The sequence below is a fragment of the Coregonus clupeaformis genome, chromosome 16 (genome assembly GCF_020615455.1).
Source record: "Coregonus clupeaformis isolate EN_2021a chromosome 16, ASM2061545v1, whole genome shotgun sequence".
NCBI lineage: Eukaryota > Metazoa > Chordata > Actinopteri > Salmoniformes > Salmonidae > Coregonus > Coregonus clupeaformis.
The window spans coordinates 145,001-215,000 of record NC_059207.1 but is presented as its reverse complement, the minus strand read 5'-3'; the positions used below and the strand labels follow the sequence as shown (position 1 = coordinate 215,000).

Here is a 70,000-nt window from a genome sequence, read left to right as displayed (position 1 = left end):
ATAGGGGTTTTATTAATGGATGCTGCGTCTGTGCCATGTGAAGGAGTGTGGCTTTTATTTTGAAATTTGGGCTTTTATTTTGTAAAAATCCCTCTATTCTGATGTTTTATCTGAATCTGAAGTCTGTAAGTTGTTCCAAAGGCGCAATAGTGTATGTTAGATTAACACACACACACACTCTCTCAAACACATAACACACACACACACACACACAGACACGGTCACACACTAACAGACACACACATGCACATGTACACACACACACACACAAACAGAAACAGACACGTTCTGACACACACTCATACAGGCGGACATACACACACACACACACACACACACTCTCTCAGGACTATAAATTAAAAATACAAATGTCTTACACTGGATGCTTTTTTAGCTGATTTTGGTCTGTGTTAGATTGATTGGTGAGATAATTTTGCATCACTTTACAGGTCCTGGCTTTTGGTTAATACAGCAGTTTGTTTAAATTGTTTTGATGATGTTGATTTAAATGTTATTATAAATGTTTAAACCGGAGAAATAGACAAAGTTATGTTACTCTCTTTATAGGACATTGGAGATTGTGATCCTATCTCCATTCAAAGTTGCACAATAATTGACCAATGGCAGATGATGTCCAATGGAGCTGACCTATAGAACAGCATCTTTCTGTATTCCACTCTCCTTGGTTCTGATCAAATCATTCCATCATTTTCAGCAAATAAAGGCAAGCTTCTGAACTCCACTGGTTTCTTTCTTTGTATTTGCCATATATTTTTAACTGTGCTGTTTCACAAAAGTTCTGAAGCTATATACATTTTACAGACACAGTATATTTTATATTAGTTATCTTGTTGTTTTTAGTCCTGCTGGTTTCACCGGTGCTTGGTTTCACCGGTTCTTGGTTTCACTGGAAATAGTATTTCTGTCGCTCTTCCATTCATTTGTTGTTCTCTACTGGTGTTTCAATGAAATATAGATCACGTTCGGTCTCCCATTCCTTCCCATCTCTTACCCTGTCGTCCTGTATCCTCTTTCTTTCTACATTAGGCCTTGTTCTCTTTTTCTTTTTATTGCTCTCACTCCGTTCTCTCCATCCCTCTTTTTCTTTCTCCCCCTCCACCCCTCAACCTCTTTCCCTCATTCTCCTACCCTACCCGCCTCCCTCCCTCCCTCTCTCTCTCGCTCTCCTCCTCTCTCTCTAAGCCAGGTGTCGGTCAGCCGTCAGTGCAGAGTGGGACCTCAGGATTCCTCACAGCTAGTTTACACTCTGCTGTGTGGAGTAAAGCTGAAGCCTTGACACATTCCTCCCCATCTTAAATCCTGCTAAATCAACTGAGGAATGTGCTCTGAACTGAACGAACACCGTTTAGCCCCCCGCTCACACACAACGACGTGCATGTATGTGAGTCTGCACACAGACACATTGACAGACACACACATTCATACACACGAACGCATGCATGCAGACACACACATTCACACCATAAACACGCACACACATTAATTTAAATACACACACACTCACTCACTCACATACGCCCTGTCCTAGCTGCGTACAAAGACATAGACACACACACACACACACACACACACACACACACATGCACCACAGCAATCCCAGTGATTAGCTGAGGCTCCTGTCAGAAAAGCTAGGTTGTGTTTATTTCCCAACATCCCGACACTGGCCCCCAGGCCCCAGACCAACACACAGTGCATCTCTACACTTCACATTATATATTTACCCTCTCCTTTCTTTTGTACTTTCTTCCCCTTCCACCCTTTTTGGTTCCAGTTTTCTGATTCACACTTTATTTGTAGTCGTCCGTGTAATTTCTTCTCACTTGTTCTCTTGCCTCGTCACCTCTCACAGTAGCAGAGAAGGATGACTAGGCCAGTAGAGGATCAAGTAGTAATCTAGGAGGGTTTATTTATAGAGGCACAACTCACAAACACAAATCAAGCAAATAATATAGTGTTTCAAGGCATGTACTGTATATATGGTATTGAAGCACTAAATCATTCAGGCCCAGATGAATTCCTCATTATATACTTTCTTCCTTCAAACTGGTACTGTAGTCTAACATTTCAACGTCACTTATAACATCTCTTCAAACAGGTAGTCTAACGTTTCAACGTCACCTTTAACATCTCTTCAAACAGGCAGTCTAACATTTCAACGTCACCTTCAAAATCTCTTCAAACAGGTAGACTAACATTGCAACGTCACCTTAAACATCTTCCACAGAGTGGTGGACACAGCTCAACACTCCAACCCAGAGTGGTTATCTAACCAGAGGTGATGAGCTGTGTCTGACCTGTGTCTTGGTCTATGTAGAGTCCACAGCACCTGATCTGGCTTCCACCCTGGAGCTCTGTGGGTGGGCCTGACCTTCGTAAAGGCAGAAATTGGCACTGATATCAAGGTGCTATGACGAAGCATAACCTGCTTGGATCTCTCTGGCGCTGGGCCAGGGTGTGATCAGGGCCGTATTCATAAATAATCTCAGAGTAGGAGTGCTGATCTGGTATTAGGTCCCCCTGGTCCATATAATCATATTCATTATATTATCTAAACTGTAAAACTAATCCTAGATCAGCACTCCTATTCTGAGACTTGTGTGAATACGGGCCCAGGACACACACACACACACACACACACACACACACACTCTATACATACTCACACATCTCTCTCTCTCTCTGTATCACACACACCACCTGGATATACTGTACAGGGTGACCAAGTTCATTGCCTGAGACATATAGTGCATTCCTCCTTATAGCAGTCATCCATCTACACCTACTCAGGCCAGGACAGCAGCAGCTCATGCCCAGCCAAAGCTCCCCATCCCTGGGATGATGAGAACCACAACCCCCTACAACACATCCATCCAGGACAATTGTCTCATTGAATGATTGGTAAGTGCATTGTGTACAGGAAAGGGATTATGGATTTGATTATATAGACATACAGTATCTCACAAAAGTCAGTACACCCCTCACATTTTTGTAAATATTTGAGTATATATTTTCATGTGACAACACTGAAGAATAAACACTGCTACAATGTAAAGTAGTGAGTGTACAGCTTGTATAACAAAATTTGCTGTCCCCTCAAAATAACTCAACACACAGCCATTAATGTCTAACCCACTGGCAACAAAAGTGAGTACACCCCTAAGTGAAAATGTCCAAATTGGGCCCAATTAGCCATTTTCCCTCCCCGGTGTCATGTGACTCGTTAGTGTTACAAGGTCTCAGGTGTGAATGGGGAGCAGGTGTGTTAAATTTGGTGTCATCGCTCTCACACTCCCTCATACTGGTCACTGGAAGTTCAACATGGCACCTCATGGCAAAGAACTCTCTGAGGATCTGAAAAAAAGAATTGTTGCTCTACATAAAAATGGCCTGGGCTATAAGAAGATTGCCAAGACCCTGAAACTGAGCTGCAGCACGGTGTCCAGGACCATACAGCGGTTTAACAGGACAGGTTCCACTCAGAACAGGCCTCGCCATGGTCGACCAAAGAAGTTGAGTGCACGTGCTTAGCGTCATATCCAGAGGTTGTCTTTGGGAAATAGACGTATGAGTGCTGCCAGCATTGCTGCAGAGGTTGAAGGGGTGGGGAGTCAGCCTGTCAGTGCTCAGACCATACGCCGCACACTGCATCAAATTGGTCTGCATGGCTGTCGTCCCAGAAGGAAGCCTCTTCTAAAGATGATGCACAAGAAAGCCCGCAAACAGTTTGCTGAAGACAAGCAGACTAAGGACATGGATTACTGGAACCATGTCCTGTGGTCTGATGAGACCAAGATAAACTTATTTGGTTCAGATGGTGTCAAGCGTGTGTGGCGGCAACCAGGTGAGGAGTACAAAGACAAGTGTGTCTTGCCTACAGTCAAGCATGGTGGTGGGAAGTGTCATGGTCTGGGGCTGCATGAGTGCTGCCGGCACTGGGGAGCTACAGTTCATTGAGGGAATCATGAATGCCAACATGTACTGTGACATACTGAAGCAGAGCATGATCCCCTCCCTTCGGAGACTGGGCTGCAGGTCATTATTCCAACATGATAACGACCCCAAACATACCTCCAAGACGACCACTGCCTTGCTAAAGAAGCTGAGGGTAAAGGTGATGGACTGGCCAAGCATGTCTCCAGACCTAAACCCTATTGAGCATCTGTGGGGCATCCTCAAACGGAAGGTGGAGGAGTGCAAGGTCTCTAACATCCACCAGCTCCGTGATGTCGTCATGGAGGAGTGGAAGAGGACTCCAGTGGCAACCTGTGAAGCTCTGGTGAACTCCATGCCCAAGAGGGTTAAGGCAGTGCTGGAAAATGATGGTGGCCACACAAAATATTGACACTGAGCCCAATTTGGACATTTTCACTTAGGGGTGTACTCACTTTTGTTGCCAGCGGTTTAGACATTAATGGCTGTGTGTTGAGTTATTTTGAGGGTACAGCAAATTTACACTGTTATACAAGCTGTACACTCACTACTTCACATTGTAGCAAAGTGTCATTTCTTCAGTGTTGTCACATGAAAAAGATATACTCAAATATTTACACAAATGTGAGGCGTGTACTCACTTTTGTGAGATCCTGTACATGTTGCTTTAACCCAGGTATCATTAGAAAGTTTTGGGCATGTTACATTTGACATGGAAGAATGAGTGAAAGACATAAACCAATTTCCCCTGATTTTCGCGGGAATGAGAGCATTATATGGAGAACCCAGCCCCCCTTGTGAAAGTGTGTTTTGTTTTCCATGTTTAACAGCCAAGGCAAGTATATGTTATGTTGTACATCTAGGGAACATGGATGAGGGGCGCTGTGCTGACTTTTAGCTGTCCCTGCACCTCCCCGCCCCTCCTCACTCACTCGTTCCCGTTTAGCATGAGAAAGAACCCTCCCGGGGACGAGGGAAGGAGAAAAGGAGAGAGGGAAGGAGAAAAGGAGAGAGGGAAGGAGATATATATACAGAGTTGTAGCAATGTGCAAATAGTTAAAGTACAAATGGGAAAATAAATCAACATAAATATGTGTTGTATTTCTCTGTCTCTCTCTCTGTCTCTGTCGGTCTCTCTCGCTCTCTCTCTCTCTCTCTCTCTCTCTCTCTCTCTCTCTCTCTCTGTCTCTCCCTCTTTCTTTCTCTTCCTCCTCCTTCCTTCCATCTCTCTTCCTGTTCCCCTCCCATGGACCACTATGGATCACTATGGACCACTATGGACCACTATGGACCCAGGGCTCACTGTGGCATTCCCACACTGAGGCATATTTGTGCCTGTGAATGGGGAGGGACTTGGCCCGGGACTCCAATGGCACTTGTCGGTCACATAAACAAGTGGGCTGAAGGAGGAGAGAGAGGGAAGGAGAGAGCTTTGGAAATATCAAACTATAGCTCTTGGCCCGTATTCATAAAGCGCCTCAGAGTAGGATTGCTGATCTAGAACCAGGTCCTCCCTGTCCATGTACTCTTATTGATGATGATCTAAATACATCTCAGAGTAGGAGTGCTGATCTAGGACCAGGTCCTCTCTGTCCATATAATAGTATGTATGATGATCTAAATGTCAAAACTGTTCCTACAGTACAGTATATCAGCACATATAGGTCAAGACTTTGTGTCAGGTTCCAACAGCTACAGCATTGTGTAAGGCATGGTATTGGTGCACCATTGCTTAGTGCTGGGGTGCACCAGGGTGAGACTAAAGCAGCTCCCAGATCAGATCTGACTGACACTATTAATGGTTTGAATGATCAAATCAAATCAAGCTTTATTTATACTGCACATTTTAGACAACACAATGTGCTTCACAGGAAAAAAACGAATAAAAAACTATGAATATGAAATATTTACTACCCAACAAACATATGATAAAAACAAAAGAATGACAAAAACTGAATGACTAAAAAGTACCCTACATTTCCCTGTAATCTGTAAGATGACCACTTCACTGCATCCATCCAAAGTCAGTTTTATATAACTTTATATAACCAAGATAAGAGACTGGGTGAGTGTGTGTGTGTGTGTGTGTGCACTTGCGTGCACTTCCGTTTGTGTGTGTGTGTGTGTGTGTGTGTGCAGATGTCTAGTCGTTGCATCTCTTAAATCAGACACCGCATCCTTGTCTCGTGAGAAGATGTTTTATTTGGTAGCTCAGTTTTAGCTCTGGCACAGACTAGTGAACACAGCCCCCAGGCCTGCGACCCAAGGCCCCTCTCTCTTTCTCTCTCACTCTCTTTTGTTTCTAGTCCTCTCCTCCAGTACTTTTTTCCCATAGCAGTCATCCCCTGCTCCCCTCTGCCCCTTGTCTGGAAGACCCAGGCTAATTAAAATGCCTGCCAGCAGATTCACCGCCACGACCCAGAGAAGGGAGGGGGACCTGGGGCTAGAGCCCAGATGAGGAAGTGGGAAATGGGGCTAGAGAGACCCACAGCCCCTTGTAAGAAATTAACCCCCAACCGTCTCTGCTAATGACCAGTCCTTTGATACGGTCGTCCAGCTGGTCTGGCTCTAAAGGCTGAGGTGGGTTACCATGTTAGTGACCCGCCAGGCCAATCCCACTCCCAGCCCAGAGATGAGCTTAGCCTGGCCGGACCTCGGACATCGCCGCCTGGTTCCCATACTCTTATTCATTTTTTAAAAGAAATCCTGACCTGACGGGGTCAGAGTTCAACACCCAAGCAGGGGTCACAGGTGATTGACCATTGGATTGGCTGATGGGATTGGGAGGAGTTTAGGGATGGGGGGGGTCCAGCTGGGGCGGTTGGTGCAGATGGAAAGCCAAAGACCAGACCAGGTCAGGAGACCAGGTCAGGAGATCAACCACAAGGTTCAGTTCAGCAGTCCACTTCCAGCTCAGCGGTTGGTTTGAGATGACGGTCGGTCCCAGAGTGAATGTGGGATTGAGTTGGTAGTTCTAATGCATGTTTAAAAGGGTGGGCGGATGACAGTATGATGCAAATGGTCTCTGTACAGCTGAGGACTTCATGACCTGGTCTGAGATCAGATTGTAGTGTCTGTATAGATGGTCTCTATACAGCTGAAGACTTTATGACCTGGTCTGATATCAGATTGTAGTGACTGTAGAAATGAGAGACAGTAGAGAGGCTATCATGTCTTGGAAACTTCACTTGAAAACTTGAGTCCCCTGACGATGACTAACATCTAAAACATTGGAATGAGTGAGATGAAAAAGAAGAGGAAGAAAGAAAGGAGAAAGATAGCATCTGTTTGTTTTTCTCTCTTTCTTTCCCAAGCTTGTTATCGTTCCTCATTTCCTGCTTGACGACAAGTAAATAATTCACATGTTCTGCATGTTCAATACTGGGATGTGTGTGTTAGTGTGTGTGTGTGCGTGGGTGCGTGTGTGCAGGACCAAATTGAACCCAACCACCCCCCTCTGTGCCTTGGTTGACTTCTGTCAGAGCTATTTCTCAATAAACTGTCACACAAGTCATCTAGAGAAAAGAGAGAGAGAGAGAGATTGAGTGAGGGAGAGAGAGAGAGAGGAGAGACACAGAGAGAGAGATTGAGTGAGAGAGAGCTGGAGAGAGAGTTAGAGAGAGAGAGAGAGACAGACAGCGAGACAGAGAGAGAGAGCGAGACAAGGCCTCTTCTTTGAGGCAGGAAAATTAGGTCATCATTCTGAATTGTGAGATGTTCTCAATGCACCATGCTGGATTCACATGACTCTGCACATTCCTGCCCACATACAGTGCAATGTGCATGAACGCGGGGACTGTAGTGGACAGTCTCACGGGTGTAGTGAGAATCACACACCCGCCATGGATTCAGCAGGAGAGGAGCACATGCCTGGAGTCGTGGCACGGGTCCGGGAGCATTCAACGATGCTAGCCAGCTTGGTCGTCCAACGCCTGGAGAGGAGACCAGCTGGCCGACTGGATCCAGCCACCCACACCCCAGCACCCAGAGGGATCCATATATCCCGACCACGGGATTTCGACGGGACAGCTGCTCTCTGCCAGGGATTCCTCCTACAACTGGAGTTGTACTATTCGAACATCAGCCCGGCTCCATCGGAGCGGGAGAAGGTGTCCGCCCTCGTCTCCTGCCTCTGGGAAAGTCCTGGAGTGGGCCAACGCGATCTGGAGTGAAGGAGGAGCCGCGTTGGACAACTACGGGGCAGGGGACGATTACCGCGCAGGACTTCGCCCTGGAGTTTCGGACTCTAGGGGCTGAGTCTGGGTGTAATGAGCGGGCCCTCATCGACCACTTCCGGTGCCATCTACGAGAGGACATCCTGCACGCTGTCATTGGCGTTCTTTTGGGTCAGGAGGCGGCAGGCAGGGCACTCTCGCGTCACTCCAGGTATCGAACACCCACACTCCTTCAGAGCTCTCTGCTGCGCACTGTACCCTACAAGTGTCTGTTTTTCCAACAGTCCGTCTCCTTCCTCGGATACCGTATTACCACCTCAGGTGTGGAGATGGAGGGACATTGCATTTCAGCTGTGCGTAATTGGCCGACTCCAACCACGGTTAAGGAGGTGCAGCGCTTTATTGGCTTTGCCAACTACTATCGGAGGTTTATCCGGGGCTTTGGCAAGGTCGCAGCTCCCAACACATCTCTGTTGAAGGGTGGGCCGTCCAGGCTCCGCTGGTCTGCTGAGGCTGACAGGGCCTTCAGTAACCTGAGGGCTCTGTTCACCTCAGCCCCGGTACTGACCCATCCCAATCCATCACTACCGTTCATAGTGGAGGTGGATGCGTCCGAGGTGGGGATAGCTGCTGTCCTATCTCTCGGGCACGCCACCCAAGCTCCGGCCCTGTGCCTTCTTCTCCAAGAAGCTCAGCCCGGCGGAGCAGAACTACGACGTTGGTGATCAGGAGCTGTTGGCTGTTGTCCGAGCCCTGACCGCGTGGAGGCACTGTCTCGAGGGGGCGAAACACCCTTTCCTCGTCTGGACGGACCACCGTGACCTGGAGTACATCCGGGCAGCGAGGAGGCTGAACCCTCGCCAGGCCAGGTGGGCCCTATTCTTCACCCGGTTTGATTTTACTCTATCCTACATCCCGGGTACGAAGAACGTGAAGGCAGAGGCACTGTCACGGCTGTACGACACAGAGGAGAGGCCCATAGACAACACCCCCATACTCCCGGCCTTCTGTATTGTGGCGCCGGTAGTATGGGCGATGGACGCAGACATAGAGCGGGCGTTACGCACACCATCTACACCTCAGTGTCCAGCTGGGCTGCAGTACATGCCGTCTCTTGTCCGTGACTGTCTGATCTATTGGGCACACACGTCCCCCTCCTCAGGTCACCCAGGTATCGGCCGTAGAGTGCGCTGCCTGACCGGAAAGTACTGGTGGTCTACCTTGGCTAAGGATGTGAGGGTTTATGTCTCCTCCTGCTCGGTGTACGCCCAGAGTAAGGCACCTAGGCACCTCCCAGTGGGTAAGTTACAGCCCTTACCAGTTCCACAACAGCCATGGTCCCACCTGTGTATTGACTTTCTCACTGATCTTCCCCTCTCTCAGTGTAACACCACCATCCTGGTCGTTGTGGACCGCTTTTAAAAAGCCTGCCGACTCCTTCCTCTGCCCGGTCTCCCCACGGCCCTGCAGAATGCGGAGGCCCTGTTAACTCAAGTCTTCCGGCTCTACGGGGTGCCAGAGGACATAGTGTCTGACCGGGGTCCCCTGTTTACATCCAGGGTCTGGAAGTCGTTCATGGAACGTTTGGGGGTCTCGGTCAGTCTGACCTCTGGTTTTCACCCTGAGAGTAATGGGCAGGTAGAACGGGTGAATCAGGATGTGGGTAGGTTCCTACGGTCCTACTACCAGGACCGGCCGGGGGAGTGGTCGGTGTTCTTGCCAGGGGCAGAATATGCCCAGAACTCTCTTCACCACTCCTCCACTAACGTATCGCCCTTTCAATGTGTTTTAGGTTATCAGCCGGTTCTGGCACCGTGGCATCAGAGCCAGACCGAAGCTCCTGCGGTGGATGACTGGTTTCGGCGCGCAGAGGAGACATGGAACACTGGTCACGTCCACCTCCAGCTTGCCGTGCTTCGCCAGAAGGCCAATGCTGACCGCCACCGCAGTGAGGACCCAGTCTTGGTACTGGGTGATTGGGTCTGGCTCTCGACCTGGAATCTGCCCCTGTGCCTGCCCTGGCGGAAGCTGAGCCTGCGGTTTGTGGGGCCGTTCAAAGTCCTGAGGAGGATAAACGAGTTTACATATAGGTTATTACTCCCTCCAGATTACCGTATTAACCCCTCGTTCCATGTGTCTCTCCTCAGGCCGGTGGTCGCTGGTCCGCTCCAGGAGTCTGAGGTGCGGGAGGTTCCTCCACCCCCTCTGGACATCGAGGGGGCCCTGGCGTACTCCGTCCATTCCATCCTGGATTCGAGGCGTCGGGTGGGGGGCCTTCAGTACCTCGTGGAGTGGGAGGGGTACGGTCCGGAGGAGCGGTGCTGGGTTCCGGTGAGGGATATCCTCGATCCCTCCCTATTGCGGGATTTCCACCGTTGCCATCCGGCTCGCCCTGCTCCACGTCCTCCTGGCCATCCCCGAGGCCGGTGTGGGCGCGCTGCTGGAGCTGCGCGTCAAGGGTGGGGGGGGTACTGTCACGACTCCCTCCGAAGCTGCCACCTGTCCTTGTTCGGGCAGGCTTCAGCGTTCGTTGTCACCGGCCTTCTAGCCACTGCCGCTCGCCATTTCATCATTCCATAGTTTTCTTCTTGTTTATTACACACACCTGGTTTATATCCCCTCATCAGTACCTGTATAAGTGTTCCCTCTGCCCCCTATTCTTTGTGTGTGATTGTTTATTGTGAGGATAGTGAAGCTCGGTGGAGCTCCTTGTATTTTGTATCGCCGGGTTATTTTCTCTGTGTGCCTTGTTGGTTCCAGTGCGCCTGTTTTGCGCATTGGACTGTTTTGACGCATTACTGCGTAACTCTGTTTTCTGGAATAAATCCTGTTATTCTGTGATTTACCCTCCTGCACCTGACTCCTTCAACTCACCCATCACATTAAGCAGTCCTAAAAAGCCTCTGGTCAGGAACACTTTAATGAATATAGTCCCTAGATGTTCAACCAACTATAGGCTATACTATACCAACTAGGCTATACATTGCTCAGTTGGTAGGGCATGGTGCTTACAGCGCCAGGATAGTGGGTTTGATTTCTGGGACCACCCGTACGCAAAAATTTACGCACGCATGACTGTAAGTCGCTTTGGATAAAAGCGTTGGCTAAATGGCATATACTATATTAACTATATCTACATGGTCACTCATAGGGTCTAGAAATTAGAATTGCATTCCTATGGAGAAATCCCTTGCCTATTGAACTGACAGCCATGAACTGTCTATGGGATAGTCCTAGCTAAGTGCAGGTGTTCTACGTCACATGACAGTGGGCTGTCTGTTGGTTCCCTGATTGTCAGTCCACCCCAGACATCTCCATACCCCCTCCTATCCCCTTCTTTTCCCCTGGGACTCCCAGGATCCCACCTGATATCCTGATCAATGCCCCTTCGGCTGAGTTTGGGGGGGTTGGATGGGGGGGATCTAGTCCCGGCTCCCCCCTTTAAACCCTGGTGGAATGTGTGGATTTGAGTGAGAGCTGTAACCAGAGAGCAGCATTCTTCTTTCTAAGCCCATAATGGAGCAACTCTCTTCACTTCCTGTTGTTAATCAGTTTGTTTTGATATCTTGAGGTTTTGACACTTTGAGATCTGTGGGAGAGAGGAACAGAGAGGAAGAATAAGGGAGAGGGGCGGAGGGGGAGAAGAGTAGAGAGGAGGAGAGGGAAGGAGTTAGGAGAGACAGAGGGAGGGGAGAACAGGAGAGAGGAGGAAAGAGGAGATGGGAGGAGAGAGGAGGGGAGATTTGGGAGAGGAGGGGAAGGAGAGGGGAGAGAGAAAGAGGAGAGATTAGGACCAGGACATTATTCCTACTGGTGTGTTTGTGTGTGGGGTTTAGGTGGTGTTTTCCATATAACATAGTACACACACACACACAGTGAGTCCACCCTTCCCCCAGTCAACCTCATCATCATTACCTATATGGGACTCCCACCTCCTGCCAGCACCATTGTGCACTAAACTCCAGATGAGAAGCTTGCCAGTGGAGGGGTACATAAAAAGGTAGAGGGGGGTCTACCTCACCTCTCTCTCAGGCACGCATACCCCCCATCCCAACTCACTTCCCCATTCCCCACCTCTTTACGGCTCCCATAATAAACAACAATAAAAGAAGCCAAAGCTAGTCTAATTATTTTTTTAAGGCAGCCGTAGCCGTACTGCTTCCAGAGGAGCGAAGGCTAATGGCCGCAGGGGGGAATCACATTAAACAGAGTTAATCGCTACCACGATGCATGCAAAAACACACCGTCACGTTATGGCCCGTAAACTGTGTAGGGTGGTTCTCACTCTGAGGTAAAGTGCTTCCATGGTTTCGTCAGGTGTGGTATAGCCAGGGTTGGGGAGTAACTGATTACAAACAGTATAATCTGATTACAAAAAAACTGTAACTGTAATCAGTTACGTTACCAGCAAAGATATTGTAATCAGATTACAGATACTTTTGAAAAACTAGATGATGACTTATTGGATTACATTTCAATTCAGAAAGAATGTTTGTGAGAAAAATACATTATAACACCTATCTGTTTTCTCATTCAATTCAGTATTGAAAAAAGGAGCAAGTTTATGTTTCTTTCACCTGAGTGAGTCTGACCACAGGTCAGAGACCACTATGATGACACACCAGATGTGTTTGATGGATCCTTTTAGTCTTCTTCTAATGCCTCTTAAGGGGAAGTCATCCCCCCAAAAAAGTAATCCGAAAGTAATCTGATTATGTTACTGAGTTTGGGTAATCCAAAAGTTACGTTACTGATTACAATTTTGGACAGGTAACTAGTAACTATAACGGATTACATTTAGAAAGTTACAGGGCCGAGCACAGACCTTTCAGGGGGCAGGTGCTCAAAAAGAAAAAAAGGCACCCTCTGCTTGATTTTTTTTTTGTACTTTCATTTACTTTCATTCTTATCTCGAAATTCATAACATACAGTACCAAATTCATAACATACAGTACCAAATTCCTCAGCGAAGTAGACAAAGGCCTATTTATTTCTGCAACAACACACTCACTCATCATCACAAATTGTAAGCAAGCTAGTTACAGTTAGCTAGCTCAATTTCTTTTACTGATTGTCTTTTACCTCTCTGTCTTTCTGCTTCTCTCTGCTGCAGTATCAGCCAATCAGACCCAATATTGATGCTGATGTAGGCTAAATCAAGTGCATTCAAGTGTTAATCAAATGTTATGCTTCTGTAGCAGTACTGTTGATATTTAAACTAGGTAGCTAGCTACACACACTCGACCGGTGACTGCATCTCTCAAGCCATGCAATCTCCATACAGGGCAGACTGGGAAATAAGGCACAACCGGGTGCGCGCGAGCTTCGTACAGGGCAGATCAACAGGCGCAACCAACGGATGGGGTGGGAGGTTGACGTCGACTTGCGGGGAGTGGGTTCCGAACAAAAATGACAAAAAATGTACACCACAAAGGGGCATGTGCTCTACACCAGAAGAGCCCTATCTGTGCACGTGCCTGGAATGTAACCTACCCAACCCTGGGTATATCTTAAAATGGTGCAGGGAGGGAAAACTTAAAGTCCAGGGCCATATTCATTAGATAGCAAATGGAAGAAAACGGTCTGAAACAGGGAGGGACTAACTGAACTTGTCCATTAAGAAACACTTGTTTCATTTTCAGTTGTAAAATGTTTTGCTACGTCTTGCCCTAATGACTACGACCCAGAAGCACAAGCTGTATATTACAGAAATAATCCCTTTCGACGGGACTTGAGGAAATAATATGGGGGTTGATGGTATAGGTGGTCACCTTTAATCCTCCTCCTCCTCACCATCCTCTCCTCTTCCTATCCTCCTCTTCCTCCTCACCATCCTCTCCTCCTCTTCACCATACTCTCCTCCTCCTCTCTTCCTCCTCCTCCTCCTACTCCTCCTCCTCACCATCCCCTCCTGCTCATCTCCTCCTGTCCTCCTCTTCCTCTCCTCCTCCTCTTTCTCCTCCTCTCCTCCTCCTCCTAACCATCCTCTCCTCCTCCTCACCATCCTTTCCTCCTCCTCCTCACCATTCTCTACTCCTCCTCCTCCTCCTCTTCACCATCCTCTACTCCTCCTCCTCCTCCTCACCATCCTCTCCTCCTGCTCCTCCTACTCCTCCTCACCATCCTCTCCTCCTCCTCCTCCTCCTCCTCACCATCCTCTCCTCCTCCTCCTCCTCACCATCCTCTCCTCCTGCTCCTCCTCCTCCTCCTCTCCATCCTCTCCTCCTCCTCCTCCTCCAGCAGCACAAGATGTATACTAGAGAAAGAATCCCTTCTACTTCAGGAAACAATATGGCTGTGTACCACTGTGGATCAACTAGTATAGGTCACCTTTAAATCCTATAAGGAATCAGTCCACTGAGCTCTCCCTCCCCCTCCTCTCCTCCCCCTTCCCCTCTGCTCCCCCTCCTCTCCACTCCTCACCCTCATCCTCTCCTCCCCCTCCTCTCCTCTCCTCCCCCCTCCTCTCCTCTCCTTCCCCATCCTCTCCCCCCCTAATTTCCTCTCCCCCCTCCTCTCCTTCCCCTTCATTTCCTCTAATCCCCCCTCTTCTCCTCTCCTCCCCTCTCCTCTCCTCTCCTCTCCTCCCCCCTCCTGTCCTCCACTCTCTGTGGTGCTGTCCTGTCAGTCCCTGCTTGCCTAGCAGATCTCCAGTGAGGCATGGGGAAATCCTGCCTTAATCCTCCCCAGCACACCAACACCATTAGGACTGTAGCCTGGAACTAAGGACCAGAAGGATTGGAAGGAGGAGGAGAAGAAGAATAAGTGAAAAGAAGTAAATGAAGTGAAAGCCCCACCTGGCATGCCAATTGGAGGAGTCATTATTGGCTTATAGGGACCTAATACATTCTAATACATTTCTGAGGACAGCTGTTCCCTTCCTGTAGAGGTATCCAGGAATTATTTGCTGGGTCCCTCTCTCACCCTCAACCCCCAAATCTGCCTCTGATTAACCCCAGTCCACAACATTGTTGCCTCCCACCCTCCTCCCTAACCACACAACTCCACATCTTATTCCAAACAGTTTGAATGTATGACAGTTTGCATGCTCTCTAGTCACCTCTTTTCATGTACGGCCCTCCCTGTCTCTATGTTATCATTCTAGGACTCTCTGGGACTACATTCTAACTTGAAAGCGCAACATTTTCATGTAAATCTCCCATGCTTGACATCAAAGCATGATTTACACCAAAATACAAGTTACAAATGGATATTAAGTTGGCTTGGATCCTCTGGGACCAGCGACACAGAACGCTCAAGCCTCATCCAGCCTCGTCCTGTTCATAAGGGCACACGGCAGCAAAACGTTTTGCAACAGTCAATGAAAACGAAAGTTTCTTATTGGACGAGTTCAGATCGTACCTCCTTTGGAGTCTGAACACCACCCAGACCTCTCCAACCTGCTTCCTCCCTACTGAACACCACCCAGACCTCTCCAACCTGTTCCCTCACTGATCTCTCTCTGCTGCGCCTAACCAACAACCATAGTGTGATTCCAGTGGTGGCTGGTGGTACTTTAAATGGGGAGGACGGACTCATAGTAAGGGTTGGAACGTAATGAATGGAATGGTCTCAAACACATCAAACATCTGTTTTCCATGTGTTTGATATCATTCCATTCACTCCATTCCATTCCTTATTATGAGCCTTCCTCCCCTCACCAACCTTCTCTGTGTGATTTGTGGGTTTGCTGACATCCCCATGTTTTCCCAATCCCCACACCCCCTCCACACAGCATGTGGACTCTCCCTGTGGGGGAGTTCCCATGGTTAGGGGGGTCAGACCACCACGGTGTAGAGGGGAGACCCGAGACCCCTATCTTCCTCTGATCCGGTTCCCAGCAGTCTCTACACAGCCACACACATGTTGAAAAGGTCAGGGCTTGATAGACAACAGAGCACAAGCAATTACACTGCTATGTCTCAAGCCCCTCTGTTTCTCTCTGTTTCTTCTATGCTGGAAGTCCCCCTGTTTCTTGTGTGTGTGACTGTGTTTTTTTTAGCCAGCCAGCGAATAAAGAGGTAGTGTTTTAGGGTGTGAGACCCACCAAGGGGGGAACTGGGAACTGCATGTTAGGGCTTGTCCTAGCCTGACTGGCTGCATGTCTGTGTGTGTGTGTGTGTGTGTGTGTGTGTGTGTGTGTGTGTGTGTGTGTGTGTGTGTGTGTGTGTGTGTGTGTGTGTGTGTGTGTGTGTGTGTGTGTGTGTGTGTGTGTGTGTGTGTGTGTGCGTGTGTGTGTGTGTGTGTGTGTGCGTGTGCGTGTGTGCGTGTGCGTGTGCGTGTGTGCGTGTGTGTGCGTGCGCGTGTGTGTGTGTGATTCCCACTGCTCAGCTCTGGTCAGCTGAGGTTGGTGTCTGCTGCTTCCCAGTTCCCTCCCAGTGTTGTGGTCAGCCACTGTGGTCAGCGCTTCCTCCTCTGCTCCAGCAGCAGGGGTCAACCAAGAGCACTGGAACACATGACTGAAACCCACACTGGAACTGGACACAACGGACTGAGGTCAAGCACACACACACACACACACACACACACATACACACACACACACACACACACTACACACACACACACACACACACACAAACTGGAACGGGACACAAAGGACAAAGGCCAAGCATACACACACATTCCTTCATTCCTTCATTCCTTCCACATTTCTCTCCATTCTTTCACTGTTATTTCATTTTGTACACATAGACGTCCTTATTTCTAGCCCTTGCCGATCTCTTGCATCGCTTGCATCAGAGGGCAGTCTGTGGAAAGGAAGTGGGAGAGTTATGACAAGAGAAGACCACAGGCTGACAGGGTTGGAGCTTTACAAGTCCAAGACACCGTCATCACTAAGCTGGAGTTAATAATGAAAGTACATGTGTAAATTTAGCAGCTGTAGAAAGGCAGCAGTGTGGCATATCGGTGAACCTGTACCCGTACCTTGACCACAAACCACCAACCTCACCCTGGCAAGGAGACACAGGGGGGACTGTGGGTTCGGCTCAACAACAGAACAGGTGTTTGTGGGGAGAGGATGTGTTCTTGTGTGTGTGTGTCTACATGCGTGTGTGTGTGTCTGTGTGTGTGTGTTGGGCTAAGTGGTCTGGGCATCGCAGAGGTGGAACTCCAGGCACCTTGCCCCCAGTAACAAACCCCCTCACCTGGTGTCCCTGGGGGCTATACAGGAACAGAGCACCCCGCTCAGGTTATTATGTAACTAGGAGAGAATGGGAGACCAGTTAGCCATAAATGTCCTAATAAATGGCCAGCTGCATGCATTTGGCTTTGCCTGGTGTGTGTGTTTGTGTGTTGTGTGTTGTGTGTGTTTGTGTGTGTGTTTGGCTTTGCCTGGTAGGGTGCATGGCACAGTAAATCACTCCAACCTCCTGTCCCTCTCTACTGCTCCATCGGTCCTATTCAGTATGTGCGGGCCAGGTTAGTGAACTAATTAATGCAAGAAGAGTGATTGAGGGAGGTATGGAGGGACAGAGGGGGAGGTTGTGTGTGTGTGTGGGTGTGCATGTGTGTGCGTGTGCGTGCTTGTGTGTGTGTGAGAGTGAGAGTGAGAGAGAGTTGAATAGAGACACTTGCCATGCCAGCTGAGAGATTAAGAAGTGCTAAGGGTAACCTGGTATTATGATAATAAGCCAGGTATACTCACCTAGTTTCTAAGTCCATTCCTTATACAGCATAACACCTAAGTCTGGAATGTACCTTTGCTCAGGCAAACTCAGCTGAATCATCTACCTAGCAGTGAGTAATCCCACAGGTGTGGTCCTAGGTGTCTAATAGGACTATAGCATTATACAGTGGTGTGTTTAATGTTAAATGGTACACAAAGCCGTCTTCATATGTCAAAACAATAACCACTAATGGTATCTACTTTATCATCATAGACACAGACTGATGTGGTAGTTAGAGCTTTGGTTCAGGGTGGGTTTAGCCCAGGGAGATGGAAGGATGAGATAGAGTACTGTATATCCCACCACTGTGTGTCACGCGACGTGTATGCGGTTAGCGAAGTCAAAAGCAGGACACAGAGCGGCTGGCAACGTATTTTACTGAACACAATAAAATCAACGTACAAAACAACAAACCTCCAAACAGGGAGGAAAAGACCCGTACATACAAGAACTGCCGGAATGACAACAAACAATAACACACAAAATAACGAATGAGAGAATGGGGTTAATATAGGGAATACAATCCAACATAATGGGAAACAGGTGTAAACAATAAAGACCAAACAAGACAAACACCGAAACATCGATCGGCAGCAGCTAGTACTCCGGGGACGACGAACGCCGAAGCCTGCCCGAGCAAGGGGGAGGAGCAGCCTCGACTGAATCCGTGACAGTACCCCCCCTTGACGCGCGGCTCCAGCCGTGCGCCGGCCTCGGGGACGGCCAGGAGGACGCGGAGCAAGGCGAGTCAGATGACTCCGGTGAAAATCCCTCAACAGGGAGGGATCTAGGATGTCCCTCCTAGGGCCCCAGCACCGTTCCTCCGGACCGTACCCCTCCCACTCCACGAGATACTGCAGACCCCCCATCCAACGCCTCGAAATCCACGATGGAATGGACTGAGTACGCCGGAGCCCCCTCGATGTCTAGTGGGGGCTGAGGAGCCTCTCGTATCTCATTCTCCTGGAGTGGACCAGCTACCACCGGCCTGAGGAGAGACACATGGAACGAGGGGTTAATGCGGTAATTAATGGGCAGTTGTAACCTATAACATACCTCATTCAATCTCCTCAGGACTTTAAATGGCCCCACAAACCGCTGACCCAGCTTCCGGCAGGGCAGGCGAAGGGGCAGGTTTCGGGTCGAGAGCCAGACCCGATCTCCCGGTGCATAAACCGGAGCCTCACTGCGGTGGCGATCGGCGCTCGCCTTTTGCCGTCTGATAGCCCGCTGCAGATGGACATGCGCAGCGTTCCATGTTTCCTCCGAGCGCCGAAACCACTTATCCACCACAGGGGCTTCGATCTGGCTCTGATGCCAGGGTGCCAGGACCGGCTGATAACCCAGCACACACTGAAAAGGCGTAAGATTAGTGGAGGAGTGGCGGAGTGAGTTTTGGGCTATCTCTGCCCAGGGGATATACCCCGACCACTCCTCCTGCCGGTCCTGGCAATAGGACCTCAGAAACCTACCCACATCCTGGTTTACTCTCTCCACCTGCCCATTACTCTCAGGGTGAAAACCCGAGGTAAGGCTAATCGAGACCCCCAAACGTTCCATAAACGCCCTCCAGACTCTAGAGGTGAACTGGGGACCCCGATCAGACATTATATCCTCAGGCACCCCGTAGTACCGGAAGACGTGAGCAAACAGGGCGTCGGCCGTTTGTAGGGCTGTGGGAAGACCTGGCATAGGAATGAGACGGCAGGCCTTAGAAAACCGATCCACAACGACCAAGATCGTGGTATTCCCCAGGGAGGGGGGAAGGTCTGTGACAAAATCCACCGATAGGTGAGACCACGGCCGTTGTGGAACGGGTAGAGGTTGTAACTTCCCTCTGGACAGGTGTCTAGGCGCCTTACACTGGGCGCACACCGAGCAGGAAGAAACGTAAACCCTCACGTCCCTAGCTAAGGTGGGCCACCAGTACTTCCCGCTAAGGCAGTGCACTGTCCGACCAATACCAGGATGACCAGAGGAGGGTGACGTGTGAGCCCAATATATCAGTCGATCACGGACCTCGAGCGGCACGTACCTCCGTCCCTCTGGACACTCTGGGGGAGTAGGGTCGGTACGTAACGCCCGCTCGATTTCCGCATCGACCTCCCACACCACCGGTGCCACCAGACAAGACTCCGGAAGTATGGGAGTGGGCTCAATGGACCTCTCCTCTGTGTCATATCGTCAGGACAGGGCGTCTGCCTTAGCGTTCTGTGACCCTGGTCTATAAGTGAGCTTAAATACAAACCGGGTAAGAAACATGGCCCACCTAGCCTGACGAGGGTTCAGTCTCCTCGCTGCCCGGATGTACTCCAGGTTACGATGGTCAGTCAGAATGAGAAAAGGGTGTTTAGCCCCCTCAAGCCAATGCCTCCACACCTTCAGGGCTTGGACCACCGCTAGCAGCTCCTTGTCCCCCACGTCATAATTGCGTTCCGCCGGACTGAGCTTCTTGGAATAGAAAGCACAGGGGCGGAGTTTTGGAGGCGTGCCCGAGCGCTGAGACAGTATAGCACCGATCCCCTCCTCGGACGCATCCACCTCAACTTGGAACGCCAAAGAGGGATCCGGATGTGCCAGCACCGGAGCCGGGGTGAACAGGTCCTTTAGATGTCTAAACGCCCTGTCTGCCTCAGCCGACCACTGCAAACGCACCGGGCCCCCCCTTAGCAGGGAGGTGATGGGAGCTGCTACCTGTCCAAAACCCCGGATAAACCTCCGGTAGTAATTGGCAAAACCCAAAAACCGCTGCACCTCCTTCACCGTGGTGGGAGTCTGCCAATTACGCACGGCTGAAACGCGGTCAATCTCCATCTCCACCCCTGACGCTGACAACCGATGTCCCAGGAAGGAGATGGACTCCTGGAAGAACAGAAATGTCTCTGCCTTCACATACAGGTCATGCTCCAACAGTCTACCCAGCACCCGACGCACCAGGGACACATGCTCGGCTCGTGTAGTGGAGTATATTAGAATGTCATCAATATACACCACTACACCCTGTCCATGCAAATCCCGGAAAATCTCGTCCACAAATGATTGGAAGACTGAAGGAGCATTCATTAAACCGTATGGCATGACGAGGTACTCATAGTGACCCGAGGTGGTACTGATTGCTGTCTTCCACTCATCTCCCTCCCTAATGCGCACCAGGTTGTATGCGCTCCTGAGATCCAATTTTGTGAAGAATCACGCCCTGTGTAATGACTCCGTCATACTAGCAATCAGAGGGAGAGGATAGCTGTATTTGATTGTAATCTGATTGAGACCACGGTAATCAATACACGGGCGTAAACCCCCATCCTTCTTCTTCACAAAAAATAAACTCGAGGACGCAGGGGAAGTGGACGGCTGTATGTATCCCTGTCTCAGAGATTCGGTGACGTATGTCTCCATAGCTGCCGTCTCCTCCTGAGACAGAGGATACACATGACTACGAGGAAGCGCAGCGCCTACCTGGAGGTCTATCGCACAATCCCCCTGTCGATGAGGTGGTAATTGAGTAGCCTTCTTTTTACAGAAGGCGAGTGCCAAATCGGCATACTCAGGAGGAATGTGCATGGTGGAAATTTGGTTCGGACTTTCCACCGTCGTTGCCCCTACGGAAACACCTACACACCGCCAGACACACCGATCAGACCATCCCTTGAGAGACCTCTGTTGCCATGAAATGTAGGGGTCATGATGTTAACCAGGGAAGCCCCAACACCACGGGAAACGCAGGAGAGTCAATCAAATACAACTGTATAATCTCCTCATGGCCCCCCTGCGTCTTCATCTTAAGTGGCGCTGTGACCTCCCTAATCAATCCCGACCCCAAAGGGCGGCTATCTACGGCATGGATGGGGAAGGGCACATCAACTGGTACAATAGGAATCCCTAACTTATACGTGAACCGGCGATCGATAAAATTCCCAGCTGCGCCTGAATCTACTAGCGCCTTATGCTGGGAGTGAGAAGAAACCTCGGGAAACACAACTTTAATACACATATGTACAACAGAGAGCTCTGGGTGAGTTGGGTGCTTACTCACCTGGAATGACTCATCAGTGTGCTGCCTACTGCCTCGATTCCTAGGAGACCCTCCCCAGCACCGAACCGCAGTGTGTCCTCTGCGGCCACAGTTGGTGCAGGGGACGGCCTCTCTCCTGGTCTCTCTCCTCGTCTCCCTAGCACCAGCACCCCCAAGCTCCATAGGGCTCGGCTCGGAAGTGCTGGGGGATGGAATGGACGGCCCCGACTCCGGACGTCCGCGAGTAGCCAACAGGGTATCTAGGCGAATCGACATGTCCACCAGCTGATCGAAGCTTAGGTTGGTGTCCCTGCAGGCCAACTCCCGACGAACGTCCTCCCTCAGGCTGCACCTGTAGTGGTCGATGAGGGCCCTCTCATTCCAATCCCGCATTGGCAGCCAGAGTCCGGAAGTCAAGTGCTCCTCTTCCCCTGTCTGAGGTGGAACAGACGCTCACCCGCCGCCTTCCCCTCTGGGGGATGATCGAACACCGCCCTGAAGAGGCGGGTGAACTCCGCATAGTTGACTGTAGCAGCGTCTATTTCCCCCCACTCGGCGTTGGCCCACTCCAGTGCCTTGCCGGACAGACAGGAGATGAGGGCGGACATGCTCTCGTATCCCGAGGGCACCGGGTGGATGGTTGCCAGGTAGAGTTCCACTTGGAGCAGGAAACCCTGACACCCGGCCGCAGTGCCATCATAAGCCCTCGGGAGCGAGAGCCGAATCCCACTGGACTCCGGAGGTGAAGCGATGGCTATAGCTGATGGTGGTGGTATCGTCGGAGGAGGTGTGGGCAAACCTCCTCTTTCCCATCGCCCCAAGGTGTTCATCACCCCTTCCATGTGTAATGCGCTCCTCCAGTGATCCAGCTGGCACCGCCGCTCCTGCTGACTCCATGTGGTGGTGTGTTATTCTGTCACGCGACGTGTATGCGGTTAGTGAAGTCAAAAGCAGGACACAGAGCGGCTGGCAACGTATTTTACTGAACACAGTAAAATCAACGTACAAAACAACAAACCTCCAAACAGGGAGGAAAAGACCCGTACATACAAGAACTGCCGGAATGACAACAAACAATAACACACAAAATAACGAATGAGAGACAGGGGTTAATATAGGGAATACAATCCAACATAATGGGAAACAGGTGTAAACAATAAAGACTAAACAAGACAAACACCGAAACATCGATCGGCAGCAGCTAGTACTCCGGGGACGACGAACGCCGAAGCCTGCCCGAGCAAGGGGGAGGAGCAGCCTCGGCTGAATCCGTGACACTGTGATCCTCTGGTCTAGCTCATGTATCACACAGTGAGATAATTGTAGGGAGGGAGACACCAGGGTCGTGTTCATTAGGGCAAAACACACTCCAGGTAGTCCCTATACCTGTTTCAGTACGTTATGTTCCGTTTGGTGCCTAATGAACATGACCCAGCTCCATATGATGTGTCTGATACAGGATGTTTGCTCTTCTGCCTGCATTCTTCTTTGTTGAAACATCACAATGTCTGTGTTGCTACACTGTAAAATGCCTGACATTTCTACAGTAAAGCACTGCAGATAACAGCAAATATCCAAGGGTCAATTGCTTTGAGAATGCTTGTCTACTACATAGACATGGATGGTTGAACTTAGTGGTATTTATACAACTAGTGTGTTGTGACGTCTGAGGGGATTACATTGGGTGTCTACAGATAGCATTCCTGTCTTCTATCGGTTGTGTCTTCTTTGACACGTCTATAGTGTGAGAATCTTGGGTTCAGTTCTAGGGGGTTGAGAGTATTAGATAAACTGAGCTGAGAGGAAGATTGTCTTCTAGTCAAGATAGTGTGTTTGTTACAACGTCTACTGTTAAATAGACCACGGCCAAGAGGTCCATCCATCACTGAGTCAACAACATTGACTTGTCATTCTATTTCTCTGCTCTCCTCCACATTCACAGGTCAGACTGACAGACAGAACGGACATTCCCATTTAAGTCAAGTGGTGGATGTTCTATAATAATTATATGTCTCTGCTCTTCTCCACATCCCAGGTCAGACAGACTCGTATCCACCACATCCACTACTTTCCGGACCAGGAATTCTTTCCTATTCCCACTCCCTCTTCCCTCCTCCCAGTTGGGAGCTGTGCTATGTGTGGCCCGGGGAGAAACAGGAGTCATCTCCTTACTCAGAGAACATGTCTTCTCCTCCACCACGTCTTTATGGCCACAGGTTTACTGTGCAGCCAACTTCCATAAAACGATTTATTGGGGTTGATGTTGTTAGGTACACAGACCTCAGTTGCCAGTAAACATGTTGTTTAATAGCCCGTGGAGGGGGGGAGTGAAGGAGAGAGAGAGAGAGAGAGAGAGAGAGAGAGAGAGAGAGAGAGAGAGAGAGAGAGAGAGAGAGAGAGAGAGAGAGAGAGAGAGAGAGAGAGAGAGAGAGAGAGAGAGAGAGAGAGAGAGAGAGAGAGAGAGAGAGAGAGAGAGAGAGAGAGACCTGCCAGCTGCCCCCCCAACTTCTTTCTACTCCCCTCTTCTCCTTTCCATTCCTCTCCTCATCTCTCCATTCCCCCTTATTATTTTTCTACTCCCCTAATCTGTTCTGTGATGATCCCGCTCTCCTCCTCTCTTCTCCTCCTCTCGCTTCTCCTCTAACCTCTCAGTTTCCCCCCAATCCCCACCTCTACTCCCCACCTCTACTCCCCACCAACTCATCTCACTGAATGTACAGGTCAGGAATCATTCTGACCTGTGACGTAATAGAGATGAACGTGTATGACCGTTGGCGACCACATGGGGGCTATATAAGGAACCTGCTCATCAGTCATTAGTCATATACCAGGACCCATCATCTCTCCATCTCTCTGGGCCTGACTTATGCAATAGAAAGCTATGGGGCGATGAGCAACCACTGCCATGACAAATATTATGGGGTAAATGTGCTGCACACGGCAGATAAATAACTATGTTACTATAGTAACCTAGAGTTTAACAACTGCAGGTCAAATAGTATGAATGCAGGAAGGTTGTAGTTTGGAATCCAAACTGAATATTGCCCCATTTCACTTTTTCTCCGTTTCTATTTTTGTCCCTCTGTTTCACTTCTTCTCCATATCTCTCTGTTTTCACTTCACTTATTCAGGTGAAATATTAGGTTGCGATATTAGGTTTATATTCCAGGCTCAGAAAGTTGCTCTGATATCAAAAGCCTTTTGCTGTGATGCAATCTATAGTGAAATTGGGGGCCACTATTTCACTTGAGTCAGTGATGTGAAACAAGAGAGATATTTAGTTTGGATTTCAGGCTGGAGAGAAGTTGTGATCATAAGGGCCACCCTGTTTATTTACCTTGTAAAGTGAAACAATAGAGTGAGTGATATTCAGTTTGTGTTTCAGGCTATAGGGAAGTTGTTCTCTGATACGAGCATTGAGGCCGAGGCCACCCTGTGTGTTGATGGTCACCTCTGGCCAGCGGTGGTGTGTCCAGTCCTGTAGGTCCTGAGACTTTAACCATGCCCCCAGGGGCTTTTCCAGCCAGGACCTCCCAAATACACCCCTCTACTCTAGAGTCTAATGGTGACTTCCTCTGAGCAAGTTTAGACCAGTCAGTCTCTTGTTAACCAGACAGTGGGTTGTGGGTTCCTCCTCTTGTTTAAAGGTCCAATGCAGACGTTTTATCTCAATATCAAATCATTTCTGGGTAACAATTAAGTACTTTACTGTGATTGTTTTCAATTAAAATGGTCCCCTCACATGGTCCTCTGTAGCTCAGCTGGTAGAGCACGGCGCTTGTAACGCCAAGGTAGTGGGTTCGATCCCCGGGACCACCCATACACAAAAAAATGTATGCACGCATGACTGTAAGTCGCTTTGGATAAAAGCGTCTGCTAAATGGCATATTATATTATTATATTATTACAAAACAATTGCTTCTTAGCAAAGAGCAAAGCAATAATTTTGCTAGGACTATCTGGGAGTGGTTTGAGTGGAGAGGGGAAAACTGAAAATTACCTTTGTTTGGAACTCTCTTTCTTATTGGTCTATTAACTAATTTACCGCCTGGTGGTGTAACCAGGCAGGCCAAAACTCCCTCCCACCAAAACAGGCTGAAATTTCAAACAGCTCCTACACTAAAAGGGCATTATCATCATTTTCGCAATTTCACAGTATTATTCCAACCTCATAGTGTGGAAATATATATAAAACACAGGAAAATCACGTTTTTGACTACACTGGGCCTTTAAACTGATGGTCTTACTCTCAATAATAGACAATATTATTATTATTAAGTCTACATCTGTTTTTTACGAAGCACGTGACAAATAAAATTTGATTTGATGATTTGAGTGACATAGGCTTGGATAAAAGTTTGTTAAATGGATCATTCATGCATGATACCATTAAGACCTGTTGTAACAGTTGGTTACTCTGTGTGTCATAAGGAAGATTGGTGATGGTCAAAGGCATGGGCTTTATCATCTACATCATCATTAAATATATATATTTTTAAATTATGTTCAATACTTCCTTTTAGATTTAGTTAGTTAATATGTAGCTAAATCAATACATTAAATAGCCTTTGCGTGTGTTTTTTGTAGGTGACGTCATGGGTGGAGGTAGGGTTGGGAGGTGGAGGAGGGTATATTCTTAAATCATCCGCCAACCAACCAGCTCCCTGGCCTGGTGAATTGATGCGAGAGCACCACCGGAGCGCGAGGGGAGGCGCATCGGGCACGCGGCTCACACAGCTCCCACTCGAGCTCTCTATATTCAGCAGCTCCGGTGCGCTCGAGACTTTATTCACTCCAAAGTCCAACACAGAGACGGACCTGTCGAGCTCGCTGTTCCCCACTGCAAGCTAAGCACTCACTGGATAGAACACACGGACAACTTTTTACAGAGCTATTTCCGCTGCTCAATTTTTGGTTTTCATTACGGGACCTAAACCTGGGATTGTACCATTTCAAAAAGACGCACTTTTTTTTGTTGAAATACTGACATTTCATGGTTATTAATATTAATCGTATAAATAATCAAATTTGGGCATAGAACTCGAAATATCTGAGAACAAGGGGAACTGTTGCACATGTTTTCAAACTCTGAAGAAGACTAAAAAAAGTATTCGTTCTTGGGGGGTCGATAACAAGTGCAATGATTGTCAAGGTCTTCTGTTGGGATTGCCTTACTGCTCAACTGGTCTAAGGAGCCAGCCATGTCCTTTTGTCCGTCCTACTTCTGTCACGGAGAGAGGGCTCTGAGCGGCGGACGCGCACGAATGTGAATAACATTACAGTCAACTACTCTACTTCAAATCACTTCAGATATCCGCAGAGTTCCCCAAGCAAGTGTTTATGAGTTGTACTGCGCGCGACTGAACAGGACTAATCACACGTTCCTCTCCCCGAGGGATGGTTCTTGATCATCCGCGGGCAGGAGCGACTTTGCGGCTCCTACAGCAGGAGACGTTTTTCTTGTTTTGGGGGAAATCGGAATTAAAGGGAGATGAGACCCGTACTTTGCTACTTCCTGCTCTGTACGTCGTACCTGCTGAATGCTGTTGCTGAGGTATGAAATACATGAGTGCTTTTCGCAACCACTTGCTACGGGGTTGAATGGGAATAGCCATGGTGGCAGGCTGCAGTCAGGAAGAGTGCATGCCTCTCTCTTGTGCTATCACACTCTGGCTGGCGCGGGGGGTCGTTTTGCGGTGTTGAGGGGGTTGAGTGTGGGGGCGTATGGGTAGAGGGGAGTCTAGGGACTTCAGTGTACCCGTGCTGTCCTTAGCGCGCATTTGTTCTGGAGAAGGGGCTTTGCTGCACAGCAGTCGACATTGCTGCATGTTGTTTTACAAGCTGTGGGACACAACGATTTATAGACTTAACAATTTAGTAATAACGTACTTGTTACAAAGTACATAGGCCTACGCTATTTTGGATACACGTTATTTTGATTATGCAAACACATTAGGCCTACTTTTATTTATATTTAAAATGTTGTGCATTAACCATTTTGTGCTGACTTTGTGCATATTAAGTCATAAAAGCCTATTGGAATTTTGAGCTATTGAATCGGCAAAAAAACGAACAAACAAGAATGAAACCTGTAGCCCCAAGGCGACACAAATGTTTTTGCAATATCAGCACCACCGCCACTTGCCATTTGAATGCGTTGCATAGAGCGCTTTTAGAAACAAACATTGTAACTGCACCAAGAAACATATTTCACTTATTTTTGGCACTCGCTCCAAATATGTTTAAGCATGAGCCAACTGTGACAACGTTATGGTTGAGCTAGCCAAACGCTTTCATGGGAACCGCACTTGGGAGATATAAATAGCCTAGGCTCTGTCGCTGTGAGGCCGAACACTCCTACCAGCTTGAGAGAGAAACCTAGTATCCGCAACAAGTCACAAGTGCAAGTGTAGCGGACGGCCTGTGAACAAGACTCAAGACAGCCGAACATGCATGCTGTAATGGGCACACCTTTGCGTCATTTTTCCTCTCCATTGACCTGCATGAATAAGACAATAATAAAATATAGATAATGACGCAATGTATGCGTTCTTTTACAGTCCACATGTGTCTTTAATCTTCATTCTAATCGGTTTGTCTTGATTGTGTGTGTGTGTGTGTGTGTGTGTGTGTGTGTGTGTGTGTGTGTGTGTGTGTGTGTGTGTGTGTGTGTGTGTGTGAAGGAAGTCCCACAGGAGTTGATAGAGAGACTGTCCCACAGCGAAATCCACAGCATCAGCGACCTCCAGCGGTTATTGGACTCCGAGATAGACTCCCCCGAAGGTAAATTCTGCCTCTTGATACTTTTACGCACACGAACTGTGATTCCATTCCACTGAACTTTGCTCGAACCCCAATCTATCGCACTGGGCGATACCACGAAAGGTGTTTACTTGTATTTCTAAGTCACTTAGAACGGTGTCATAAAACTAACTAGGGGAAAGAACGATACCGAATATATGAAGGTCGCACAGACGCAGCTGGCATTATTTGGGCATATCCGATTGGATAGTGTTACCGATTCAACACCAGCAAATGCATGTTTTAGTCATTTTCTTGTTTCACTGAGTGGGAGTTGCTGAAGTCTGTGGTGCTCTCCGTATCAGACTTACCTTGGGCTCTCAGCAGCCAGTCAGCATGCTTCTCCAACAACTGTTGCTATGAAATGAATGGAATGGTCAAGCTGCTTTCGGCGCCTAGCGCGTAAAGGGCTCTGTGCCCCGCTGCCCGGCCCGAAGACATTTGGCGGATATTAGATGTAGTAATAGCTAATTGAAAACAAACAAACTACAAGGACACGGAGCGTGTTTAGTCAGGGTCTCATGGAGGAAATGTTCCCGGATTTATAGTCGAGGCCAGGGGGAAGGAGAAGGGAGGGAGGATGAAGGCCAGGTTGTCTGGAACAGAAAGGGGCGCATCGTACTTGGGAACTGATAAAGAAAACACCAGCGCGAGATAAGACGCGTCCGACACATGTGACATAGAAGGTGGACATTCACTGCGATATTTATTTTCCCGGATTCTATTTAGCAATTGTCACCCGCAATATGCTGGCTTTATGGCACGTAGGGTGCCACATACCCCTGGCTGTGGCTGTATTCGGATAGGGACATGTGGTGCGCAGGACGGTGGCTGTAAACGGATAGGCGCATAAGGCGCGCAGGGTGCAGTGAGCACCGCTTTTCTGCCGCAGTCATGTTCCTTGGAGGTGGTTGTCTCTTGTCGAGAGCAATCTAGCTGTCTGTCTCTGGCTCTTTTAACGGGGAGATTGGGTTACAAGGGTGCGCTGGCACAAGCTGTTTGCGTTCACATGAGCCTCTATTTACACAGGCCACCCGCCATATATCAAATCTGGGCTTTCCCCTAGTCTGGCTTGTGGATGGAAATGGGTAATTATATAATTGGCTTTAAACACCTGTGTTGGTAAGGGAAGGGCTACCTCATATGCCAACTATGATTACTATTAACCATATGATTCATGTTAGTACTATTGCTCCAAGAAACATTTGCTCTTATTCGCTAATTAAATAGCCAATGGGCTTTTCATTGGTTTTACTTATATACAGGGTTCATTACATCACTCACACCTATATTGATGTACAGATATAGGCCTACCTCATTGGTTAATTTATAATTAGTCATAGTTGCATGTATGTTAGTACTGATGTTGTCTGTTTGTTTTATCCACATTTCCTATTGGCAAATTCAGTTAACTTTATTGAATCACCATTGGTTAAACTTGTATTGTGTCTCCCATCAGATCAACAAAGCAATAACGTTACATTAGATTATCACAACACACAAACACACCACATGTGGAATATAGCCAGGCTTACATTATGAAAGGACTTTTCCTCCACAATTCAGCTCGTCATCATATCGGTTGGAGTCTGAAATAGGTCTCAGGAGGGCTGGTTCTAGCAGCTAGCAATTAAAATGCCTCCCTTCAACAGTAGTACTCTGCCTGATTATTATTAACAGTACATACATCTGCCTGGAGGCCAACAGACTGCCTGATGGGCCATTAGGCTGCCAGGAAGGCCATTAAAAGACCTTAGATGCCAGCCAGAGGTGTATTTTCAGAGCTTTTGTTGTGAATGGCAGGACAGTAAAGTTAGTTACTGGGGAGGGGTACTGTACAAGGGACTGGGTCCTGCCTGTCAGAAAGTAAAGAAGGGGGGTTAGACAGAGAGAGAGAGACACAGGGAGAGAGAGAGATAGAGAGAGATAAAGAGAGAGAGAGAGAGATAGAGAGAGAGAGAGAGAGTTATCTATGTCTGTTTGTCCCATGGCATATGTTGCAACCATTGGATCCTGAACCCTTAACCCTCAGCCACTTCTTGAGCTCCTATACCTTGTACAGACAGGAGTTCTCACCCTCTTCAACTGTGTTGAGCCCTGGGAAGAAGGGAGGGATGTGTCAGTGCCATTTAGAAGGAGGCCTTCAGGGCTTATCTGGTCTTGTTGTGTGTTTTATATGGGTCTGTCTGCAGTGTTGAGGGTCTGCAGTGATGAGAGTCTACAGTGATGAGAGTCTGCAGTGTTGAGAGTCTGTAGTGTTGAGAGTCTGCGGTGTTGAGAGTCTGCGGTGATGAGAGTCTGCAGTGTTGAGTTTGCGGTGTTGAGAGTCTGCAGTGTTGAGAGTCTGCGGTGATGAGAGTCTGCAGTGTTGAGTCTGCGGTGTTGAGAGTCTGCAGTGATGAGAGTCTGCAGTGTTGAGAGTCTGCAATGTTGAGAGTCTGCAGTGTTGAGAGTCTGCAGTGTTGAGAGTCTGCAGTGTTGAGAGTCTGCAGTGTTGAGTCTGCAGTGTTGAGTCTACAGTGATGAGAGCAGCCTCAGGGGCATGTAGGAGGCCCATGGTGGACGGGAGGGTGATTGTCTGTGTCTGTGGGTGTGTGTGTGTGTGAACATGCATGTGTGTGTGTTTTGGTGTGTATGCGCTTGTGTGTGTGTGTGTCAGTGTGGAGCAGTCAGCAAGGCGATGGTCTCTTCAGATAGGGTGACAGCTGAGATGACCTGTTGAAGTCTCGCCCCCCTGTCCCCCCTGGAGCCAGTCTCCTCTCCCCCTCTCCTCTCGTCTTCCCCAGCCTCTTGGTCTGGTCTGTTCTCATCTCTCTCTACTGAAGGACTGACAGAAAGGGGAACCTGACTCTTGACATGAGGCCTGATGTGGATAGGTGGAGTATCTGTAGCCTGTATTCCTGGCTGCACTTCACTCTACAGGGAAAAGTTTGTGCAACAACAACCTGAACCTACAGCTCTGCCCTGCCTGTGTACCTACAGTTGGCAACAGTTCAGGGCTTGTATTCTCAAAGCTTCTCAGAGTTCTGATCCAGGATCAGTCTTTGCCTTTTAATAAGATTATATGGACATGATGGACCTGATTCTAGATCGGCAATCCTACTCAGAGCGCCCAGATTCACCCACAGCCACATGCCCATTAAGACAAAATACTCCCACTGGGGAAAGACTGGTTGAATCAATGTGATGACGTTGAATCAACGTGGAAATCTGATTGGATTTGCAAAAAGTCATCAACGTAAGGAAATGTTGTATTTTTTCCACTTAACTTTTAATCTAAATCCAGTGACATGGTGATTTTGTTGTTGTTGATTTTACGTTGAATTCAGGTTAGTTGACAAATAAACCCAATGTAAATTAAAACTAGACATTGAACTGACGTCTGTGCTCAGTGGGCTGATACACTCTCTCACAGGAATAACCATTTCCATTTTCTCCATGACCAGATGAGTAGTGCTGATCTAGGATCAGGCCCTTTCGGTCTTATCTGAAAGGCAACACTGATCCTAGATCAGAACTCCTACTCTGAGATACTTTATGAATACAGGTCCAGAAGTGTTGTCAGCTGGTAGCATGCTGACAGAGAAAGGGGGGAGTCAAACATAGAGTGAGGGAAGGAGGGAGAGAGAGAGAGAGAGAGACAGACAGACAGAGAGAGACACATAGAGAGAGCGAGAGAGAGAGAGACAGACAGACAGAGAGAGACACATAGAGAGAGAGAGAGAGAGAGAGAGAGAGAGAGGAGAGAGAGAGACAGACAGACAGACAGAGAGAGACACAGAGAGAGAGAGAGACAGAGAGAGACTGACAGAGAGAGAGGAGAGAGAGAGACAGAGAGAGAGAGAGAGAGAGAGAGAGAGAGGGTTGGCAGCGCACTACATTGCTGCCTGCCATAAGATGAGGGACGTTGTCTGACAGACCAACCAACCTGCACATGTCCTCTATATTGTTATTGTTCATTGGTTATTTTGACCCTTTGTTATTGTTGTTACTGTTGTTCTGTTGACAATATTGATTATTTTACTTTAATTATGTTAAAATTGTAAATATCCAAAGTAAGCTTTGGCAATATGTACATTGTTACGGCATGCCAATAAAGCACATTTAATTGAATTGAGTGAGAGAGAGAGACAGACAGAGAGAGAGAGAGAGAGAGACAGAGACAGAGAGAGAGAGAGAGAGAGAGAGAGACAGAGAGAGAGAGAGAGAGAGAGAGAGAGGGAGAGACAGAGAGAGAGAGAGAGAGAGAGAGAGACACAGAGAGAGAGAGAGAGAGAGAGAGAGAGAGAGGGGAGGGATGAGAGTGAGTGGAGTCTGTCCCCCCCCTCGCTCCCCCTCCCCCTCTCTCTCCTCCTCTCCCTATCTCTCCCCCTCCCCCTCTCTCTCCTCCTCTCCCTATCTCTCCCCCTCCCCCTCTCTCTCCTCCTCTCCCTCTCTCTCCCCCTCCCCCTCTCTCTCCTCCTCTCCCTCTCGCTCCCCTCCCCCTCTCTCTCCCTCCCCCCTCTCTCCTCCTCCCTCTCTCTCCCCCTCCCCCTCTCTCTCCTCCTCTCCCTCTCTCCCCCCCTCTCTCTCCTCCTCTCCCTCTCGCTCCCCTCCCCCCTCTCTTCCCCTCCCCCTCTCTCTCCTCCTCTCCCTCTCCCCCTCCCCCTCTCTCTCCTCCTCTCCCTCTCTTCTCCCCCCTCTCTCTCCTCCTCTCCCTCCCCCCCTCTCTCCCCCTCCCCCCTCTCCTCCTCTCCCTCTCTCTCCCCCTCCCCCTCTCTCTCCTCCTCTCCCTCTCTTCTCCCCTGTCTCTGTCTATCCATATCTCTTTCTCTCTTCTCCCTGTCTCTGTCTATCCATATCTCTTTCTCTCTTCTCCCCTCTCTCTGTCTATCCATATCTCTTTCTCTCTTCTCCCCTGTCTCTGTTTATCCCTCTCCCGCTCTAATCACTCAGTCTATCCATCTCCCTCTCCCTCCCTCTCTCTTTCTCCCCCAGCCTGCTTTCTTCATGTAGAAAGGAAAACAACAAAAAGGTCCTTTTGTGATGCTGAAAAAAGCAGTAGTTAGTCCATAAAGGACTCCTTTATATGGCGTCCTTTTCTCTCGCCAGCCGCTCTGACATGGCCTGTCTCCTCCCGGTGTCCATTGCCATGACGCCCTCCCTGCTTGTCTTCCTTCTTCCCTCCCTCCCTGCCTGCCTCTCCTCTCCTTCCTTCCCTCCCTCCCTTCCTCCCCCTCTCCTTCACTCCCTCCCTGCCTAGAGAGAGAAAGGGGAAGAATAGATAGAGAGAAATTAAGGGGGGGGGTGGGGGTAGAGAGATAAAAAGGGAGAGCGCAAGGGATTGAGAGAGAGAGCAAGAGAAAGAAGGATGGAGGAAGAGGGAAGGGTAAATGGAGAAAGGTTAAGGGGCGAGTGAGAGAGAGAGACAGATAGAGAGAGAAGCGCGCTGGGAGTTCTGTCAATGACCCACAGCGTTAAAAGGTTGTTAGGTGGAGATATCAGGCAGCTGTCAGAACCTGTTTCACTGACAGAAGGGCAGACAGGACAGAGCTTGTGTGTGTGTTAGTGTGTGTCTGAGTGTGTGCTTGCACGTCCTGCGTGTCCATGCGTGCATGTGTGTGTGTCTGACTGAGTGCATATGTGTGTGTGTCCGCTTGTGCGTGCATGTGTGTTTGAGTGCCTTAGTGTACATGAACCTACTTGACACAGTGATACCTATAGGTTTTGTGTTATGCTAAACAGCAGGGAGACAGAGCTCCCAAGCAGAGCAGGTAAACACTAATCACTTCCTCTAGGGAGGGAAATATTTTCTGGGTCACAGCTGTCTGAATGGGATGGTAGTTACCCTAGCGGTTATAAGCGAAAGATCGCTGGTTCAAATCCCCGAGCCGACTAGGTGAAAAAATCTGTCGGATGTGCCATTGAACAAGGCACTTAACCCTAATTGCTCCTGTGGTCGCTCTGGATAAGAGTATCTGCTAAATGACTCAAATATAAATGACTGACTAGCTGACAAGGAGACGCAAAGTCCCACTCTCTCTTTCCGCTGCCTGGGCAATGTTTAGGCTTGACAAGGCCTCGAAAAGCAGCATACACATGTAAATAAATAAGCAAACAGAGGTTTATATAGACCTTTACAGGAGAAGAAAAGCCTTTCAAATGTCTCGTCTATAGCACAAAGGAGCTGGATAAGTGAAGACCTTGTGTTTACCTGAAGGCTTTATCTAATGGTTGACTCTGGGCTTTACGTTGTTATGAGCATAGTGAGTCGAGTTCCGATGTGTGTGTGTGTTTAGGTTTCCGTTTTGTGTGTGTGTGTTTGGGTTTGTGTGTGTGTGTGTTCAGTATATGTGGACAAGTATGGGGTTGTTTCCCTTGAACAGGTGGGTTACCAGAGAGAGGACCCACCTGTTCTGTAAACAGTGTCTCAGAAAGCTAGCTACAGTAAACTGTTAGCATTCAGTTAGCTAACAGCCCTGCACTGTACTTTGGCACCATGACTGTAATAAGGTGAGTTAGCTACAGTAAACTGTTAGCATTCAGTTAGCTAACAGCGCTGCACTGTACTGTGGCACCATGACTAAACATAATTGCACTCAACGTAATTGTACACTAAAGGTGCCAAATGGGCAGAAAGTCAACATTTAAGTAAACATTTCCCATAAATAGTGATGTAAAACCACTAATTAGACTACTTGGCTGATGGGGGTTGATGACCACCTGTGAAACGACCACCTTGGTTTACATTACAAGTGACTCAACTGTAGCCGCTGCATTCATGCTGTGAAAGTCTCCCCCTCCTCCTCCCCCAGTTTTTAGTAATGGTGAATAAGACTGAGCATGTAATTACACACTAAGAAAAGAGGGTTCCTCAAGGGTTCTTTGGGAAAGTTGATGGTTCTATGTGGAAACATAATGCCTTTAATGAACCCATTGAGCCCTTCAATGGTTCTTTGCAATTCAGAAAAGGGTTTCTCTTTTAGTGATAATTAAAATGTAAGGGTGGTGGCTCATTAGAATATTTTGGTGCATGGTATGCTCACAGCTCATTTTGTACAACTGTGAGTGAGTGTCATTCCAGTTTATGTAATCTGTGGTGTTATGCCATTACGTTGTAAATATGGCCAGTGCCTTGTGAAAGACTCACATATGGCCTTATGTCAATTGAGAACTGTTGTCTACCTCAGTTCTCAGTTTTCTCCTCAGCGAGTCCCAGCAGTTCCAGGGCTAGCACACCTGATTCAACTAGTCAATTACCACAATAATAACACCTATGGAATTCAAACAATATAATATGGCTAACCAAAATAAAAACCTGTATGGTTCTTCAAACGGTACTACAAAGAACATTTAAGATTGATGAAGGTTCTTTATAGAACCATTGTCCATAAAGGTTCTATAAAGAACCATAAAAAAGGGCTCTGTAAGCCCCAAAAAGGGTGCTATATAGAACCTTTTATTAATGGTTCTTTATAGAACCTTAGGAAAGGGTGCTTTATAGCACCAAAAAGGGATCCGCTATGGTGGTTACAAGCCAAAGAACGCTATTTGGCACTATATAGAACCATTTCGTTTTTGTGTTTACATGAAGATCTATGGCATGGTTTGAAACATACTATCGATATCATGTTTACTGTAACCCCTACTGGAGGAGGTTTTGCAGCCGAACAATGATGATGATGGTGATTCCTGTCGAGGTATGACATCATCAGCCATCTGCCAAGACAATAAAGGTGGTTCATTTAACTCATTAAGCCGGTGACTAGGAATGTTTGTTGTGGAGAAGCAGGCTCCATAAAACATCAATGGAGGCAATTACGCAGTCTTTTGGTGAGGACCACACTAGCCACCTACCACAATGTAATTCACCTCCAATTAAGCTCTAGTGGGCTTGTAAAGTGTCATTAACGTAGTCTTGAGTGGTGAAACTGTGCTGAACTTGCTTGAGTAAGCGTCCTTTCTCTGTGTATGTGTGTGTGTGTTTGTGTCGAGACATTGCATTAACACGGCTGCCTTCTGTTTCGACGAGGTGTGGAAAATGAGGTCATCGAGGAGACCAAGCTGATACAGAAGCATCATAAGAACTACTCCCAACAGCACGGCTATTCAGACCTGAAGAGCTCACAGATACACAGCCGACGCAAGAGGAGCGTCGGTAGGTCTGCAACACAACACAATGCCAAACATCATGACATTACAACACAGTACAGGATACACACATACAGGCTATGTTTGATCCAAGGCATGACAATGAATGGATATGATGTTACGTTTTGTTTACTGACTTATAACGAAGACAAGACGTCTATCTACCAAACAGTTACCCTAGGATTCATGGGAGATTATCGCTGGTGAGGAAAGGGAGGGGTTACCGGTCTAGGGGAGCCTATGATTGGCTGTGGCGTGTAGATCTAAGACACATGTCGGGAGGAGAAAAATGTATCCTTAAGTGAGGAAATTCCAGGCATTCAGTATTCATGTCTCAACTCGCCGGGCCTTGACTTATATTACCTGGGAGACACACGGTGCAATATCTGATAGAGGCCTAGATAGGAGCATAGCCTGTAGCTTGTAGGGATGTGTGACGGACGGGATTCAAACCCGAGTCTTCTATACGACTGCATTAGCCCATTAAGCCAAACTCTTCAGGTACTCATCACACAAGAGGGCTCCGGGCCTTAGTTACAGCCTGTAACTATGGGTTCTTCCTGGTTAGGTCATGTACCATACCAAGAGGATGAATAGTACTGCAGATGTTTTTGGCATCCAAACAATCACTCACTCACTGTACTTTGTGCACACGCCGCAGCAGCAGCACAATATAATGGTGGCATATTGTACTCAGTACTCTACTCTTTCTGTTGCATACCGCAGGCTTCTCAGAGCATCACATCTCAAATGAATGGCTGGTCATGCCTTGCCTGCTGTTTTAATATATGTGCCAGTCACAGGAGATTGGTGGCACCTTAACTGGGCAGAACGGGCTCGTGTTAATGGCTGGAGCGGAATAAGGGGAATGGTATCAAATACATCAAACACATGGTTTCCATGTGTTTGATGCCATTCCGTTTGCTCCGTTCCAGATATAATTTAAGTATTCATGTCCTTTATCATAAGCCCTACATGCAGACGTAAGGCTGTTTGGCCCAGTCTAGCTGCATTAGAGCGGAACAAAGGAGCAGTCTTTCTCTAGAATCTCCACTCACTGAGTTACTACCAAAACTCCTCAGGTCATAAGAAGAATAAAACATCTGTAAGTGGATTTGTCATCTTGTCCTCTGTGAATCGTCCTGGATCAGCCTTTAGTGCTAGTTAGGTTTTGAATGTGGTTAGGAGCTGATCCTGAATCAGTGATCAGTGATGTAGATGACATACTTTAATGTGCTCAGAGATCTCAGTGTGTGTAGGGGTAAAAGATAAGAATAGCATACATTCTGAGAGTAGTGTATCTTCCAATGTTCAGAAAACCAATGCACTGCTGTTTGTCTGAAAGCCGTGGTATATGAGACCGTATACCACAGGTATGACAAAACATTTATTTTTACTGCTCTAATAATGTTTGTAACCAGTTTATAATAGCAATAAGGCACCTCGGGGGTTTGTGGTATATGGCCAATATACCACAGCTAAGGGCTGTATCCAGGCACTCCGCGTTGCGTCGTGCTTAAGAACAATCCTTAGCCGTGGTATGTTGGCCATATACCACACCCCCTCAGGCCTTATTACTTAATTATACTACGTAGTTTAATTAAAGTCTCTCTCTCTCTCTCTCTCTCTCTCTCTCTCTCTCTCTCTCTCTCTCTCTCCCTCTCCCTCTCCCTCTCTCTCTTTCTCTCTCGCTCTACAGAGGAGGCGGTGCCTGCGGTGTGTAAGACACGGACGGTGATCTATGAGATCCCGCGCAGCCAGGTGGACCCCACGGCCGCCAACTTCCTGATATGGCCGCCGTGCGTGGAGGTCAAGAGGTGCACGGGATGCTGCAACACCAGCAACATGCGCTGCCACCCCTCGCGCAGGCACCACCGCACTGTTAAGGTGAGAGAGGAACAAACGCTTCACACACGCACGCATACACACATACATACACACACACACACACACGCACACACACACACAATCACACCACACACACACACACACACACACACACACACACAATAACACACACACACACACAGACACATAATCACCCCAAGCACACACACACACACACAATCACACACCACACACACACACACACACACAATCACCCCAAGCACGCACACACACACACACACACAAACTCACACACACACACACACTCTTTCCTCCCATTCACTTGGGTAAGTGTACAGTAAATCATGCAGGTTGATTACATACAAAGGGAGGGCTTAAGTCATGTTGTCTTCCTCAACACTCCTTCCTTGCCTCCCTCTCCCTCTCTCTATCTCTCCATCCCCCTCTACCAGGCATTTGGCCTTCTCCCAAAATGTATTGTATACTTCCACACTCCCTTTTAGCCCCCACTCTTCCACCTCTCCCTCCCTCCCTCCCTCCCTCCCTCCATCCCTCCCTCCACCTCCTGGTTGGTGAGGGTCCAGGGTGTCTGTGACAGGCAGAGAGAGACAGAGGGAGGGAGGGAGGGAGGAGAGGGAGGGAGGGAGGGAGGGGGAGGGAGGGAGGGTAGAGGCCTACAGCTAGGGCAGCAGCTGGAGGGTAGATCAAGGAGCACCAGCAGAGAGAGAGAAAGAGGGAGAGGGGAATGAGACAGAAGAGAGAGGGGGGGGGAAAGAGAGAGAGACAGATGGGATAGAGAGAGAGGGGAGAGAGAGAAGGAGAGAGAGAGGGAGGGAAAGAGAGAGAGATGGGAAAGAGAGAGAGAGCGAGAGAGAGAGAGGGGAGATAGATAAATATGGCGACAGAGACAGAAACAGACAGAGAGGGATAGAAATGCAGCAGTGTATGGTAAACAGGTTGTAAAGCCCAGGTGCCATCTGTGTGTCTTGACTGTCCAGCATGTCCCAGGCCGGCAGGCCGCTGTCACAACTATCTGTCTGTGTTCCGTTGTATGTGTTCCTGGAAGCAGGCAGAGAGGGAGGGGAGAGAGAGAGAGAGAGAGTGTTGGGTGGGGGGGGTGGTGTTCTAGCAGTATTTTACGGTAACCAACACTCCTTGTCATGGTAGTCTGAAAAACACCCTGCCTCTGTTTCTCCTCAGAGGAGACACCGCTGACTTCAGTTGAGATGTGTTCCCGGTCTATTTACACTTCAGCTTGTTACTGCTTCTGGTCCCTGTGTGTTTATGTATAATGGAAGCAAGCAAAGTACTGTGCGGTGTTGGATGGCTGGGAACGAATAGGGAGATCATAGGAGCACATTCTGTTCTTGAATATCTCTTGAATGTGTGTGTGTTTGCTTATCTTGTGTGTGTGTCATGTCAGTGTGTGTGTATGTGTCAGTGTGTGTATGAGACAGTGTCTATGTACTCTATCCATCGTGCTGATCTTGCCTGGTCACAGGCCGGTGAGACATGGTTATCAGCTGTCATGCAAACCTCCATTGCTGCACCATGCCAGGGCTTCAGCTTTGGCGATACCGCCACGATAGCCACTAGCCAGAGTAATAACAAAAATATCATCACCAGTTTCCTGGCACAGCAGTACTGGCCAGTCAGCTCTCAAAGGGATAGGTGGACATTTTGTGTCAGGACATTGGCTCTGGGGTGCAGTTGCAGAAGTGGTCTAGCGTTCTCTATAGAGGACTTAGCAACTGGGAGGGACAGGTGGTCCACTGTGGCTCTGAGTTGGCCTGGCAGGCATGAGTCATGATGACTGAGTGGCCTCCACTGTAGTCTCACCCTCACCTGGCCTGTCTGCTTGCTTGTCGTCTCTCTCCTTGACAGCCCACTGTGAGAGTGGTTATGAGGATTGGTGTGGAGAGAGAGCGGAAGATGGACAGATGGTTGGGGATGGGACAGTTTTGTGTCGGCTATTCTCAGAATGCCCTCTCTTGTGTCCCCCTTCTCACACCATCCAAAACTCCTTCACACAACACAGGGACGGGGAGGGAGGGGGGAACCCTGGAGCCAGCCACGGGCGGTTTTGTGGGGAAGTTTTTCCGTGTCGGACCAGGGAGGGAGCTGAGAGAGAGAGAGAGGCTCTATCCCGGGAAAGGTCAACCGACGGGGGTGACTCCAGTCAGCAGACATTCAGGATATTGTGTGTGAGGAACATTGTCTCCTCCTTCCAAGTCCCCCCCGTCTTTAGGAATAGAGCTGAATGGGGTCCTCTCTCTCTGCCTCTGGGTTTATTAGGAGGCAAAAGATTTGCCTGTCTCGCCGGCCCAAGATGTTTTCCTTGTGCTAGACTGGAGGGATGGAGGGATGGGAAAAGAATGCATTGTGTGTTTCTTTCCACCTTGTGCCGTTATGTATTTCAGTATTGGAGCTAAATGCACTTCATTTATTTTTCCCTTTTTTATTTTTATTTCCCCTTCTGTCGCTCTCAGAAAAAGAGCACGTCTGTGCAGGCCCCTGCTGCTATACAAGCCTGGTTTATTCAGTGGTGAAGTAATCAAAAAGTCAACTTTAAATAGGCTTGGCCTGAGGGAATAGTGGCAGATCTAGTCTCTCTCTCTCTCTCTCTCTCTCTCTTTCTTTCTTTCCTGCACTTTGGTCCATTACTGATAAGCCAGGAACGAGAGAAGAAGAGAAACAGAGAGGAGGGGATAATGAATGAGAAAGAGAGAGAGAGAGAAGAGGTGATGAGGAATAAGAGAGAAATAAAAGACAGAGACCGACTCCTTCCCTCCCTTTAAGTATTAGCATTACCATAACTCTCTCCTTATTTACCCTCGCTCCCCCTCACCGTCCCTCCCTCTCTCCTTCCCTCCCTCCCTCTCTCTCTCTCTCTCTCTCTCTCTCTCTCTCTCTCTCTTTACCCCCTTTCTCTCTCTCTACCCCTCTCTCTCCCTCTCTCTCTGCCCCCCCCCTCTCTCAATTCAATTCAATTCAATTTAAGGGGCTTTATTGGCATGGGAAACGTATGTTAACATTGCCAAAGCAAGTGAAGTAGATAGTAAACAAAAGTGAAATAAATAATAAATATTAACAGTAAACATTACACTCAGAAGTTCCAAAAGAATAAAGACATTTCAAATGTCATATTATGTCTCTATACAGTGTTGTAACGATGTGCAAATAGTTAAAGTACAAATAGGAAAATAAATAAACATAAATATGGGTTGTATTTACAATGGTGTTTGTTCTTCACTGGTTGCCCTTTTCTTGTGGCAACAGGTCACAAATCTTGCTGCTGTGATGGCACACTGTGGTTTTTCACCCAGTAGATAAGGGAGTTTATCAAAATTGGGTTTGTTTTCTAATTCTTTGTGGATCTCTGTAATCTGAGGGAAATATGTGTCTCTAATATGGTCATACATTTGTCAGGAGGTTAGGAAGTGCAGCTCAGTTTCCACCTCATTTTGTGGGCAGTGTGCACATAGCCTGTCTTCTCTTGAGAGCCAGGTCTGCCTTTCTCAATAGCAAGGCTATGCTCACTGAATCTGTACATAGTCAAAACTTTCCTTAAGTTTGGGTCAGTCACGGTGGTCAGGTATTCTGCCACAGTGTACTCTCTGTTTAGGGCCAAATAGCATTTTAGTGTGCTCTGTTTTTTTGTTAATTCTTTCCAATGTGTCAAGTAATTATCTTTTTGTTTTCTCATGATTTGGTTGGGTCTAATTGTGTTGCTTTCCTGGGGCTCTGTGGGGTCTGTTTGAGTTTGTGAACAGAGCCCCAGGACCAGCTTGCTTACGGGACTATTCTCCAGGTTCATCTCTCTGTAGGGGATGGCTTTGTTATGGAAGGTTTGGGAATCGCTTACTTTTAGGTGGTTGTAGAATTTAACGACTCTTTTCTGGATTTTGATAATTAGCGGGTATCGGCCTAATTCTGCTCTGCATGCATTATTTGGTGTTTTTTGTTGTACACTGAGGATATTTTTGCAGAATTCTGCATGCAGAGTCTCAATTTGGGTTTGTCCCATTTTGTGAATTCTTGGTTGGTGAGCAGACCCCAGACCTCACAACCATAAAGGGCAATGGGTTCTATAACTGATTCAAGTATTTTTAGCCAGATCCTAATTGGTATGTCAAATCTCTCTCTCTCTCTCTCTCGCTCTCTCTCTCTCGCTATCGCTGTCTCTCCCTCTCTCTCTCTCGCGCTATCGCTCTCTCTCTCTCTCTCTCTCTCTCTCTCTCTCTCTCTCTCTCTCTCTCTCTCTCTCTCTCCCCCCATCTATATCCCTTTTTATCTCTTTTTGTAGTCTTTCTCTGTATCTTTTTATTCCCCTCCTCAACCCCTCTCCTTTCTCTGTCTTTCTCTGCTCCATCTTTCCCATCTTTTTCCATCTCCTCCTGAGTGTGTGTGTGTATTCAAGGCCCCAGCTGTGGTGATGAGCTGCGGTGCGCTGCATTGCATTACAGGGTTCTGATGGATTTGTCAGTGCTGCTGGCCTGTGCCTGCTGGTTAGACACAGTCAGCTGTAAAACAACAGGGGGTTCTGGGAAGCAGACCCTGCTCTGAGGACAAGAGGGTCTGGTGAGGACTGGGTACGTGTGTGTGTGTGTGTGTGTATGTATGTGTTTGTGTGTTTGTGTGTGTGTGTGTGTTTGTGTGTGTGTGTTTGTGTGTGTGTGTGCTCCCATGGGGCTAAAGCAAACAGTCAGTCAGACTGACAGAGAATAGAGCTGTCACTTCCCTCTTTTAGTTGTAGTTTGGCTGTAACTAACTTGTCTTGGATATCCCAGACGACGGCACTAGGTCTGGGGAGGATGTCGGCTTCTCTCTGACCGTTCGAAAGGTGAATGTTGGCAAACAAAGCGGGGGGGGGGTAGGCGTGCTTAAAATGCGAGCAGGAATTGTGCTCATGTTTAGCTAGGGCAACAATCGGATGCGGCAGTGAAGTTCCCGGTGACGTGCGTCCCATTCCTGACTCATTCTCTCTGTCCCAACTGACACCAAACTTCTACAGATGTGGAAAGCTGGAGCCTTGGTACATTGGTACATTGTTCGAAGCAACCCATCTGTCTAGAGAGACTAGCCAGTAAGCACAACCCTATCTCCCTGAACAACAGACAGACAGGCAGGCAGGCAGGCAGGCAGGCAGGCAGGCAGGCAGGCAGGCAGGCAGGCAGGCAGGCAGGCAGGCAGGCAGGCAGGCAGGCAGGCAGGCAGGCAGGCAGGCAGGCAGGCAGGCAGGCAGGCAGGCAGGCAGGCAGGCAGGCAGGCAGGCAGGCAGGCAGGCAGGCAGGCAGGCAGGCAGGCAGGCAGGCAGGCAGGCAGGCAGGCAGGCAGGCAGGCAGGCAGGCAGGCAGGCAGGCAGGCAGGCAGGCAGGCAGGCAGGCAGGCAGGCAGGCGGGCAGGCAGGCAGGCAGGCAGGCAGGCAGGCAGGCAGGCAGGCAGGCAGGCAGGCAGGCAGGCAGGCAGGCAGGCAGGCAGGCAGGCAGGCAGGCAGGCAGGCAGGCAGGCAGGCAGGCAAGCAGGCAGGCAGGCAGGCAGGCAGGCAGGCAGGCAGGCAGGCAGGCAGGCAGGCAGGCAGGGCAGGCAGGCAGGCAGGCAGGCAGGCAGGCAGGCAGGCAGGCAGGCAGGCAGGCAGGCAGGCGGGCAGGCAGGCAGGCAGGCAGGCAGGCAGGCAGGCAGGCAGGGCAGGCAGGCAGGCAGGCAGGCAGGCAGGCAGGCAGGCAGGCAGGCAGGCAGGCAGGCAGGCAGGCAGGCAGGCAGGCAGGCAGGCAGGCAGGCAGGCAGGCAGGCAGGCAGGCAGGCAGGCAGGCAGGCAGGCAGGCAGGCAGGCAGGCAGGCGGGCAGGCAGGGCAGGCAGGCAGGCAGGCAGGCAGGCAGGCAGGCAGGCAGGCAGGCAGGCAGGCAGGCAGGCAGGCAGGCAGGCAGGCAGGCAGGCAGGCAGGCAGGCAGGCAGGCAGGCAGGCAGGCAGGCAGGCAGGCAGGCAGGCAGGCAGGCAGGCAGGCAGGCAGGCAGGCAGGCAGGCAGGCAGGCAGGCAGGCAGGCAGGCAGGCAGGCAGGCGAGGCAGGCAGGCAGGCAGGCAGGCAGGCAGGCAGGCAGGCAGGCAGGCAGGCAGGCAGGCAGGCAGGCAGGCAGGCAGGCAGGCAGACAGACAGACAGACAGACAGACAGACAGACAGAGAGAGAATACTAGTCTAGTGGAACATGGAGGAGTAATGGACAAGCAATCAGAAAGACTAGGAGTAGGAGAGGGTTACCTCATCTGCTCGGCTGTGTCATTCTCTGTGGGAGTGTGTAACAAGTATTCCCAGTTTGTGCGTGTGTGTGTTTCTTTGTGTGTTTGTGTGTGTGTGTGTGTGTCTGTGTGTGCGCACATGCATTTGTGCATGTTTGCGCCTGTGTGTGTGAGTGTTAGCTCCTCTGTGCCGTGTGTTCTCCCCTAATGCGCTGCCTGGGACAAGACCATTAGTGTTGAGGCAGCAGCAGCAGTAGCAGGAGAGAGATGAGAGTGTTACTGAGGGGAAGAGAGGCCACAGAGTAATGAAGTGTTGATGGCTGTTGGATGAAAGCTGGGGGCGACAGAGGGTCAGGAGGATATAGCTTCAGGATCTACACATCTCTCTACTGCCCCTGACTTTAAGGAGCCTCCGCTGACCTCTTGACCTCTACACACACACACACAGGAGGAAACACATTCATGGGAAAGTACACACACAGAGGTGAAGCAGGCACACGGATGCACGCAAGCAAGCATGCTCACACACACGCACACACACACACACACACTTCCTTTCCCCCATTCATCTGAATGGCAGTCAGTCAGTCAGGACGGAAGCAGTAGCTACTATCCGGGGCCTGTCCTCGTGTGGGACCCAGTTACGGGGTGTTTCATAAATAAAGGGACGGGTTGACGGCCATACAGTCAGTGTGATTAATGTGTGTGTGAGGCGTCGTGTGGATTACGTGAGAGAGGGATGAGGGGATGGAGGGGGGAGAGGGGAAGTGAAGGGGTCCCCTGTTTGAAGTTGGTGCAGCTGTGAAGTATTTTCACTTCTCCCCCCTCCCAGCTTTTCTGCTAAATGGTGAGAGTTGGATTGTGTGTGTGTGTGTGTGTGTGTGTGTGTGTGTGTGTGTGTGTCTGGGGGGTCACCCATGGTGTGCCAGAGACCATGAAGCTAGACAGATTCTAGAACATGGGCCAGAACTGGACCGTCTGGAATGCATCTGCTGAAACAAGAAATGTAGCTCAAAATGTTTTTTTTATCTCTTTTTATTCTTTCTTCATTTTTACGTCCTCTTCTCCTGTCCTCCCTTTTGAACTTCCCCTTTGACTTCATCCACCTCTCTCTTCCTCTCACCCTCTTCAGCGTTTAAAGCTGTTTCTCTCTATCTAACCTGAGTTCAAATACTATATATTTGAAATCTTTCAAATACATTGAGTGTTTACTTTAGCCTGCCTTGAGTGCCAGGTTTGCGCTTTTGGGACATTTCTACTGGTTCCATTGCGAGCTCTATAAAGTACAGCTAAAGTATATAAAATTCCAGTTCTGGTCTATTTGACGTTAGTTTCTTACATGCTGAGTGTGTTCTGTGACTCTTCCTGCTTTAACAGGGTGTCAAGGCCTATTCTGTTTGCTGTGCTAATCAGTGTCCCAGAGCCCAGCCCTGCTGGGGAACACAACAGTACACTACACCACTACACTACTCGCCACTACACTACAGATGTTGGATCTTCATTTGATCACCCGGTTGTTGCTGGAATGATCCTGCACAGCAGGAAATGCAAACTTATAGTGTATTAGAGGTTTAAAAAGGCTTCTAAAATTCACATCTTTCTATTGCTGCAGGACAATTTTTGTGCTTTGATAAACTGGTCAAATTAAGCTCCAACATCTGTACCTGCCTTCAGTTCTCTCTCTATTGGATAGACTAAACTAAAATATGTTGTGCTTAAAAACCCCATCAACATTTCAGCCCACAGGACATTCATCAGAATGGTAGAAAACAGGAAAACATGAAAAGATAAAGACAAGGTAATAAGGGGTGTTCTCTCTGTCATCCCATACTTGTGCCAACAGGGCCTCTACAGAGTAGTGATTACCTGTCAGACCACTGTCATATAAACACCACTCTTACCTAGCTCTAATTACCATTGATGACAAAGTAGAGCATTCCCTCTCCACCTCCATCTTGTTACCTCTCTCAATTTTGTTCTTTCTTCGTCTGTCTCCATCTCCTTCCCTCCCTTCCTCGCTTTCTGTCTGCCTGCCTGTCTGTCTCTGTCGCTCTCTCTCTCTCTATCTCTCTCTCTCTCTCTCTCTCTCTCTCTCTCTCTCTCTCTCTCTCTCTCTCTCTCTCTCTCTCTCTCTCTCTCTCTCTCAATTCAATTCAAAGGGCTTTATTGGCATGGGAAACACATGTTTACATTGACAAAGCAAGTGAAATAGACAAGAAACAAAACTGAAATAAACAATCTCTCTCTCTCACTCTCTCTCCCTCTACCACCTTGTTTATGCTCTCTAGTCTATAACTGTAATCATTTTCACCTCCCTTTCTGGGAGTGTGTTTTACTCTTCATTTCTGGTCTCTGACAAAGAGTGGTTTCCAATTTCCACTACTATCAGTAGGAGTGCTCTTGGTTTAGATTGAGTCACAGCAAAAGTAATGAAAACCATCTTGTGTGAGGTGGTACGGTGTGTGTGTGTTCTGGTGTGAGGACATGGGGAGGAGTAGGAAAGGAATGAAGGAGAAATGACATCTCTTCTTGGACGCTTTGATATTGGATATTTGATGATCATCATACTTGGTGTCAGTAGGAAGGAGAGGCAGACTTAGTCTGCGGTCGAGACGATCCCCACATACACATCTGGTGATACAGTGGGAGCTGTGAGAGAGGGAGAGAGATGGAGAGAAATGGAGAGAGAAAGAGAGAGAGAGAGAAAGAGAGAGAGAGAAGAGAAAGAGAGAGAGAGAGAGAGAAGAGAGAGAGAGAGAGAGAGAGAGAGAGGGGGGGGGGGGGGAGAGAGAGAGAGAGAGAGAGAGAGAGAGAGAGAGAGAGAGAGAGAGAGAGAGAGAGAGAGAGAGAGAGAGAGAGAGAGAGAGAGAGAGAGAGAGAGAGAGACTGGTGTGAAGAAATAAAGTGCTTTTTCTCAGCCCTCCCATTGGTTTCCATTGGCATTCCTGCCTGCGTGCCATATGATAAATGCTCTTCTTGTTTCCTTTCTTCACCCCACACCCCTAATCCCCCCTCAGCACCCCTTATAACCCCCCATCCACCCCTCAATCCCCCTCTTGAAAGCGTTGGGGGATTTGCTGTCTGTCTGTCCGTCATGTTCAAAGCCCTGGTCATTGGGTTCCTCATGAGGATCACCCTTAACGGGGAGGAGGGAATCTATTCCTTTTTCCATTAAAACCAGACTGTCAGACAGATAGATAGACAGACAGCCCCCTCTATCTCCCTCCTGCCTTCTCTGTCCCCCTACCCTCAACCCCCTGGTAGCTCACAATGAGCAGGGTTAGAAGGGGTTGCAGGTTTTTTTCTGTGTGTCTGGTGTCTGGTGTTGGGCCTCGGCCACTTAATTTATCCGGCGACAGATGAATTGCGTACCCCTCACTCTCCCCTCCTCCTTCACCCCTCCCGTCTTACTCTCCCCCTCCTCCCCCATCTTATTTATTTTCCTTTATTGCGATGTTGTTTCCATTCCTGACTACCCATGGTGCACATCCACAGCCAAACCTTGTTTTCTTTGGACCGCCGAGACAAAACTTTCCTTTCCATGCTCCGGCGCTCCCATCGGGGGAATTCCCAATTAACCCGGCCAGCACAATCGGCTTCAGAGCTGGGAGAGACTGGGATAGAGACTGGGATAGAGACTGGAGAGAGAGACTGGAGAGAGACTGGAGAGAGACTGGGATAGAGACTGGAGAGACACTGGAGAGAGACTGGAGAGAAACTGGGAGACATTGGGAAAGACTGGGAAAGGCTGGGAGAGAGTTGAAGAGACCAGGAGAGACTGGGAGAGGGACTGGGAGGACACTGGGATAGACAAGGAGAGGCTGGGAAAGACTGGGAGAGATTGGGAGAGACTGAGTGTGACAGGGAAAGACTGGGAGAGAGACCGGGTTAGACCAGGACATACTTTGAGAGACTAGGAGAGACTAGGAGAGACTGGGAGAGAGACCAGGAAGATACCTATCTTTTCCCTTCTATCCCAGAGCTCATTGCATAAACCCTTTAAACCCTCTGTTGCTCCGTTGCTCTGGCCGGATCGGATATCATTCCATAACCTGACTGGGATTCTTTCCCAGGCCCGGCTTTCTGCCGGAGTTTAGAGGTTGATGATTTATATATAGAGTGTGTGGGGCCCCTTCGGTTGCACCACAGGGTATTTTTGTGGTGTGTCTAGCTGCTGTGATGGTGGGCTCTGAGACGGGACTTGAGTGGGTTCAATGAAAGTTAGATTGAATTAACTATGAACGTCAATATTTCTGGGGAGTCAGAGAGTGTCATGACAGGACATAGACAGGCTGACATGGTGACAGGCTGACATGGTGGCAGGGACACAGACAGGTTGACATGGTGGCAGGGACACGGACAGGCTGACATGGTGGCAGGGACACAGACAGGCTGACATGGTGGCAGGGACACAGACAGGCTGACATGGTGGCAGGGACACAGACAGGCTGACATGGTGGCAGGGACACAGACAGGCTGACATGGTGGCAGGGACACAGACAGGCTGACATGGTGGCAGGGACACAGACAGACTGACATGGTGGCAGGGACACAGACAGGCTGACATGGTGGCAGGGACACAGACAGGCTGACATGGTGGCAGGGACACAGACAGGCTGACAAGGTGGCAGGGACACAGACAGGCTGACATGGTGGCAGGGACACAGACAGACTGACATGGTGGCAGGGACACATACAGGCTGACATGGTGGCAGGGACACAGACAGGCTGACATGGTGGCAGGGACACAGACAGGCTGACATGGTGGCAGGGACACAGACAGACTGACAAGGTGGCAGGGACACAGACAGGCTGACATGGTGGCAGGGACACAGACAGGCTGACATGGTGGCAGGGACACAGACAGGCTGACATGGTGACAGGGACACAGACAGGCTGACATGGTGGCAGGGACACAGACAGGCTGACATGGTGACACCCCTCCCCTCCTTGTCCTCCTCCTCCTCTCCACCTCCTAATTCCAGTATTAGTGTATTCTCATACTGCGACTGTGAATGTGCCCTGGCTGTGTACAAGGAGACAAGTGAAGGGAGGGAGGGAATGAGAAGGAGGGAGATGAGAAGTATAGAGGAAGACAGTGACAAAGCAAGAGAAAGCTTGCTGTTGACAAAGTGGGAAGAGAAGAGAGACAGTACGTAACTTGGTTGTGGGAGACATGTTGAAACACACACACATGGAGGAGGGAAGGGGTTTAGGTGCTATCCTGCGTTGTGTGTCCTTAACCCTACTGTGTTGAGGGCAGAGTAACAGGTCTACTGCTGGGCCTCTCTGTCACACACACACACACACACCGCTTTATCCCCCTGTCGATGTGTGTTTGTTTGTGCAACTGTGTGTGTGTGTATCATTTGTCATTAGGCTCCGCCACAGTAGTCACTGTCAGGCACCGCTGACTCTCCCTGTTTCTGATTGGCCGACCCCTGACCCCCTAGACATTCTGGTAACCAACGGCAGCGGAGCCGGGCACAGAGACAGCTGCAGCCCCTGTGAGCATACAGCTCTGATTCCCCTGTCACACACACTGGCAAGTGACAAGGAGGGGGATTCAGTTTGGCTTTTTTACTCAGGAAACACTATCGATTAATCAGGCCTATATTAGTCACCAGTGTCCTTGAGGGTTAAACAGAACTAGACTGAGTTTAATAGGTTACGTATGAATGAGACTTAATGCTACCCATGATCACGGTCAGTGTGCTGTCCCCCTCCTTTAAAGACCCCCTTCCCCCTACACACACACAACCCACCCCATAATGACATGGTCCCCGGAATGTACACAAATCTAACACCCCCAACATCTGCCACCTTATGCGAAAGACACATAGGTTTTCTCTCACCCATTCTTTCTTTCTCCCTTTTTCGCTCACCCATTCCCTCCTCTCTTCCCTCCTCTCTCCCCCCTTTCCACCGCTTCTCTCTTTTACCCATCTTCCCTCTCTCACCCTCCCTCTCCCTCTCTCTCTGCTCAGGCCCTCTCACCCTCTCCTTCAGACCGGAGATAATGGCAAACACACCATCCTGATCGCTGTCCAGACACCATTGTCCACTATTTACCCAGGGCATACCTCTGCTACTTACCCTCCTTTTCACTCCCTCTATCCCTGTTTTCACTCCCTCTATCCCTGTTTTCACTCCCTCTATCCCTCGTCATCCCCCTCATCCTCCCTTTCTAAAATACACTGTTTCAAAGGGAGGATGCTGAATAGTGGATGCTGTGTACTCCCTGCCCTCTTTCTTGCCACTCTGTGTCCAGTTCAGTCTACGTCTCTTTCTCACCCTGGGCTTATGTTGCTGGGACGTTACATCATTGCAGGGCCATTGTTTGGGCACAAACATTACAAGGTTATGTAGTATCAGAATGGAATGGTGTATTATTTGGGCTGTGTGACTAATTCACTGGGTAGAGCTTGACTTGGCTGGAGGCCAGAATGGGATTGAGAAAGAACTCTCCTTCTCTCCCATCTGTGTGTGTGTGTTTGTGTGTGTGTGTATGTGTGTGTGAGCTGTCCTGACTGCATAACAGCATTGTTCATAACGCCACAAAGCGTGGGGAGATTGCCGGTCAATATCCTGTCCCGTGCCATGACCAGGAAGAGCACAGAAGCCTGAGATATTGTTTCCATGTGGCCCTGGCCCAGGGTGTGTTAGTGTGTGTGTGTGTGTACCTGCCCCTGGCCTTCAGATCAGAGATCAGAGAGAGGCATCACCTAACGCCATTTTACACAACCACCCAACAGCCCAACTACACCCACTCCACAGGCCCCTTGAAGTGGGTGGGTGGTGGGGAGTCAGTGTTGGGGTTGGTGGAGTTATTGAATGGAAGTTTAGCTGGAGGTCTGTGTAAGATCTGGCTGTGTGGGTTAGTGTTGGGTTGGATTAAGTGCAAGGGGTAGACTTGGCTACAGTAAATTAGTTGAGATGAGGTAGGGGAGCAGGACTGGCACAGAGGCAGGGGGACCTCCCAAACACCTCTCCCCAGCCAGGATGAATCTACACTAGGCCTCATGGGGCGTGTCACTCCCTCCTCCCTCCCTATCGTTTGAGCCTCTGCTCAATATTGACACACCTGATCACCAGGCCATAGAACGCTGCAGCGGAACCCAATGCATCAGCCCCAATGGAATGCTGCAGTCATACATCAAACAGAGAGGGAAATTATGGTGGCCATTTTGGTTGTTTATCTGAATCAGGCTTGTGAAACGCTCATCAGTCACGGCGCTGCGCCTCTTGGCGTTAGAGAAGGAGAAATGGAGGAGGGAGCAGGGCTTTCTCTTTCTTTCTTTTCATTCCTCCATCTCTCTTGATGTCAGCTAATGGAGAAGGAGTGAAAGGTGAATGAAGGGTACACAGAAAAAGCCTAAACGACATGGTGTTATTGTGGTAGTGTTGTTAACCTCTCTCTCTCTCCCTCTCTTCATCCCTCCCTCCCTTCTTTCAGGTGGCCAAGGTGGAGTATGTGCGGAGGAAACCCAAGCTCAAGGAGGTCTTGGTCAGGTTAGAAGACCACCTGGAGTGTGTGTGCACGTCACAACATCACGTGACGGAGCACTCAGACGCAGACACAGGTAAATAATATTATGGTCGACCGAATTTGTCACACCGTTATTGGAGCGTAACCATGGCCTTCAGAGACTGTTTGGTTTGATGTCTGAATAACTGCGACTGAGTCCCGCCCCATTCAGTCATTCCTTCCTATGCCTGGTCTCTTTATACTGCTATTCTGTCCTGTCTGTGTGTCTGGCTGCTGGCTCTCTGGCTTGCACTGGATAACCTTTTGTATATGACTGTTGGGGAAACAGACACGCCTGCAAGCTAGCCTGCTATTGCCAAATCTACAAGGCCCCTTGTGTGTGTGTCTGAGAGAAAGAGAGTGTCAGTGAGTGAGTGTGTGTGTGCCTGCATGCGAGTCTGTGAGCGTGTTTGTTTGTGTGTGTGTGTGTGTGTGTGTGTAAAGGGAGGGTGTCCAAAGGCTGCTTGGCTTGGATTCGACGGCAGGTAACAATCCTTTCTCCTTGATCCAAAGCCTCCGTTGGGAAGAGATAAGAGGAACGATGTGGACTGATAAGGCATCTTAACTATTTATAGTGTCATTTGATATCCTCTTGACATCTCTCTCTGTCATGGGGGCTTTTATCTTCTCTGCTTTCTGCTCGTTGTGTCATGAACCTTGCTGCTTCCCCCTATTGCTAACCCCTGTCCTTGTCCTCCTATCCTCCCTCCCCAACTTGTGTTTTCAGGCCACCATAATAGGGCTAAAGGTAAAAAAAGGAAACCTAAAAAGCTAAAGCTCAACAAGGATTTATTGGCGACATAATAAACTTGCACACATTATTCCAAAGTCTGGCTGCCGGACTACCCCCCCCCCCGGCTCCAACAGGTAGGAGGACTTTAGCACCAGCATGGCAATCCAACCAATCACCCACCTGCTGGTCACACGCCCAATCAGGGCAGAGAAAGGGTTGCCAATCAGGTCACAAACACGCCATACCCAATCAGTGTGAGGAGAGGGAGGGCTGAAATGGGCTGCGCTCTGTGTATGCCGCTGCATGATTCTGTGTGATTTGTATGCCTGCCTGCTCCCTGCATATCCACTTTGTGTTATGTTTTTATGCCTGTATGAGTTTATGAATGAGTATTTCAACCTCACCTTGTTCACAGACCAGTATTTGTCCTTCACTCCAGCTGTCTCTGTGTCTCTGTGTGTATCTGATTTCAAATACGTTTCTAGATGTCTCTACTTCCCTCTATGCTCTCCTCTGTTTCTAGATGTCTCTACTTCCCTCTATGCTCTCCTCTGTTTCTAGATGTCTCTACTTCCCTCTATGCTCTCCTCTGTTTCTAGATGTCTCTACTTCCCTCTATGCTCTCGTCTGTTTCTAGATGTCTCTACTTCCCTCCATGCTCTCCTCTGTTTCTAGATGTCTCTACTTCCCTCCATGCTCTCCTCTGTTTTCATGTCTTTTTTTCTTTCTCTCTCATCCTCTCTGTCCATTTGTCCTGTCTCATCTCTCTCTCTCTCATTCTCTCTCTCTCTCTCTCTCATTCTCTCATCTCTCTCTCTCTCTCTCTCTCTCTCTCTCTCTCTCTCTCTCTCTCATTCTCTCTCTCTCTCTCTCTCTCTCTCTCTCTCTCTCTCTCTCTCTCTCTCTCTCTCTCTCTCTCTCTCTCTCTCTCTCTCTCTCTCTCTCTCTCTCTGTCTGTCTCTCTGTCTGTCTCTATGTCTGTCATTCCCTATGAGAGATTGTTTGTTGTCTATCGTGCGTTTTTAGATCACTTCCACACCCAGCTCACGTGCTTGTACTTTGTACTGAATCACACACTCACTGATTGAAAATGCATGGCCAGCCCCTGGGATGATGACTTGTATATTTGATAACTCTGTTATTGAAATCAGGAGAAGGCTTATGCCAATGTAATTGGCTGTGTGTATGGGTTGAAATTGAATGGGTTGAAATTGAACAAAATGGGGAACGAATATCACATTTTACCTCTCTAACATGTTCAAATAGTATGGGGATTATTTAAATGCTAATGCTAATGCTAAAGCTAATGGTAGTAGTAATTATGAGGGTAATGGTAATGCTAAAGCTAATAGTAATAGTAATTATCATGCTAATGCTAATGAAATGCTAAATGTTAACGTTAGCTCTCTCTCTTCTCCACAGTGGACATAAGGTGAGACCCCAGCAGCATTGGACTTCAGTGTGGAAGGGGCCAAAGAGAGGATGCTGCCATATTTGGACTGCTGACCTACCCCTTCCCTGACCCCACCCCACCCCACGCCACCTACCGCCTTTTTAAAACAAAGAATACTGTAAAGAGAAAAAAAGACAAAAAGTTAATAAAATGCCAAAGGTGCTTTTTTCTATTACTGTAAAAAGTAATGCAGATGGTCTCTGCCAAGCACAGCAGAACCAACCAATCGAACAATGATGCGGATGAGGATGGTGAAGCCGATAAAGAGCTGGGCAGAAAAGAGAAGAGGAGGAGGAGGAGGACGACGAGATGGGTTGTCGTTTGTTTCTGTCTTTGGTGGAAAAACTTTGGGTTCACAGGACAAAATGACGATCGCAGAGAGAGATCCAGGATGGATCATTGGATTAAGCCTCCATGGGGGATCTGTTGACTGGATCCTAAAAGGACACAGAGAGGGACAATCAGTGGACTCTATGGTACGTGTGGAGGCTTGCATGCTCCTAGCCTTTGGCCTAAGTGACACTTACCTGGACAGTCAATGACTGATGGAGAGAAAGAGAGAGAGGGAGAGAGGGAAAAATAAGTTGTAGAGAGGTGTAGAAGGTCCTGGTCGTGTTACTTGTTGTTCCAGAACTCTCTGTACACTGTAGTGGAACTTGTGAACATTCTGGAACTCATAAAATGGTCGCCATTTTGTCTCTTTTGGAAGTGTTGGGAAAAGGGTTTGGAATCATCAGAACCTGTTGTTCCAAGATGGCTTCTCTGCTTCTCTCTCTTGGGTTTCCCTATCTGCTCCTATTGGGATTGTGCCAGTCGCCATGTACACTACAGAACGATTCAGAAAGGAAGATTCATTCATTGCTACTAATAAACTATTTATACGTGTGAACGTTTTCATTTCTCTCTCTCTCCCTCCAAGACATTGTTATGTTTTCTGTGACATGTAAAAGTCATGGTCTGTCTGATCCTCTGGTAGTGAATCTCCATGTCCACATTTGTTTGTAGTTGTTAATGTTGTTGTTACTCTTGTTCAATGTTGCATTATTATTTGACAGTATATTATCTGAACAATCTCAAGTCTAGTTGTATGGGCTGAAAACGTAACGAAACATGGCGAAGAGGAGATGGGTTGACAGAGTCTGTACAAGTACAGGAAGATGTTTTATTTTTGTTAAAAAATATATTATGCTTACTTATATTCAAGCAGGAAGTATGTTTGTTATTTCTTTGTTTGTTGTGGTTGAATGCTTGTATTTAATCCATGGAAACTATGCAGGAATGGGGGTGATGAAATGTATAAGGCCCCAGCCTTGCACCCTGTTTGGTGGTGTAGGGTAGGCTTACATCAGCAGTGCTGTACTGTATTATCTAGAGAGCTGGATAGAGCTAACCTGGTCCCAGATCAGTTTGTGTTGTCTTGCAAACACATGTAGTCATTGGCAAGACAGCACAAACTGATCTGAGATCAGGTTAGGGTAGAGCTGGCTGAGGAAGACTCAATCTGGGGCTGTGTCTCTTTAACCCAGTTATCTGTCTAGCCGAAAGTTACACCCAGTAACCAGAGTACCATTAAACACAACAGAACACACACGGTCAGTATGTGTGTGTGTGCACATAAATGTGTGTGTGAAACCACTTTTAACCAATATCACACTCCTTTGATAAGATGGTGCCCTGTCCGCCCCACCAGCACACAAGCTGTTCTTAACGAGTACAAAGTCCATCTTTGTGAACAAACGTGCATGAATGGTTTCCTTGTTAATCAAGCAGCAGTCTTCCATTGACACGTTAACAATGATGAAGACTGTTCCACTGTTGATGAGTGAAAGATAAGATAAAAAATAAGATACCACTGTTTATGAAGAGACTGACACCAAATCTCTAACAACACCCTCTTTCCCATAGAGTGCAGTGCACTACTTTTGACCAGAGCCACTGGCCAAAAGTAGTGCACTACATAGGGAATAGATTGTCGTTTGGCACACACTAAATCAATAGAAAGACCTGGGCACTTTTCCAAAATGTCTCAGAGTAGGAGTGCTGTTCATGTAATCTTATTCATTATGATCTAAAAAGCCTAACTGATCCAAGATCAGCACTTTATGAAGTCCTGGGTGAGAGGCATGTTGAGAGAAAATAGATGACTGAAGAAGCAAAAACACTGTATCTGCAGCTGCTTTGTGCTGGGATAACAACATCTTCAACTGCACTATACAGACTTCCAAGGTGATTCCATTGGTGCTATATATGTAGAAAGGAAATCAGAAGAAGTTTCACCACCATTTTGCAATGCATTCATTTAGTCATTCATTGTCAATAGACCAGGGACCATTGCTTACAGTAACTAAACAAACTACAACAGCACAAGCTTATTACATTTTTTATTTGGGCCTCCATTGGATAAAAACAGCAATGATTATAATTTATATATTTATGTTTTCAATAATAAATACATTTCTGCTTATCAAACTGTACACAGAATGTTGGGTCCTGTTTTTGATCCTAGTTGGTACAGTCTGATTTGGGCCACGTCTCTTTCTTAGTTGCCGTATAAATCAATCCTTCCCTTGCTGAAAGAACTGACCAGGTGAAAAAACCTACTCACTGGGCACAGACTTCAATTCAACATCAATTCCACGTTGGTTCAACGTAACTTCATTGAAATTACGTGGAAACAACGTTGATTCAACCAGTGTGTGCCCAGTGGGTAATGATGAGTTTCCACCATATTGTCTTCACCTTTCAAGTCAGTGCAGATGAAGAGTGGACGAGGACAGATCAGTGCCATGAAAGAGAGGAAGAGAGGATGGAAGTTTAGACAATGGAGAAAGAGCTGTTGATGAGACAAGAGCAGTACCCATCTGCATCCTCATGTCCTGTAGTCCATCCAGTAGCCAGAGGGTGCGCAGTGGACAGGCAGAAGGCGTGTGGAGTGGACAGGCAGAAGGCGTGTGGAGTGGACAGGCAGAAGGCGTGTGGAGTGGACAGGCAGAAGGCGTGTGGAGTGGACAGGCAGAAGGCGTGTGGAGTGGACAGGCAGAAGGCGTGTGGAGTGGACAGGCAGAAGGCGTGTGGAGTGGACAGGCAGAAGGCGTGTGGAGTGGACAGGCAGAAGGCGTGTGGAGTGGACAGGCAGAAGGCGTGTGGAGTGGACAGGCAGAAGGCGTGTGGAGTGGAAAGGCAGGCGGCGTATGGAGTGGACAGGCAGAAGGCGTGTGGAGTGGACAGGCAGAAGGCGTGTGGAGTGGACAGGCAGGCGGCGTATGGAGTGGACAAGCAGGCGGCGTATGGAGTGGACAGGCAGGTGGCATGTAGAGGAAATGTGAGCTTTCCTTGGGCCTGTGGAACGAGCTGTGACTGGGCTCGCCTCCAGGATCCTCCAGAGCCAGGGGGGAGACTTTATTACTCTCTCCCCGAGATGCTCACCCTAATCCTGGGCTTAGAGGACATGAAAGTGCCGCCTACCCACCACTTCCCCCAGATACACACACCCCGTTTATTACCCCTGAGAGGAGAGAGAGAAAGAAGAGAAGATGAAAGAGCGGCTTAGAGGAGGGACACCAGCTTTGCTGCCAGCGGAACGGAGGGACTTATCAAAGAAAGAGAAAAACATAATGTTATGTTTTTATTGTTTTTTATCTGACGGGCTCTGGGTGCAGAGGGGTTCATTCATAGAGCGAGTGAGGGATGGAGGGGAAAAGGGAGGAGGGGAGGTGGGAGGAGAGGTACACTATATATACAGGAGGATGTGGACACCCCTTCAAAATAGTGATTCGGCTATTTCAGCCACACCCGTTGCTGACAGGTGTGTAAAATCGAGCACACAGCCATGGAATCTCCATAGACAAACATTTGCAGTAGAAGTGATAGGCCACACAAGCTCACAGAACGGGACTGCCAAGTGCTGAAGCACGTAACGTGTAAAAATCGTCTGTCCTCGGTTGCAACACTCACTACCAAGTTCCAAACTGCCTCTGGAAGCAACATCAGCACAATAACTGTTTGTCGGGAGCTTCATGAAATGGGTTTCCATGGCCGAGCAACTGCTCACAAGCCTAAAATCACCATGTGCAATGCCAAGCGTCGGCTGGAGTGGTGTAAAGCTCGCCGCCATTAGACTCTGGAGCAATGGAGACGCGTTCACGCTTCACCATCTGGCAGTCTGACGGACAAATCAGGGTTTGGCGGATGCCAAGAGAACGCTACCTGCCCTAATGCATAGTGCCAAATGTAAAGTTTGTTGGAGGAGGAATAATGGTCTGGGGCTGTTTTTCATGGTTTGGGCTAGGCCCCTTGGTTCCAGAGAAGGGACATCTTAACGCTACAACATACAATGACATTCTAGACGATTCTGTGCTTCCAACTTTGTGTCAAGAGTTTGGCGAAGGCCCGTTCCTGTTTCAGCAAAGTGAGGTCCATACAGAAATGGTTTGTCGAGATCTGTGTGGAAGAACTTGACTGGCCTGCACAGAGCCCTGACCTCAACCCCATTGAACACGTTTGGGATGATTTGGAACGGCGACTGCAAGCCAGGCCTAATCGCCCAACATCAGTGCCCGACCTCATTAAATGCTCTTATAGCTGAATGGAAGCAAGTCCTCACAGCAATGTTCCAACATCAAGTGGAAAGCCTTCCTAGAAGAGTGGAGGCTGTTTTAGCAGCAAAGGGGGGACCAACTCCATATTAATGCCCATGATTTTGAAATGAGATGTCCGACGAGCAGGTGTCCACATACCTTTGGTCATGTAGTGTATCAAGAGTTCAAGAAGCAGGGGAGAAAAGAGGAGAGAAATGAAGGGAGGGAGAAGATAGAGAGAGAGCTATACACTCACACACACACTCACTCACAATCACTCACACACACACTCACTCACAATCACTCACACACACACTTGCTCACAATCACTCACAATCACTCACACACATTCACTCAAAATCACTCACAATCACTCACAATCACTCACACTCACAATCACTCACAATCACTCACGCATAATCACTCACAATCACTCACACACACACCTTCACTCACAATCACTCACACACTCACACACACACACACACACACACACACACACACACACACACACACACACACACACACACACACACTCACTCACAATCACTCACAATCACTCTCACACACACACACACACACACACACACAGAACAGGAGATAGAGGAGAAAGGCCTAAAGTGGACTCAGGATGTTGGTACATGGTGCAGTATTTGGAGGGATGAAACCAGACTGGAGAGGACCACTAAGTGGACATGGTTTCATAAACAATGCCGGAGGGGGGCTGGGGGCTGACAAGGTGTGAAGAGGGGTGCTGATGGGTGTGTGTGTGTGTGTGTGTGTGTGTGTGTGTGTGTATGTGTGCGCTTGTCACCGTGTGTGTGTGTATATGTGTGCATGTTTGTGTGTTTCTGGGTTTTTGTGGTGATCAACAATACCAAGGAGGTCTCCCTCCCGGTGTGAACACGGACCGCTGGAATGCCTGCCCCTTGTGGAACGCAAGCTGTCATCTAACTGGCCGACAATGCATGGGTCAGGGTTCATGGGTCAGAGGTCAGGGAGGGGGAGGGGGAGGGGTTAAGACAAAGTGGAAGTTGAATGCATTGTAAATCATTCGTTATCCCTCCTCCCACTCTTTCCCTCTCTCTCTCTTTCTCTCTTTCTCTCTCTCTCACTCCATCTCTCTTTCTCCCTCTCTCTCTCTCTCTCTCTCTCTCTCTCATCTCTCTCTCTCCCTCTCTCTCTCATCTCTCTCTCTCTCTCTCTCTCTCTCTCTCTCACTCTCTCTATCTCTATCTCTATCTCTCTCTCTCTCTCTCTCTCTCTCTCTCTCTCTCTCTCTCTCTCTCTCTCTCGTTCTCTCTCTCTCAGTTCAGTAGAATGCAGCCTTGCCTCTCTTTCAAAGACCTACATTGATTGACACACTGGGAATTGATGTAAGATGTCCCTCTTGCTCATGACCTGTATTCAAAAAGTATCTCAGAGTAGGAGTGCTGATATAGGATCAGGTACCCTGCTGACCATATAATCTTATTCATTATGATCTTTAAGGTGAACCTTACCACTCCTACTATGATTTTGTGAATACGGACCCTTGTATTACAGTTGACCAGTGTGGTCTTATATTTTTATATTTTTATTTTATTTCACCTTTATTTAACCAGGTAAACAAGTTGAGAACAAGTTCTCATTTACAACTGCGACCTGGCCAAGATAAAGCAAAGCAGTGCGATAAAAAACAACAACACAGAGTTACATATGGGGTAAAACAAAACAAAGTCAAAAATACAACAGAAATACATATAATATACAGTGTGCAAATTTAGCAAGTTATGGAGGTAAGGCAATAAAATAGGCTATAGTGCAAAATAATTACAATTTAGTATTAACACTTGAATGATGTGCAAGAGATGATGTGCAAATAGAGATACTGGGGTACAAATGAGCAAAATAAATAACAATATAGGGATGAGGTAGTTGGGCGGGCTAATTTCAGATGGGCTGTGTACAGGTGCAGTGATCGGTAAGGTGCTCTGACAACTGATGCTTAAAGTTAGTGAGGGAGATAAGTGTCTCCAGCTTCAGAGATTTTTGCAATTTGTTCCAGTCATTGGCAGCAGAGAACTGGAAGGAATTGCGGCCAAAGGAGGTGTTGGCTTTGGGGATGACCAGTGAGATATACCCGCTGGAGCGCAGACTACGGGTGGGTGTTGCTATGGTGACCAATGAGCTAAGATAAGGCGGGATTTGCCTAGCAGTGATTTATAGATGGCCTGGAGCCAGTGGGTTTGGCGACGAATATGTAGTGAGGACCAGCCAACAAGAGCGTACAGGTCACAGTGGTGGGTATTATATGGGGCTTTGGAGACAAAACGGATGGCACTGTGATAGACAACATCCAATTTGCTGAGTAGAGTGTTGGAGGCTATTTTGTAAATGACATCGCCGAAGTCAAGGATCGGTAGGATAGTCAGTTTTACGAGGGCATGTTTGGCAGCATGAGTGAAGGAGGCTTTGTTGCGAAATAGGAAACCGATTCTAGATTTAACTTTGGATTGGAGATTCTTAATGTGAGTCTGGAAGGAGAGTTTACAGTCTAACCAGACACCTAGATATTTGTAGTTGTCCACATACTCTAGGTCAGACCCGTCTAGAGTAGTGATTCTAGTCGGGTGGGCGGGTGCAAGCAGCGTTCGGTTGAAGAGCATGCATTTAGTTTTACTAGTGTTTAAGAGCAGTTGGAGGCTACTGAAGGAGTGTTGTATGGAATTGAAGCTCGTTTGGAGGTTTGTTAACACAGTGTCCAATGAAGGGCCAGATGTATACAAAATGGTGTCGTCTGCGTAGAGGTGGATCTGAGAGTCACCAGCAGCAAGAGCGACGTCATTGATATACACAGAGAAAAGAGTTGGCCCAAGAATTGAACCCTGTGGCACCCCCATAGAGACTGCCATAGGTCCAGACAACAGGCCCTCCGATTTGACACATTGAACTCTATCTGAGAAGTAGTTGGTGAACCAGGCGAGGCAGTCATTTGAGAAACCAAGGCTATTTAGTCTGCCAATTGTGACACTCTGGCTCCATGGACTTTGATATTTGAGCCAGGGTTGTTCATTTTCATTGTTTGGGTGTATTTCTATGTTGGGGATTTCTGGTTGTTCATTTCTATGTTTGGGTTAATTGTTCTTTATTAGTCATATGACTCCCAATCGGAGGTAACGAGTGTCAGCTGTCGGCTCGTTATCTCTGATTGGGAGCCATATTTATACTGTGTGGTTTCACCGTTGTTTGTGGGTTTTTGTTCCTGTACAGTATTTTGTAACTGTGGACTTCACTAGTCGTCTTGGTTTATTGTTTTGTCGTTCGTGTACTTTTCTCAAATAAAGTCATGTTCGTTCAACGCGCTGCGCTTTGGTCTACTCCTTCTTCGTCAGACGATCGTGACAGAAAAACCCACCTCAAAAGGACCAAGCAGCGCGTCCAGGAGCAAGACAGCTGGACATGGGAGGAAGCGCCGGTTAAGGAGAGAACGTTGGTGGATGTCCTCCTCGGCTGGGGACATATTACACAGGAGGAGGCTGTCCGGTACCGGAGGGCGATGAAGGGGGAGAACCTGGCAGGAGAGGAGCAACGGCATCGGCAGGGCCATCGTCGGAAGGACGAGAGGCAACCCCAAAAAAGTTTTTTGGGGGGCACATGGCTGGGCGGCTGGGCAGCAGGAGGCTGCCACAGGGCTGACGGAGGCAGAGAAGGGGCGACCAAAGGGCAACCAGGTTACGGGGGTCACTGGCCAAAGTAGGGAAAGGAGATGTAGAGGCACGGCGAGGGGTACTGGGGTGTATTACCAGTCCGGTCCGGCCCGTTCCAGTTCCCGGGGTAGAGCCAGTGGTGTGTGCCTCCAGTACGGTCCGGCCTGTTACGACCCCTTCGCACCAAGTGTACGGTGCGCGCTCTCCAGCCCGGCTCGGCCTGTTCCGGCCACTCGCACCAGGGATACGGTGCGCGTCGCCAGCCCGGCTCGGCCTGTTCCGGCCACTTCGCACCAGGGATACGGTGCGCGTCGCCAGCCCAGCCCGGCCTGTTCCTGCTCCACGCACCAGGGATACGGTGCGCGGCCATCCCCGGCCCGGCCTGTTCCGGCCACTCGCACCAGGGATACGGTGCGCTCGCCAGCCCGGCCCGGCCTGTTCCGGCCACTGCACCAGGGATACGGTGCGCGTCGCCAGCCCAGCCCGGCCTGTTCCTGCTCCACGCACCAGGGATACGGTGCGCTTCGCCAGCCCGGCCCGGCCTGTTCCGGCCACCCGCACCAGGGATACGGTGCGCGTCGCCAGCCCAGCCCGGCCTGTTGCTGCTCTCCGCACTAGGCCTTATGTGCGTCCCCAGGGTCCAGCATGCCCTGTTGCTGCTCTCCGCACTAGGCCTTATGTGCGTCCCCAGGGTCCAGCATGCCCTGTTGCTTCTCCCCGCACTAGCCCTGAGATGCGTGTCCTCAGCCCGGTACCTCCAGTTCCGGCACCACGCACCAGGCCTACGATGCGCCTCAGACGGCCAGAGTCTGCCGTCTGCCCAACGGGGTCTGAACTGTCCGTCTGCCCAACGCCGTCTGAACTGCCTGTCTGCCCAACGCCGTCTGAACTGTCCGTCTGCCAAGCGCCGCAGGAACTGCCCGTCTGTACTGAGCCTGCAAAGCCGCCCCGTCTGCCATGAGCCTTCAGGAGCCGTCCGCCAGACCGGAGCCGCTAGAGCTCTCCCGCCAGACAGGAGCAGCCAGAGCCTTCCGCCAGACAGGATCAGCCAGAGCCTTCCGCCAGACAGGAGCAGCCAGAGCCTTCCGCCAGACAGGATCAGCCAGAGCCTTCCGCCAGACAGGATCAGCCAGAGCCTTCCGCCAGACAGGATCAGCCTGAGCCTTCTGCCAGACAGGATCAGCCAGAGCCTTCCGCCAGCCAGGATCCGCCAGAGCCGTCCAGCCAGGATCCGCCAGAGCCAGCTAGTCAGGTACTGTCCCTTAGCCCGGTGCTGCCCCTTAGTCCGGTGCTGCCCCTTAGTCCGGTGCTGCCCCTTAGTCGGTGCCGCCCCTTAATCCAGTGGGGTTTAGTTGGGGGGTGGTCATGTGGAGGGGGCTACGGAAGCGGATAGTGACTAAGGTGGGGTGGGGACCACGACCTGGGCCAGAGCCGCCACCATGGACAGACGCCCACCCAGACCCTCCCCTAGACTGTATGCTGGTGCGCCCGGAGGTCGCACCTTTAGGGGGGGGTACTGTGACACTCTGGCTCCATGGACTTTGATATTTGAGCCAGGGTTGTTCATTTTCATTGTTTGGGTGTATTTCTATGTTGGGGATTTCTGGTTGTTCATTTCTATGTTTGGGTTAATTGTTCTTTATTAGTCATATGACTCCCAATCGGAGGTAACGAGTGTCAGCTGTCGGCTCGTTATCTCTGATTGGGAGCCATATTTATACTGTGTGGTTTCACCGTTGTTTGTGGGTTTTTGTTCCTGTACAGTATTTTGTAACTGTGGACTTCACTAGTCGTCTTGGTTTATTGTTTTGTCGTTCGTGTACTTTTCTCAAATAAAGTCATGTTCGTTCAACGCGCTGCGCTTTGGTCTACTCCTTCTTCGTCAGACGACCATGACACCAATAAGAATGCGGTGGTTGACAGAGTCGAAAGCCTTGGCCAGGTCAATGAAAACGGCTGCACAGTACTGTCTATTATCGATCGCGGTTATAATATCGTTTAGGACCTTGAGCGTGGCTGAAGTGCACCCATGACCAGCTCGGAAACCGGATTGCATAGCGGAGAAGGTACGGTGGGATTCGAAATGGTCGGTGATCTGTTTGTTGACTTGGCTTTCAAAAACTTTTGAAAGGCAGGGCAGGATGGATATGGGTCTGTAACAGTTTGGGTCTAGAGTGTCACCCCCTTTGAAGAGGGGGATGACCGCGGCAGCTTTCCAGTCTCTGGGGATCTCAGACGTTACGAAAGAGAGGTTGAACAGGCTAGTAATAGGGGTTGCAACAATTTGGCGGCTAGTTTTAGAAAGAAAGGGTCCAGATTGTCTAGCCCAGATGATTTGTAGGGGTCCAGATTTTGCAGCTCTTTTAGAACATCAGCTGTCTGGATTTGTGTGAAGGAGAAGCGGGGGGGGCATGGGCAAGTTGCAGTGGAGGGTGCAGAGCTGGTGGCCGGGGTAGTGGTAGCCAGGTGGAAAGCATGGCCAGCCGTAGCAAAATGCTTGTTGAAATTCTCGATTATTGTAGATTTATCGGTGGTGATAGTGTTTCCTAGCCTCAGTGCAGTGGGCAGCTGGGAGGAAGTGCTCTTATTTTCCATGGACTTTACAGTGTCCCAAAACTTTTTGGAGTTAGTGCTACAGGATGCAAATTTCTGTTTGAAAAAGTTAGCCTTTGCTTTCCTAACTGCTTGTGTGTATTGGTTCCTAACTTCCCTGAAAAGTTGCATATCGCGGGGGCTATTTGATGCTAATGCAGTACGCCACAGGATGTTTTTGTGCTGGTCAAGGGCATTCAAGTCTGAGGAGAACCAGGGGCTATATCTGTTCTTAGTTCTGTATTTTTTGAATGGGGCATGTCTATTTAAGATTGAGAAGAAATTACTTTTAAAGAACAACCAGGCATCCTCTACTGACGGAATGAGATCTATATCCATCCAGGATACCTGGGCCAGGTCAATTAGGGAAGGCCTGCTCGCTGAAGTGTTTTTGGGAGCGTTTGACAGTGATGAGGGGTGGTCGTTTGACCGCGGACCCGTACGGACGCAGGCAATAAGGCAGTGATCGCTGAGATCCTGGTTGAAGACAGCGGAGGTGTATTTAGAGGGTAAGTTAGTCAGGATGATATCTATGAGGGTACCCATGTTTACGGATTTAGGGTTGTACCTGGTAGGTTCGTTGATAATTTGTGTGAGATTGAGGGCATCTAGTTTAGATTGTAGGATGGCCGGGGTGTTAAGCATATCCCAATTTAGGTCACCAAGCAGTACGAACTCTGAGGATAGATGGGGGCAATCAATTCACATATGGTGTCCAGGGCACAGCTGGGGGGCTGAGGGGGGTCTGTAGCAAGCGGCAACAGTGAGAGATTTATTTCTGGAAAGGTGGATTTTTAGAAGTAGAAGCTCAAACTGTTTGGGCACAGACCTGGATAGTATGATGGAGCTCTGCAGGCTATCTCTACAGTAGATTGCAACTCCACCCTTTGGCAGTTCTATCTAGACGGAAAATGTTATAGTTGGGGATGGAAATTTCAGAATTTTTGGTGGCCTTCCTAAGCCAGGATTCAGACACTGCTAGAACATCAGGGTTGGCGGAGTGTGCTAACGCAGTGAATAACTCAAACTTAGGAAGGAGGCTTCTGATATTTATGTGCAGAAAACCAAGACTTTTACGGTTACAGAAGTCAACAAATGATAGCTCCTGGGGAGTAGGAGTGATACTGGGGGCTGCAGGGCCTGGGTTAGCCTGAGGAACAGAGGAGGACTAGAATAAGGATACGACTAAAGGCTTTAAGAACTGGTCTTCTAGTGCGTTGGGTACATAGAATAAAGGGGGCAGTTCTCCGGGCGTTGTAGAAAAGATTCAGGGCATTATGTACAGAAAAGGATATGGAAGGATATGAGTACAGTTCAGGTAACCCTAAGCGTTGGGTAACAATGAAAGAGATAGCGTCATTGGAGGCATCGATGGAGCCGGTCTCGGCGTGTAGGGGGGAGGAACAAAGGAACTATATGAGGCAGTTTGAGAGGGACTAGGGGTTCTACATTGAAATTGTATAATAAGAACTAACCCAAACAGCAATAGGCAAGGCATAATTGACATGGGAGAGAGGCATAAAGCAGTCACATGTGTTATTAGAGAGAGCTAAGACACAACTGGAAATAGCGATAACGTTTGGGCTAAGACTAAACAGAATAAACAGGACAGGGTACCGTGTAAAGGAACAGTCCAGCAGGCATCAGCTGTGCAGCTGAGTGATCATAAGGTCCAGTGAACAGCAATATGTGAGTCCGAGAGCAGTTCAAATTGGTGCTTTCAGCACAGCTAGCAGGGTGCTAGCGGGCCGGGGGAGGCAGATGGATCTTCGTGGTCGCCGCAACGGGAAGCCTGTTGAAACACATCAGACTATTACGTCGGCAAACCAGTCGTGTTGGATCGGGCGGGGCTCAGTGTCAACACTAGGAGGTCCCGTCCGGTTGACAGAGAGGTAGATAGCCGGGAGATGGGCCTGAGGCTAGCTCAAGGCTAACTGGTGCTTGCTATAGGGTAATGGTAATCAGCCAACAACAGGTTGCAGCTAGCTAGCTGGTTGTGATGATCCGGCGCTAGGGTCCAGTGATTCCGGCAGAAAGTCCAATAAGCTCTGGGTCGATAGCACGCTGGGTCGATAGCACGCTGTGCAGACTGGCCGACGAATTGTCCAGGCTAGAGCTAGAGCTGGCTGGTGGATAGTGTAGGCCACGGACAATGGTGACGACGCTAACGGTGACTAATAACAGGTAGCCACTATTTTCAGCTTACGGTTCTTGATGAAAGTTATAAAGAAATAATAGAATCCTTTCCACGTTGGGTGAGGCGGGTTGCAGGAAAGTATATTTTGTTAAAGAATGAAAGTAAAAAATTGAGAAATATAGACAAAAAAACAAGAAACGGGATATTTACACAGGACGAAAAATATAAGCGACCGCACTGCTACGCCATCTTGGAAATCTATATATAGCGATATGATAATTGTTTGACTGATAAATTGTATCAAAGTAGGAGTGCTGATCTAGGATCATATGGACAGGGGGGACCTGGACACTTGATACCTAAGGTCCCTGATGGATGGAAATAAAGAGAGTCATGAGGTTTAGATGGTCACTGGTGGCAGCGGTGGCATTTGACTGACAACCACAGTTAGCTCTCAGCCCCGACCCCTCTAGTTGGCCTTGACAATTTTCTTCCCCAAATTACAGACCCTATAACTAACACCTCCCTCCCTCCCTCCCTCCCTCCCTCCCTCCCTCCCTCCCTCCCTCCCTCCTCCCTCCCTCCCTCCTCCCTCCCTCCCTCCCTTCCTTCCTTCCTTCATCCATCCATCCATCCATCCATCCCCCCTCTCTCTATCTTTTTTAAGTTGTTCAAACCTGCAGCCTCTGGTTTTGAGGAAACACAGGCAGAGGTTCCCCTGTGAAGATGGCGGTGGCCAGTTTGTCGGGGCCACGGTCATGAATGTGCGTCTTTGTCCGAGCGCCCCCCTACTGTCCTCCTGCCTCCCTCCCACCCCCCTCATGCTGACACGCTCTGCCTCTTTCGGGGGGCCCACCGAAATGACCCTGCTAATTATGTATTTAAGGTATTTGGCTCCTGTGAAAACAGCTTTGGGTAGAGCAGTGTGTGTGTGTGTGTGTGTGTGTGTGTGTTGTCCCGGCCTCACGGCTATCATTACAGGAGAGCGTTTATGTAAACAGTGGATTAGAGCGACCCTGCCTGATTGGAGACTGAGGGGTACAGGGGGGTAGAGGTGGGTAGAGGGAGGTTAGAGGGGGATAGAGGGAGAAGAGGGGGGTAGAGGTGGGTAGAGGGTGGTTAGAGGGGAATAGCGGGAGTAAAGGGGGTAGAGGGAGGTAGAGGGGGATAGAGGGAGGAGAGGGGGTAGAGGTGGGTAGAGGGAGGTTAGAGGGGGATTGAGGGATAGAGGGAGTAGAGGGGGTAGAGGGGATAGATGGCGAGTAGAGGGGATAGATGGCGAGTAGAGGGGATAGAGGGCGAGTAGAGGGGGATAGAGGGGGGTAGAGGGGGATAGAGTATGAAAATGTATGCACTCACTAACTGTAAGTCGCTCTGGATAAGAGCGTCTGCTAAATGACTAAAATGTAAATGTAATAGAGGGATAGAGGGAGTAGAGGTGGGTAGAGGGAGGTTAGAGGGGGTGGAGGGTAAGTAGAGGGGTAGAGGGGGTGGAGGGATGGTAGCGAGGGATAGAGGGGGGATAGTGGGGGTTAGAGGGGGTAGAGGGAGTAAAGGGGGTAGAGGAGGTAGAGGGCGAATAGAGGGGGATAGAGGAAGGTAGAGGGGGTATAGGGGAGTGGTGGAGGGTAGAGGTGTATGCGTGTGTGTGAGGGAGGCCATGGCTTTGGTTTCACCTCTGCAGAGCTGTCCCTCTGAAACCTAAACACCAGAACATGGGGGTTTTCATATCCCATTTCAGTGGTAACAGTTTATTAACAGCAGAGAGAGGTCCCACACACACACACACACACACACACACACACACACACACAGTTTTGTATTGCTATCCTTGTGGGGACCAAATAATTTATTCCCATCCAAAATCCTATTTTCCCTAACCCCTAACCCTAAATCTAACCCTAACCCTAACCCTTAACCTAACCATAACCCTAACCATAACCCTAAGCCTAACCTTAACCCCAAACCCTAACCCTAAAACTATACCTAACTCTAACTCCTAACCCTAACCCTAACCATAACCCTTAACCCTAACCCTAAACCTAACCCCTAAGCCTAAAATTGCATTTTCCCTTGTGGGGACAGGCAAAATCTCCCCACTTGCCTGAATTTTCCTTGTTTTACTATCCTAGTGTGGACTTCTGGTACCCACAAGGATAGTTAAACAAACACACACAGACACACACGCACACACACAGTACTTTACAATAATAATATAATATGCTATTTAGCAGACGCTTTTATCCAAAGCGACTTACAGTCATGCGTGCATACATATATATATTTTTTTGTGTATGGGTGGTCCCGGGGATCGAACCCACTACCTTGGCGTTACAAGCGCCGTGCTCTACCAGCTGAGCTACAGAGGACCACACAATCACACAGTGCTTCTAGGACACTTCAACTTGAGTTCTAAAGAGAATGTGGAAACATTTAATTCTACTGTTCTCTCTCTCCTTTACTCAT

The 70,000-nt window shown here is 48.8% G+C and overlaps 2 protein-coding genes across 4 annotated transcripts in view; both read left to right on the top strand.

The window, feature by feature from the left end:
- Positions 1 to 196, top strand: part of LOC121551860 (cAMP-dependent protein kinase type I-beta regulatory subunit-like) — a 56,696-nt gene extending 56,500 nt beyond the window's left edge. Inside the window, exon 8 of the mRNA XM_045225823.1 lies at positions 1 to 196. This exon is cut by the window's left edge and continues 863 nt beyond it. The gene's annotated coding sequence lies outside the window, so the exon portion shown is untranslated.
- Positions 197 to 26,582: 26,386 nt separating this feature from the next.
- Positions 26,583 to 57,013, top strand: LOC121551859 (platelet-derived growth factor subunit A-like). Of its 3 annotated transcripts, XR_006661835.1 has the most exons (7): positions 26,583 to 27,363; positions 28,493 to 28,592; positions 36,622 to 36,747; positions 38,440 to 38,627; positions 52,282 to 52,408; positions 53,081 to 53,220; positions 54,509 to 57,013. XR_006661835.1 is itself a non-coding variant. In XM_045225493.1 (6 exons), the coding sequence occupies exons 1-6, from the start codon at positions 27,301 to 27,303 to the stop codon at positions 54,520 to 54,522; spliced, it is 618 nt and encodes a 205-aa protein (XP_045081428.1). In that variant the 5' UTR covers positions 26,583 to 27,300; the 3' UTR covers positions 54,523 to 57,013. The 3 variants fall into 3 exon arrangements, 1 of the variants encoding a protein (XP_045081428.1); XR_006661836.1 differs by lacking the exon at positions 36,622 to 36,747; XM_045225493.1 differs by lacking the exon at positions 53,081 to 53,220.
- Positions 57,014 to 70,000: the final 12,987 nt, after the last annotated feature.

Coding starts and splice junctions, on each gene's coding strand:
- LOC121551859 (XM_045225493.1), top strand. CDS start 27,301: ATGAGACCCGTACTTTGCTACTTCCTGCTCTGTACGTCGTACCTGCTG. Junction 28,593..36,621: donor CGAGATAGACTCCCCCGAAG/GTAAATTCTGCC, acceptor TGTTTCGACGAG/GTGTGGAAAATGAGGTCATC. Junction 38,628..52,281: donor GGCACCACCGCACTGTTAAG/GTGAGAGAGGAA, acceptor CCCTTCTTTCAG/GTGGCCAAGGTGGAGTATGT.